The sequence below is a fragment of the Miscanthus floridulus genome, chromosome 1 (genome assembly GCF_019320115.1).
Source record: "Miscanthus floridulus cultivar M001 chromosome 1, ASM1932011v1, whole genome shotgun sequence".
Lineage (NCBI taxonomy): Eukaryota > Viridiplantae > Streptophyta > Magnoliopsida > Poales > Poaceae > Miscanthus > Miscanthus floridulus.
Genome location: NC_089580.1, coordinates 74,290,655 through 74,362,743, shown reverse-complemented (window position 1 = coordinate 74,362,743; position 72,089 = coordinate 74,290,655). Strand labels below are relative to the sequence as shown.

Here is a 72,089-nt window from a genome sequence, read left to right as displayed (position 1 = left end):
CGATGACTTGCCACCCCCACCGCCGCCATCTGCTCAGGAATTCTTTACCCAGTTCCTGGGGAGCCAGAGGACAATGGAAGAAGCTTTGCGCCTTATCGCGCAAAACACTGCTCGTGGCCACCCACATCAACCAGGGGCCGAGCCAAATCAGCACAGTACATTCAAGGAGTTTTTGGACACGAAGCCTCCGATCTTTAAGGTGGCTGAGGAACCACTGTAGGCCGATGAGTGGCTGAATACCATTGAGCAGAAATTCCGTCTGTTGAGGGTCACGGAGCATCTGAAAGCAGAGTATGCTTCTCATCAATTGTAAGGACCAGCAGGAATCTGGTGGACGCACTTCCTGTCGTCTTTGCCCGCTAATGCGAGAGTGACCTGGGAACAATTCAAGCTAGCTTTTAGGGGACACCATATTCCCCTGGGCCTGATGCGCATGAAAGCAACCAAATTTATGAGGCTCACTCAGGGAACAAAGTCACTCATAGAATATATGCACGCATTCAACAACTTGTCAAGATATGCTCCAAGTTTCGTGGATACTGAGGAGAAAAAGATAGAGAGTTTCAAGCGAGGCTTGGGTACCAAACTAATGAAGACTATGGCAAATTTTAGATGTGCCACATACAATGAGTTTATTAGTGATGCCTTGACTCAAGAAAACCACAACAACATGCATGCAGTTGCTAAGGGTCGCAAAAGGACATATGAGGCCGGTGCATCCGGATCTTTCCAGTCAAAAGCGCCTATCATAGCTAGGCCACAATTCCGTCCACCTGCACCCAAGTTTAGGCCTCCACCACCGAAAGCTCAGAATAATAGGCCACAAAAACCATTCCGTAAGGCGTTCACTATTGCCTTACCAAAAGGAAATGACAATCAGGACAGCTCCACTGGATTCAGAAGTAATCAACCATGTTTCAACTACAACCAACTGGGTCATTGGTCCAAGGAGTGCCCCCACCCCAAGAGGAATGGCAACCCAAATCAGAATAATTAGAGGTAGGTGAATGCCAGGGCATGTCAGGGACAAGTGCATTATACCGTTGTGGAGGAAGTGCCCGCCAGAGAAGTTGTCACGGCTGGTATGTTTCTCGTCAACAAGCATCCCACTGTTGTTTTATTTGGTTCGGGAGCTTCTCATTCAATTATGAGTCAAGCATTTGCATCTAGACATGATCAAGAAATAATTGAAGTAAGTAAAGGGGGTTTTAACATAAGTTCAGCAGGGGGAACTGTTACTACAAAAAAGATAGTAAAAAATATACTCATCTTGATACAAGGGAGGGAGTACGCCACGGATTTGATAATATTGCCCGGGTTGTCAATAAGTGTAATCTTAGGCATGAATTGGATGAAGGATCATGGTGTTCTTATTGACACTAGCACACGCACTATTATGCTGAGAGAACCCATGGGAGGGAATGCTTTTCTAGTCCCACTCTCCCGCGATTTCGAACCCCAACATTTAGCCTGTGCTATCCAAGCCACCACAATATGTGATATCCCAGTGGTTTGTGAGTTTCCGAATGTATTTCCAGAGGAATTACCAGGTCTACCACCGGATAGGGATGTGGAATTTAAGATCGAATTAGTGCCAGGTACCGCACCCCTATCCAGAAGGCCCTATAGAATGCCACCCAATGAGTTAGCAGAACTTAAGGTTCAATTGCAAGATCTATTGGACAAAGGTCTTATCCAACCTAGCTCATCTCCGTGGGGATGTCCAGCATTGTTTGTGAAAAAGAAGGATAAGTCACTGAGAATGTGTGTAGATTACAGACCACTCAATGTTGTGACCATCAAGAACAAGTATCCGTTGCCCCGCATCGACATCTTGTTCGATCAGCTAGCAAAGGCAAAGGTATTCTCCAAAATTGACTTGAGATCAGGTTACCATCAGATAAAGATCAGACCGGAGGATATACCTAAAACTGCTTTCTCTACTAGGTACGGCTTATATGAGTATTTGGTTATGTCTTTCGGACTAACAAATGCTCCAGCCTACTTCATGTACCTAATGAACTCGGTATTCATGCCCGAACTTGACAAGTTCATGGTCGTGTTTATCGATGACATATTGATTTATTCAGAAAATGAGTCAGATCATGAAGAGCATCTGAGGATTGTCCTATCCAGACTGAGGGAGCATAAGCTATGTGCCAAGTTTAGCAAATGTGAATTTTGGATGAGCAAAGTACCTTTCTTAGGTCACATTTTATCAAGAGATGGAATCTCAGTAGACCCATCAAAAGTACAAGAGGTCATGGATTAGAAAGCCCCAACTTCGGCTCATGAAGTTTGGAGTTTTCTAGGGTTAGCAGGGTACTATTGTCGGTTTATTCCAGATTTCTCAAAGATAGCTAAGCCTATGACCAGACTACTTCAGAAAGATGAGAAGTACAAATGGACACCAGAATGTGAAATAGCTTTTCACACCCTCAGAACTTTGTTGACTATAGCACCTATGTTAGCACAACCAGACATTGAAAAGCCTTTTGATGTATTTTGTGATGCATCAGGAATAGGTTTGGGATGTGTGCTTATGCAAGAAGGGAGAGTAATTGCATATGCCTCTCGGTAGTTGAGAAAACATGAAGTCAACTACCCTACACATGATTTGGAACTTGCAGCCATTGTCCATGCATTAAAGATATGGAGACATTACTTATTGGGCAATGTATGTCATATCTATACGGACCACAAAAGTCTCAAGTATATCTTTACCCAGCCAGAACTGAACATGAGACAACAAAGATGGTTAGAATTGATTAAGGACTATAATTTAGAAGTGCATTACCATCCGGGTAAAGCAAATGTAGTAGCCGATGCACTTAGTCGGAAGTCCCATTGCAACACTATGGAAGCATTATTAGAAGATGGATTCAACTTGCTACATCCTACTGTACTACGCAATATCACAATCAGTTGTTCACTTGAGGGCAAAATCATAGAGCTACAGCAGACAGATGTAGGAATAAGTCACATTAAGAGAAAAATGCAAGAGCAAGAAACCAAACATTTTAGATTGGACGAAAGAGGTGTATTATGGTTTGAGGATTGGCTAGTGGTACCAAAAGACCATGAGCTAAGGAATCAAATCTTAGAGGAAGCTCACTCATCCAAACTGTCTATCCATCCGGGTAGTAGTAAAATGTACCAAGATCTAAGAAACCATTTTTGGTGGACTAAGATGAAGAAAGAGATCGCAGCCTATGTTACTAGGTGTGATAACTACAGTAGAGTGAAAGCCGTCCATATGAAAACTACTGGATTACTTCAGCCATTGCCTATTCCAGGATGGAAATGGGAGGAAATCAGCATGGACTTTATCATAGGCCTTCCAACAACGCCACAAGGTCACGATTCAATCTGGGTCATTATTGATCGTCTCACCAAGTCAGCACACTTTATACCCGTGAACACACGGTATATAGTTGGAAAATACGCTGAGATATATGTTTCCCAAATCGTGAGATTGCATGGAGTACCCAGGACTATAATCTCAGATCGAGGACCACAGTTCATAGCTCATTTCTGGGAGCACTTACACCAGGCTTTGGGAACTAAGCTAATTAGAAGTTCAGCTTATCATCCGCAAACTTCAGGACAGACAGAGCGAGTGAATCAAATCCTAGAAGATTTACTTAGAGCGTGTGTTATATCTTCAAAAGGTTCATGGGAGAAATGGTTACCTTTAGCTGAATTCTCCTATAACAACAGTTATCAAGCGAGTATCAAAATGGCTCCATTTGAAGCCTTGTATGGCAGAAAGTGCAGAACTCCATTGAATTGGATTGAGCCCGGTGAAAGGAGATACTTTGGTATTGATTTTGTCAATGAAGCCGAAGAGCAAGTACGTATCATCCAACAACACATGAAGGTAGCTCAATCAAGACAGAAGAGTTATGCCGACAGAAGAAGAAGACCACTGACTTTTGAAGTGGGTGACTATGTATACTTGAGAGTATCACCCATGAAAGGTGTGAAAAGATTTGGGATGAAAAAAAAGCTTTCACCAAGATATGTAGGGCCATACCAAATTTTGGAACGAAAAGGAAATGTTGCGTATAAGTTACAACTTCCACCAGAGATGAGTGCAATCTTTGATGTGTTCCATGTTTCTCAGCTAAAGAAATGTCTTCGAGTACCAGAAGAAGCTATTGCACCCACCAACGTGCAGCTTCAATCGAATTTGACCTATGAAGAAAAGCCAATTCGAGTATTGGAAGAGATGGAGAGAGTGACAAGGAGTAAGATTATTAAGTTCTATAAGGTGGTGTGGAACAATCATAGTGAATAAGATGCTACGTGGGAAAGAGAAGATTATCTGCGAGAAATTTATCCCGTCTTTTTCCAAGAATGGTAGGTCTTGCAAATCTCGGGACGAGATTTTTATAAGGGGGAGGGGCTGTAACACCTCGGGTGTTAGCCTTGCAAAACTTGACTTGCATAACATGAGCATGATCATCACGCATTCATAAACAAGCATTTACAATTGGAACATTGAATTGAAACATATGCAACATTGCTTGTTATTGCATGTTTCTTTGCACATATGCAAATGTTCATGAATGTAAACATGTACTTGGTAGATTTGAGTCACCAAAATTTTTTTGGCAATGATTAGGTTCACAATTGGAACATGGATCATGAATGTCATTTTTCATGGTCAAGTCTTTAGGGCATATTTCATGTGATTAATTTTAATAGCTCTATTAGTGACTACTACATAAAGTGATTGAATGACCTTGCAAATTGCTTGAACATGCTTAGGATATCATTATGAACAACTTTGGTATTTAGGGCTAGGGCTAGTTTGGTCATTAAGCCATGCTTTGATGTGTTTCATCTTTTAAATATGACATGTTTGACCAATTTGGAACTAGATGTTGGAGACCTTGCATGGAGGAGTTCACTAAAGCAATGTTGTAGTGTTTGACATAAGGAACAACTTTGATTTTTGGGTCTTGGACTGATTCAGCTCCTAACATGTGTGAAATTGGATTTCAAAAATCATCAAATCACTGATTTCAGCACTTAGCAAATTTCGCTAAGTCATGAACACTGACCGACTGACAGGCTCACTTTGGGGATGACTTTTCTCAGTTTCGGTTGCGAATTAGCATGAGATGATTGAACAACATTTGTAGCTGGTACTTAGGACTACGAAAGTCATTTAGATCGTTTACGAATTGGAGCAACGGATTAGCAGTTAGATGAATGTCAAAACTCGTCGTTAGGCTCGGTATGTCGCGACTGACGAACTGAATCAAAGCCGATCGGTGGCCGACTGGCTCCAGAGCGCGAACGCCACGTGTCCGCGGTGACGGCCGCGCATCGCCAACGCCCTGACCGCGCAGGCCACAACACGCCTGGGCACGGCCTTAACCCTGCCAGCGTCTACCCGAGCTGTCCCACGCCCCCATTTGCTTCGCCTCAGCCTTTCTTCCTCGCAGCAGTAGCCGTCGAGCTCTCGCAGCTCCGCCGTCGCCATAGCCGTGCACAGCTCGCGCCTATCCACTCCAGCACCACCGCCATAGCTCCATCGCCACCACAGTAGCGCACTGACTCCTCCTGTTCACGCTGACAGCGCTTGGTAAGCCACCGCAACGCATGCAAGCTCGCCGGAGTTCCATCGTGAGCCCCGTCTCCGTGGCCACGTCGCCACCGTCCATCCCAGGCCGCGTTAGGGCACTAGATAGCTCCGCCGCAGCTCAGTGATGCTCAGCGCAGCGTTTGTTCGAGCCACCGTAGCCCACACCAGCGTACCGCCGTGGTCCAGCCCCGCCGCTCCGCCATTGCCACCGTCGTCGTCTCTAGAGTCGGCAATAGGTCCGGCCAAGTGGCTCAGTAGGTTCGCTAGGTCACGTAGATCACGTAGCATAGATGTCATCACCGGCGAAGCTCGCCGTCGACGAGCCACAGCCGCGCAATGCGAAGCAGCGCCGCTGCTCTGTTTTGTTCCAATGACACGTGGGTCCAACTGACGCGTGGGTCCCTGTTGTCAGCGACTCTAGGTTTTAGGGATAGTTCAAAAATTCCAGATTCAAGTGTGTTTTGTTATTTTTGTATCTTCAGTTTGATAGCTCCTAAAATTGTGAAATAAATTTGTGAGTGTTCCTTAGGAAGTGTAGTATTTAGGAAAAATATGTTTTTGACTTGTACAGTAGAATTTTTTGGAGATTTAAATAGGGATTTGAATTGTGCTTTTGAATGCATTCAAATTTGTTTATTTTATATCTAGAGTTCCTGTGCTCCAAAAATTATGAAATTTTTGTGGTAAGGTAGTCTTAGCATATATGAACTCTGGTAAAAATCTTAGGATTAGTGCATGGGTAGATTTATAGTTATAGATTTTTATTTTATGAATAGGCAATCGTTGCATGAATTTTTATAAATTATTTATGAGTCCAAAATTTATGAAATTTGTTGGACGTAATCCTAGTACCATATGGATGTTAAGAAAAATAGGAAATCTGTTGCTTGACACTTTTCAATAGGATTTTCCATTTATGCTATTTCAAGCCTTGCTGCCTTATCATTTTTGTATAGGATGTTCTACTTGGTAAAATGACATGAAATTTTTGTAGTAGTCCTTTGATAGCATTAGTAAGGCATTGTAAATTTTTAAGAATTTAATAAGTATGTCTGATATATGTTTAGTATTTAACCTAGATATCTAAATAAAATAATAAAGGTAATTAAATAAATAGTTTGGGCTTCACCATTATATTATCTTAAATATATTTGGTATGCTTAAACTGTTGGTAAATTCTATGTTGTCAAATTTCGAATGATTACATGAAGTAGAAGTGTTATTACTTTATATTGCATGTTAAATAGTTTCCGGACTGATTCTAGAGTGTGATGAGTTGCATGTTGAAACTGATGTGTACTATAAAAATGGTTAATAACAAAGTTGTAGAGAATTTGATAAGCTTTCTAGAAAGCCTAGGATCACTGTTTTTGGATTAGTAGAACTCCAGTTATGAGTGAAACAAGTAGCTAATGATTGTGGCATAGTCGATGCATTGTAGAAGTAGTTAAGTAATAATCGAGAAGAGATATGCACCTACTCAATCAACTTGATGCACTTGTTAACATATATGCATTCGTAATACTCATGCCATACTCATGCATCTAGGATCGGAGGAAGAGATCACATTGCTGGAATTCGAAGAAGCAGAGGAAGGGAACCAGCAGGAGGATCCGCAAGCCGCAGCTCCCAAAGGCATGGAGCAGAACCCTGAAGATCTTCCGGAGTGTCTTGACCATCGCCCTACTTCCTTTCTATGAGGCAAGCCCCAGAGCATTATAAGTCTCCCAGTAATTTACAAATGTTTACTACGTATTTATGATTGATGCATTAGGTTATAAGAGTTGAATGAAACCACTTGATGCATGTACATTCCTTGTCCGGATATTACACCTTTAACCGGTATAGGTCCAGGATCGAATATATATGCTTAGCCATGCTTAGACCGGTAGAAGTTGGGTGATGTCCTGTCACCTACGAGATATAGGTGGATACCGGAGCACGGTTGGCTATATCTGCTATCGTGGAATAGAACCATGGGGTAAAAGTAAATTGAGACCGAACGGGAAGTCAATAGAGAAGCAACAAGACATGGAGGTCTTGGGTGTGGACTTATCCCCATCTGTGTCGATTAAGGACCGTACCGTTGTTGGCGCTTCTGACAAGATTGAACGCATGCCTCTCACTTAGCTGGTCGGATAACTCGTTCCGACCGTGAAGCCGAGTAATTCAACTCAGGTCGGGAACCGTTCTGTTGTGTGCTCCTTCTGGGGAACGATCAGACTGAGCCCAAGGGCAGGCTTGGCCTGAGCATCCTGGCATCTGGTGTTCCAGATTGTGCGGCGCAGTACAGACCCACGAAATGTGTACCTGAGTTGTACCAAAGGTGACCTAAGACTACCGTGACTGGTAGATCTGGGTTTGTGTTAGGAATAAATTCCTAGCTGGTTGAAATCGATTCGAATCGCCATCTCTCCCGGATAGTCAGAAACTTGGCTAGTCCCAACATCGTAGCAACTGTGTTATGAAACATGATGGTTCGGATAAAAAGGGAATTTCAATACCTGCTATGGTTACTATTGTATGCTTCTAAATGATATACCATATGTTTGGCATAGGATAGTTGCTAACCTAGAAATGAATAGTTATAATTAACTTGGTAAAGAATTGGTAACTGTACCATGATTTAATTGCTTTTATGCGAAAATGTTGTCAAGTTACGTCCACTTATACAGCCATGCATAATCCTTGGAGTCGTTTTATTTCTGGTTCATGACGGGTAAGTCTAGCTGAGTACCTTCTCGTACTCAAGGTTTATTTTCCCATTGTTGCAAATGGCACTGTGTATCATGGTTATTACAAGAGTTGCTTCTGTCCTACTATGGATGAGGAGTAAGCCTTGGGCAGGCTTCTTTAGTAATTCCTATCTTTGCTTTTGTGGACCGTGATCTGGCTTGGCACTGTATCAAACTATGTTGGAAACTTTATCTTCAAACTTATTTGCTTCCGCTTTATTTATCACACTTGGTTTGTAATAACCTTTATTCATACTCTGATGATGAAAAGTATCTGTGAACTTTATGTAATATGTGGCATGTATGTTGAATCCTGTACGATCTTGGTTGTTGTAAATCGTTTATCGAGACCCGTCGCGGTACTCGACGGACTACCGGGTTTATATGGGTTCAAGTATGATAGTGCGACCGCTTGTGGATTGCCATTGTACTTGTATTCTTATAAATTGGTCGGTTCTACGACAAATAGTATAAGTTATCAATACATATCCATGCTAGACCTTCCCAGTGGTAAAAATATAAATAACGATACCTAGAATACTCTCGGGTAAAATGCTACAATGGAATATTATCTATGTGCTTGCGAATACTTTTGTTTCATAGATTTATATATATTTTCTCTAGTCACATAATTAATAAAGAACTGCTTAGTGTTATTCTAGTAGTAATCTATGTAGTACCAACAAATATCTCTGCATCAACACTAGGGATGACAACCTAGTAAAGTTAGGGATATAGGTTTTTGATAGGTGGCTAAGTACTTCAAACAAGTGACACATTAAGAAATACCAACAAGCATTTTTGGCGCTGTTGCCGAGGAAGGTAACTAGCAAAGGAAGTATTAATAAACTTATACTTATTGATGTGATCGAAGAAACCATTAACCTCTGCTCAAACAGGCTTACCCTTGTTTTGTCTACTTGTGTATATTATGAAGGGTAATGTAGGATCGGTTTTGACCTTCCAACAAACTATGTTGAAGATCTAGAAGCATTAATTAGGAAGACCAGAGCTAAGCTCAAGAAAGTCTCAGTGTTAAAGTCAGAAGACAACCATATAAGGCGAAGCTTAACACCAGAATTTGAAGCCATGGCTAATAGGACTCTCCATGAATTCTCTGCTCCAACTACGGCCAACATCTGTACTAGACCAAAAGTCAAAGTCAGAGATAATGGATTCGAGCTTAAGCCAGCTCTCATCAATATGGTGCAAGCAAACCAGTTTTGTGGAAAGGCACATGAAGATGCGAGTGCACATCTCCAACACTTCCTGGAGATCTACAGCACCTTCACCATCAAAGGAGTAACCCAGGATGCCATACTACTTTGCCTTTTCCCATTCTCACTCTTGGGAAAGGCAAAGCAATGGTTCTACGCCAATAAAGATAGAAACACTACATGGGATAACTACTCCACTGCCTTTCTAGCAAAGTTCTTTCCCATAGGCAAGACCAATGCTCTACGTGGGAGAATCTCAAGCTTTCAGCAACAACATGATGAATTTGTCCCTGGGGCATGGGAACACTTTCAAGATTATATTGCTGAATGTCCTCATCATGGGATGGAGAATTGGCTACTCTTGTAGACTTTCTATCATGGGCTAACCAACAATACCCATGAGACTATGGATGTTGCTGCTGGAGGTGCATTCCTATCACTCACCATACCAGATGCAACAACTCTTGTAGAGAAGATGGCCTCCAATCAAGGTTGGAATGAAGAACGTGCTCAAACCCGCAAAAGAGGTGGAGGTATACATCAACTCAAGGAAGTAGAATGCTATCTACCAAGATGGACTTGCTGATGAAGAAGCTTGAAGATCGAGCCAATGAGAAGCAAGAAGTCATGCACATTCATGATTCTCGCATGACATGTGAAGTGTGTGGAAGCACTGGGCATTTAGGAATAACTGTCTTGAGACCCATGAGGATGTGAATTTTGTCAACAACAATAATTACTCTCGTCCTCAGTAGAATCAAGGATGGAACCAACAACAAAGGCCGAACTACCAATGTAATTATCAAGGTAACTATCAAGGTAATAATTTTAATAATTTCAATCAACCACCCTTGAGAGAATTAGTTGCTGATCAATCCAAAATTATGGAGGGATTATCTAGAAAGGTAGCTTCCAATGATAAAAATTCTAGAGAACATAAATAATAGAATGGATAGCTTTGCTTCTACCATTAAGAACCAGTATAGCTTTAATAAAATGATAGAATCACAAATAGCTCAGCTAGTGGCTACTATTCCTCTGTCCGATAAAGGCAAGATTCTAGGGCAACCAGAAGATCTAGAAACTGCAAATCTTGTTGATATTCATAATGTAGCTTACTACTACATGGAGCCATCAACGGGAAGGTGGATAGATTATACCTTGCTTGAGAAGAAGAGCAATCTAGGAAGACCTGTCATCCCCATCACCATTGGACCTCACATTTTTCAAGAAGCTGTCTGTGACTTCGGAGCAAGTGTTAACATCATGCCTAAGGTAATCTATGATCGAATTAATGGAGATGCTTTATTGTACACAAATATGCGTTTATAGCTTGCAGATTAGTCACTCTGTTACCCCAAGGGAATTCTTGAAGATGCCATTATTCGACTGGGACAATCATCTGTTCCCGTAGACTTTGTGGTTTTGGAAATAGGTGGAGATGTAAGGGCACCCATTATTTTGGGCCAACCTTTCCTAAGCACTACTAAAGCCATCATCTACACGGACAGTGCCAAGATCTGCTTCACAATCAAGGATAGAAAGGAGAAGTTTTCTTTCAAGAATCATATCTTGCAATCTCCCTGTAGCACCCAGTTTTAAGAACAAAAACCAGATACACACCATATTTGAGCCCAGGAAGTCAAATCTCACATATAGCTACAAATAAGGGTAATATCGAAAGATAATGCTCAATATATAATGTACTTAGTATAAAGGATATAACCTTAGATAGCAAACAGCGGAAAGACAACTCTGATCTTCGGGTGAAGACTCCAATTCCACAGGGACAACTGACTGGTTGATCATAAGCCTAATTCCTCCAAACTCAACCAATCTGGTACCCATCCAGGGTTTTTCCAAAGATTTAAAAAATAAAGCAAGCGTAAGTATATGTTGTACTCAACAAATATAACATGGGGTTCATGAGGTTCAAAAGGCTGATACTGGTTTAACTGCAATTAGCTTTTAAAGAGTCATCTTTTAGCAACTGGGTGGCAACAAGTTTATTCACAAGCCCATATAAACACATGATCAGGTAAACATGAATAATGAATAGCATAAACAATTAACCATTAATGAGCATCTTTATCATCAGTGTTCATCATCTATTTTGTAAGGGTCCAAGGCCGCTCGTGACCGTGAGCACGGCTGTTATAACAATTTTACACTCTATAGAGGTTGTACACTTTCACTATGAGTCGTGATTTACCCTTTTGCCCGAGGTAGCTAATCTCTTGAACCACTTCCAAGGAAGATCAGCAGGGTTCACTATGAAGCCTTTCAAAGGTTTGTCTAACAAGTTAGGGCCATTAGATTCACTCAGCAGACAGATGTAGAGCTCCCCTTCCCAATGGCACAACGACGCATAGCCTATACACATGGGGATAGAGGCTGCACTATACCCGATTTAGCAAGTCATTCTTACGCCAATAAAAGTAACCACTAACAAGCTAGAAAAGGTCCTCATTGTAACACCTGGTTTTAAGGACAAAACCTGATACACACCATATATGAGTCTTTAGAAACAAATCTCACATATAGCTACAAATTTGGGGTGTTATCAAATAACAATGCTTAATAACATAATGTACATAGTATAAAAGATATAACCTTAGGAACAATCAATGGATAAATAACTCCGATCTTCGGGTGTAGACTCCACTCCACTGGATCCAAACTGACTGGTTGATCACAAGCCTAACTCCTTTGAAAACTAGCAATCTGAACTTCATCCTGAGGTGTGGGGGAAATTGCAAGAGTGAGTCCATGTCGAACTCAACGAATATATCTAGGGGTTTATGAGGCTCAAAAAGCTGACGCTAGTTTACTGCGGTTAGCATTTAAGTAATCTTCAAGTTTAGCATTCATTAACATCAAGGTAGCAATAATCCCATAACACATGATCAATGAACATGAATAATCAATATATTAAACAATGAACATAAATGATCATCTTAACAAGTAAAAGTCATTATCCCTTAATGTAAGTGTTCCAAGGTCGCTCGTATCTGTGAGCACGGCTAGTATACCAGTTTGTTAACTCTGCGCAGAGGTGTACAATTTCACTGTGAGTCATGTTTCCCAAATGAGTGGGTTAATTACTCCCAAAACACCAAAAACCATATAAAGCCACCCAAGAGCTTGTCTAACCGGCTAGGGCCACAGGGTCATCAGATATAGGAACCCCCCTTCCAATAATATAAAAGGCCGCTTCCATAGCTAGGCTCAACAGGACAGAGGCTATCCTATACCCAACTCGCAGACCTCTAACCAGCTAGAAAAGGGTTTTTCAAGCAACTAGAGCCAGAGCCATATAGCCCTCACAACTGTACGTTAATCCCAGATAATCAGTTACAAGACAAGACCATATGTTGCTAAAAAGTCATCTTGTTTATGTTTATAGCATATTCATTAATCAAGTTTCAAGATCATGATTGTTGCACTAGCAATAGAACTACCCAATGCAAACCTCCCAGGGTAACAAGGTAATCGAGTATTCAAAATCTAGGAAATCCTACCATAGGTAGCAAGAAAGACACATGCATATGTATTTTAGTGAGCATCATGAATAGGACAACAAGGAACGTCCTTAGCTATACTTGCCTTGATCAAAGGGCTCCTGAAGATCCAGCTGGTCTTGCTGGTCATAGATGAACTCTTGATCACCAACGAAAACCTCACCGTCTATACTTGATCAACAACACCAAGCAGCAACATACAATCATCCGAGCAATCATACACAAGGCAAACAAATAGATTTAATTAGAACAGTACACCAATAGAGACAAACAGTTTTGAAAAGTTTATAAAACAATTCTACACGTTGCTATGATCACACAGACGCGAAGATCACGAAAAACGGAGCTATAACGAGAAAGTTATGGATAAAGCAAGTTTTCCTATTAAAGAAATAGATTAAATCTAAACTCGAATTTTAAAGTTCAAAAACATAATGACAAATTATATGAACAGATAGATCTCGAAAGGATGAATCTAACGCAAGTTGAACGGATCAATTTGGAGTTAAACTGAAGAAGTTATGAGCAATTAAAGGCAGTGGCAAAACTGTAATTAGATGGAACTTCAATTTGAATCTGTAAATTGGAAAATACGTTTTCTAGAGATGAAAGCGTAAACCAGGGAATACGCTTTGGATTGCGGGTTCGAATCCCAGAGAGTTCAGGGGCTCTTTTTCAAAAAGGCCAACCGAAGGGGTATCAGCCGTCTAAGGCCGTTGGATCAAATCTAGACGGTCTAGATTAGACCGGGAGGGTGAGGGGCGGCGCTGCCGGCCAGAGAAGAAGGGGGAGACGGCGGCCGACATGAACGGCGGCGACCGAGCTCGCCGAAGTTGGTGGTTTAGGCAATTTCGGTCACCTCGGAACATGAGACTGGTACCAAACAAAAGCAGAGATCGAGGGGACCTCACCTGGCAAGAAGATGGAGACCGAGGGACCCGAGGTGAGCGTGCGGCTTCGAACGGTGGCAACGATGTCCCTGCAAAGGTCATCGACGCACTGTGAGCAACCGGGTGCAAGAAAAAGAGAATGGAGAGGACACGCGGCCTCGCAGATGCAACGCGAAGCCCATCTGCTGGCTTACGATGGCGGTGAAGCGGTGCAGCGGCGGAATCGATGGCGCGGTGGCGTCTAGGGTTTGCGGCGGCGCTGGAGCTCGGGAACGAGGCACTGGTGCTCTGATCCAGTTGCGGGTCATGCGGACGCGGTCGCGCTCGCGATTTATAGGAGCGCGGGCGTACAGGGCAAGCCAGGGTGGCATAGCGCACGCAAACACGATGGCGGTGTTCATCTCGGACATAGGAGAGAGCAGGAAGACGCTGCTGATGTGTGGGCCAGCTTTGCCAGCAAGACAGAGAGAGAGGAGGAGGGTTGCTGCCGCTGTAGTTCGGGCCGTGGCCATCCGGCCCAAGAAGAAGAGGAGAGGAAGCCGAGCGGGCCAGAGAGAAAAGGAAAAGGCCAGGATTTGGGCCTGCTCGGGCTAGAATCAGACAGAGTGAGAGGGTGAGGGTTTTACCTTTTTCTTTTTATTTTTTTCCAAACTTTTGAATCCATTTTTAAATAGAGTTTGAATTCCTTTTGAATTTAAACAAAATCCAATCAACTCAACAAAAATTATGCACCAGCATGAATGCACAAGCATGTATCTATCTTTGATGTTGATTTTATTTTTTATACATTTATTATTTGGCCTATATTAAATGCTCACATAATTAACAAAAATAAATTATTTCATCTATTTTAAATTCAAACAAATTTTAGGGTGTTACACTCATACTGAGCTAAAGCCAGAGCCATATAGCCATCATTGTTGTACTATAAGTCCTTGATGTTCGCTTACAGATAAGTCCTTAGGGAGAGAAATCTAGAGCACCATAAAAACAGCCCAATGCTCTAGCCCCCTGGTTCCATGTTGCTAAAAAGCATCTTTTAATGTTTATTGCATATACCATTAGTCAAGTTACAAGATCATGGTTTTGGTTGAGCGCTAGCATCATACTACCCAATAAAATAACCCAAAGGTATCAAGGTACAAGTACAAAAGACTAGGATATCCATAGTGGTAGTCAAGGTAGACACATGCAGCATGAATTAAATGATTAAAGGTGTATAGGACAACAAGGATGATCCCATGCTATACTTGCCTTAAAACACTGATCTTCTTCTAGTCCAAATCTTCCAAGATCTTCTTGATTCACCACGTATAACTCACTGACTGGACATGTTTATAAAGCACCACACAAACATCCATGCAATCACACATGAAGCAAACAATAGATCTAAATTAGAATAGTACACCAAACATAAAATCAAGATGAAAAGTTTGTAAAACAAATCTACGTCTCGCTATGAACACACATACGCGAAAATCACTCTAATCGGAGCTATAATGGAGACGTTATGAATTAAACAAGATTTCCTTTAATAAAATAATAGATTAAATCTAACCTTGAATTTCAAAGGTTGAAAACATATTTAACGGTAGTATAAATACATAGATTACTCAATTATGAATCTAACGCAACTTGAACGGATCAAATCAGAGTTAAAACAAAGATTTTATGGCTAAAACAAGATCAGTGGCATTTTTGTAAATAAACAGAACTCAATTTTGATTTAAAATAAATAAAATCAGATTTTGAATTTGAGCCAGGGATTGTGGGTGGAATATTCTAGAAACTAGGGGTCCCTTTAGCAAAAGGCCGATGAAGGGGTATCACGTGATCTCAGCCGTTGGATCTAACTCGGTTGGCCGGGATTAGAAGAGGGAGGGTGAGAGAGGGTGTGGCTGGCCGGTGGCGAGCTAGCTGCGGTGGCGCCATGGCCGAAGATGGTGGCGCTAGGGAAACATAGCCTATGGCTACAGATTCAAAACAAGAAAAGTACCGGGAGAACAAGGGGATGATGGCGAACATACCTCGGTGGATCTCAGCGGCACGGAGCGGATGGAGGTGGCGCAGTGCTCGGCGGCGGCAGCGGCGAATGGCTCTAGGGTTTGTAGATCAGCATGGTGACTCGATGAGATAGGATCTTGCTCTGAGGCTCGGGATGGAAGTGGCACAATGCGGGCGGCTGCTAGTTATGACCCAGGGAGCATCTTGGTGCGCACGGCAAGGCGGATGAGCTGGGCGCAGCGAGGACTCCTCAACGGTGGCGGTGAGTCCAGGCGAGTCATGAGGTAGGAGAAGGAGAGTACAGCTGATGGCTGGGCCCATGTCATCAGTGAGAGAGAGCGAGGATGCGTCTACGCGGGGTTAGCTGGGCCGGTGGCATGCGGTGTTCTGTGGCTTCTGTTGGGCCGCAGGAGGGGATGGAGGGAAAGGGAGCTGGGCCGCACAGGGAAGCAAGGCCGAGCAGGCCAAATGCTAGGTAGGGAGAGGGATAGAGGGAGAGTTAAGTTTTCTTTTTTTCAAATGTTTTTCAAATCCATTTTCAAATCCGTTTGAATCATTTTGAATTTTAGACAAAGCCACACATCTCAATAAATAAAATGCAATGGCATGTATGCTCAAACATGTTGCTACCTTATGATAAATTTTAATTTAATGAAAGATATTATTTTCCTATGTTTCCATGAGCAAAAAAATGCCAAATTAAATCTTTTTAGCCCTATTTCAAAAATTCAAATTTTAGAGTGTTACAATTCTACCCCCCTTAAGATGAATCTCATCCTCGAGATTCGGAAGACGTCTACTAGGAGATAGGGATACTCCGTCTTTGGATTCTTCTTTACTTCCTCGTGTAGTTTCATCGTGTAGTTCCATCTTCTTGATAAGGATTCTGCCTTACTTTGCATATGATAACCTTACTCCAAGTAACTTGCCAAACTAATTCCAAGATTCTGACAGATACTCCAAACAATACTTAGGTAACTCGAATCACTAGGCCACCTTTTCTTTTTAGTCCATACTATCAAATCTCTTTCTTCATATGTTCACCTTCGAACGGAGTCCTTCTTACTTTCTTGGTCCAAAGTAGGCTCTATCACCAACTTTAAAACTTTAATGACTATATATGCTCAGGTTAAGCTGCTCAACTCTCAAGCACAATTCTAAGTCCATGGTGTCGTTCGAATCTTCTTAGCATAACTCTCTCTTGCTAAGGGCATCGGCAATGACTTTTGCTTCTCCAAGTGATAGCACTTTGGCAAGGCATAATCAATTTCATTCCAACAATAATGTCACTAGCTCAAAGCCATCTTAGTGAAAATGTCCTTTAGATTCTTATGACCCACCTAGATGTCGCTTGTCATGCCCAAGTAGATAGTATCTCCATGCTCCACAATGGATAACTCCACATAATATGTTGTGTAGTCCAACTCATGCTTCCTTAGTTGACTTAATGAATAAGCTACTACTTTTTCCTCTTGTATAAGGACACATCCCACACCTTGATAGGGTGCATCATAGTGGATATAAAGCTATTGTCCCGATGTAGCAAAGCTAATACATAGATTTTACTTCAACCTTTTTTTTCTTTACTCCTTTCAATACTTAGCCGAGGTCTCTTGATCCAAACTTAAACCTTCTCCAGTAACACTATCAATAGCTTGATGGTCTTGGATAAACTTCCCTTGAACCTCTAACTTTTGGGCATATGTGGTTTGCCTTCATTTCTCTTCTTGGAGACTTAACTATCACTGGTTTCCTAATCGGAAGCATAGTTATCTTAGGATCTTCCATATATTCCCTAGAGATGAATGAATGTGAAGCACTAGGGTCAAACAACACCATAGTAGTGGCTGAGCTTACCACAATCAAACCATAAACAACGTCCTTAGCTCCATGAGTGGTAATCAGATCCACATTATTCAGACTTCTAGGGATGTACTTTCATATTAATTTATTGCCTTGCTCCTTCTCCTTATGGACATTCTATTCTGGCTCTTGCTGCTGTTGATTCTTGCTGCTGTTGATTCTAGCTTTGATTACTCCCAGTAAACATCTTAAGATAGTCATTCTCATAATGTTCAATCTCACCACAATCATAACCTTCCTCACTGTAGAAGTATTTGTCTTCATCAAGGTGATAGTAGGAGTTGACAAACATGGCTCTTGAGAGTTGAAATGTTGCACTTCATCATTGGATTGCTGATATAGATCCTGATCTGTACTCCCAAGCAGATTCATAGGGTGTGGCTGAGTGTTTCTTAACTGGCGCTAAAGCTCAAGCTTTCTCTTCTTCTCTTTTATCTCTCGATGCTTGTTCTCAATTACAATTGCTCTGTCTACCAACGTTTGATAGTCGGCATACACCACGATCATTAGCTGTAGTTGCAAACTATCATTCAGTCCTTTCAAAAAGCATTTCTGTTTCTTAGCATCAGTATCCACCTCTTTTTAGAGCATAGCGTGACAACTGAGTGAACCTATCATGATACTCACACACTGACATAGATCCTTGCTTCAAGTTGAGGAACTCATCTTGTTTAAGTTCTACTTCACCTGTGGGAATGTGGTACGACCTGACGCTCTCACTAAACTCCTTCCAGGTGATCTGTCCAACATTGTTGGGATGTCCATACTGGTAAGACTCCCACCAGTCTTGTGCTACGCCCTAGAGTTGGCCGGACACAAAAAGCACCTTCTCATGGTCATCACACTGAGCTATGTCCAATTGTCGCTCCATAGCTCTAAGCCAATCATCAGCTTCTAGTGGTTCATTTGTATGAGAGAATGTCAGTGGGTGTCCCTCCATAAATTCACCACACTTGTCAATAGGTAGTGCTTGATGCGGGTTGTTCAACACACTTTGTGCAATAGTCCATAATAACTGAGTCTGCGTCATCAAAGCCTCCTCTACAGATGGAGGATTAGGTGGCGGTGGATAAGAATTGGTAGGATTCCTTCCTAGTGAGAGCTAGAATCTACAAAACCACCTTCACTTTGGCTACCCCCCTTAAGAAAAGATCAACTAGGGGACACAAAAAGGGTAGCTTGCACCTTCTTCCAGATGAGCTACTAGTATCCAGACTGTAACACCTCGGGTGTTTTAAATACTAAAACCTGCCATGTCATCATATGCATTGCAAAGCATTTTGCCTTAGTGAAAACTTTGATATGCATACACTAAAATAAGTTTACATTTATGTTATATGTGTTGTCTTGTATGGTTTGGATCAAGTTCAAAGTTTTGTTTGGATTTGAATTTCCGAAAAACCAAATTTCCAGCGATTTGTTTTACCCCGAAAAACCTAATTCAAAATCGAAGTACATTTTGGGGTTGAGCCTTAAAGCAAAAATGTAGAGCTTGTCGAGTTGTACAAAGTTGGTTTTTGGAGTTTTCAAAGTTGTTTAGAAAAAATTGAAGTAATTTGAAAGGGCGTAATTTTGTTAATGTTCCCTTTTTGAATTCAAATTTGTATTTCAAAATGTAGACCGAATTAGGGGGTGGTTATAAAAGCAAAGTTGTAGAACTTTAGATTTTGAGCAACTTTTGTTTTTGAGATTTTTGAGTTGTTACATAAAATTGGGAGTAATTCAGAAATTTAGACAAATGGCAATTCTGTAAATACGTTGAACAGTGCTCGCCGCTTACGCTACACCACCGGTGAGCTTCTTCTCGGTTCCAGGCGCGCGCGTGGCCGTCCTATGCTTTGCGCTGGCGCAGGGAAGACGTCGTCGTGGCTTTCTCTTGCTTCCTGGCCGTCCTTTAAAGGCCAAGACGTAGTCGCCGTCGTTCTTTTCTCCTCCTCTGCTTTCCAGTCACCACCGCCACTGCTCCGTTGAGCCCTCGCCGTCGATTTCGCGCCTGTGCCATCGCAGCAAAGCGCTCAATAGCTTCGCTAGTTCCTTGCGCACCTAGCCAACCAATTGTGGTCACTTGATTTCACCGGGAATCACCGCTCACCGTCTTTCTTCCTCACGGCCGGTAGCACCACCGTCGCAAGCGTGTCGCCGTGACCAGTGCTCTCTGGTGAGCCGTTGCTCTTGCTCAGTGTACCTCCAGCTTCGCCTTATTCTTGTGATGCTCTATGACCAGTTGATTGCTCCTTTTGTCCACCGCAGTCACTAGAAAAATCGCCGTCACCGTCGCTTGCTCCACCGTGATCGTTGTGACCGTCGACCAGCATCTCCGGTGATCCTCCGACCTCGCTCTTTGCTCCATCACGTTCGGGGTGAACTATTGATCCTTACCAAGCATTTAGTTTAACAGATATCGGTCTCTCATCGCTAGCGTAGCACAGCCGCACCACCGTGTCTGCCATGGACGGCGTCAAGCTCGATCCTCGTTGTAATTGCTTAAGCTAGTGCCTTCAATCGATGCGGGGGGTGTGGGGAGTGTGTTGGTATCTTCGCCTTGGCCGGAGACCTCGCCGACGGTGAGTTATCGCTGGTCAACACGTCGTTGCCGTGGTCAGAGCCGAAGGTTGAAGATGACATGTGGGGTCGGGTGTCAGTGACTCAGCGGTTTGAAAATGAGTTTTTCAATTTTCAGAGATGAATGAATAGTTTATGTTTTTGTTATTTTTGTGTAGATTTATTTAAAGCTCCAAAAATTATGAAAATGTTTGTGTGACTTCTCTGTGATGTATATTATTTAGGAAAAATATGAAATGTTGATTTTCAGTACTTTTTGAATGTCATAAAAATTGCTCAATTAATTAATAAATGAGTTTCCATGATTTTTCTAGGCTTATTTCTTTATCCAAAAATTATGAAACTTGTTTTGCCACTTAGTTATCATGAGATGAGCATTTACAAAAAAAATTTAGGTCAATTGGAACAAATTGATTTATTTCATAATTTGTAATTAAATAATTAATTCATAAAAGCAAATAGTAACCTTTAATGATTTAGGTTTTGATTGAATTTTGGATTGAGTGATGACCTTGGGTCATTAGTTGATAATGATCCTTGGCAATGGAATTAAGTGTTACGAAAAAGGTTTAGTTAGTTTAACTTGTAACTGTACCGCGAAGAAAAGTTGTATTCAAGTTGTTAATTTTTGCATCCATCATCGAGCATCATATTTTGTACCTCGCATCATGTTAAACATGGCATTGTTACTACGTGTAGTGAACTAAGGTGAGCACATGGTAGTTAATCAAGTGGTTGAGGAAGTTAATCCGCCTGTTGAGGTCGGGTTGGATAATTGTGGAACGACTCTGGATCCTAACTTTTTCGTCAACAAAGGCAAGCCCCGGATGCATTTAAACCTACCTTGTGATTTACAAATTGATTTCACTTTTTCTTTTCTTTACTGCATTAAGTGATTAGGAGTTAAGTGAAAACATAATTGGTGCATTACCAACCTTATTCTTCCATATCTACCTTGTTACCAATTTTAATTCGTATATGCCTAGTTATGCTTAGCTATGCTTAGAACGATGAAAGTCGGGTGATTATCTGTCATCTGCAAGTTTTAAACGGATCTTTGGTTACTTATGTTATCATGTGATATGGGAATGTGGAGTAATAAATCTAGACTGGGCGGACTCGGTATATGGGAGCCACCAGACATGGAGGTCTTGTGAGTGGGTTCTTTCCGCCTATGTCGATTGAGGCCCGTCCGTTGTTGAACTGCGTGTGGTGAGACTTTGTAGTACTAACCGCATACTCTAGTAAGCCTTAACTTGGCTATTCTATTACAAGAATGGCTACTCGCACACTGGGAGTGGAGAGATGGCGGGAATAGCGTGTACCCATGTGGCCATGGCTGGAATGGTGGAGTACTGTATTCTCGGGTGGCGCGGACCCGTTCTTGTTTTAGAGGATCCGAGGGTAGGTTGATATATGTAAGTCAGGGACCTGCATATGTTGTGTGGTCTGGAATCCCCAGCTGGGTTATAATCGGTTTGAATCGTCGTTGCTCCTCGGTTATGGAGACTCACTTCTCTGTTCATCATCGTAGTTTAATAACTGGAGCTCGAATAAGGTTTGTGAAGGTGTTGGATATGAAGTTTCATGATCTCATTACGGATTGCATCAGCTTTGTATATGACCTTATGAAGTTTTTAAATGTCGATATAAAGAATTTTGTTAAAGAGCTTTTACGCAAAAGAACTTTGATTATTGCTAAAGCCATACCTTGAATCCCTGAGCCTGCATTACTGTGTTATATAAACTTTTATTTCGGTTAAGTCTTATTGAGTACTTTTGTACTCAGGGTTCGTTGACCCTTGTTGCAGGTGAGCCTCATGAGTAGGTCTGTTGTGGACCATGCTGCATGACTATTGTTCAGGTCGATGATGATAAGTGAATGTGTGATCCTTGGGCAGGATACTTATATTGTGTGTTTATATTATGTTATGATACCACTCCACTACTCCTATGGTTTGTAATAATTATCGAACTTAGTTTGTAAGGTTTGAAACAACTGGTTTGTAAACTAAGTTATCGTAAGACTTCCACTAATTTACTCTGGTGTAGATATTTGAATAAATGTTGTAATACTACAATGACTCTGTAATGTGATCCTGCTCGGAAATCGTGGATGATTCAGGGTTCTCCGAGGACACTCGACAGTCTTCTTAAGTTACCGGGAACATATGCATAGATGTCAAAGGTCGTTGGACAGTGACAGGTGCATGTGGGCCCTATAATTTAGGAGGTTCTGCCACACAGATGTTCTGACATCCCAATGATATTCTCTTGTATGGGCAAGAACAAGAAATATGAAATTCCTCACGAGCAGAAAAAATAGTAGCACAGTAAAACAACTGTAAATCTCATTCTTTTAATCCAATAGAGCTACAATTTATATTGTTGGAAAGCTTATCAAATTCTCCACAACTTCCTTATGGAACACTTTTCCAAATTCTACAGTTAAGGTAGTCTAAAATGGTGCACAACAGAAACTGCTCTAGGCTTCAGACAACATAGGTGCATCATCTTGTGATTTTCATAATTCCATAACCAAAATAGCTATCAGGGTGATTCTTATGGTCACAGAAAGATATCGAAGTCTACTATTGACCAAAATCTTCTCATAATTTTTGATCATCCAAAATCAGAGATATAAGCTAAAGAGGGCAGGCTGCTCCGAAAGGCAGGATAGGGAAAATAGAAGAAAACCATAACCCAACTATTTATTGCACTAATCCTTATACCTTGGGCCTATAAACTAAATGAAATTGTGGGCAAACCCCACAAGATCATTGCAATCATTACAAAGATTCAAAACAAGCAGAAGCATAATGACAATTCAACAAGCACTAAAGGTGCACAATTCAATCATTGACTCAACTTACGATACTATCGTTTTCTCCATATTAAGGGCAAAGATCCTAAAGCTCCTCTTCCAATGTCACAAGAAGATGGTAATAGAAGGTTCTAAAAGCATATCAAATCAAGGAGTGGAGATGAGAAGAAAGACTTTAAAATAAGCAACAAGGTAGAGATGAATAGTAAGGGTAGAGATATAGTAGAGAACAAAATATCAAGGTTCATAGAGCAAGGATTTTTGTAGCAACTTCTAAACCTTAAAATGACCAATTTCTACTAGGCTTGCGTCCTACAGTTAGCATTGCTCTTATACCACTTTGTAGCACCCGATTTTAAGAATAAAACCAGACACACACCATATGTGAGCCCAGGAAGTCAAATCTCACATATAGCTACAAATAAGGGTAATATCGAAAGACAATGCTCAATATATAACGTACTTAGTATAAAGGATATAACCTTAGATAGCAAATAGCAAAAAGACAACTCTGATCTTTGGGTGAAGACTCCAATTCCACAAGAACAACTAACTAGTTGATCACAAGCCTAATTCCTCAAAACTCTAGCAATCTGGTACCCATCCAAGATTTTTTCAAAGATTTAAAAAGTAAAGCAAATGTAAGTACATGTCATACTCAATAAATATAACATGGGGTTCATGAGACTTAAAAGGCTGACACTGGTTTAACTGCAATTAGCTTTTAATGAGTCATCTTTTAGCAATTGAGTGGCAACAAGTTTATTCACAAGCCCATATAAACACATGATCAAGTAAACATGAATAATGAATATAAATAAACAATTAACCATTAATGAGCATCTTTATCATCTATTCCGTAAGGGTCCAAGGCCGCTCATGACCATGAGTATGACTGTTATAACAGGTTTACACTCTATAGAGATTGTACACTTTCACTGTGAGTCATGATTTACCCTTTTGCCCGAGGTAGCTAATCTATTGACCCACTTCCAAGGAAGGTCGACAGGGTTCAGTATGAAGCCTTTCAAAGGTTTGTCTAATAAGTAAAGGCCATTAGATTCACTCAGAAAACAGATGTAGAGCTCCCCTTCCCAATGGCACAATGACGCGTAGCCTATACATATGGGGACAGAGGCCGCACTATACTCGATTTGGCAAGCCATTCTTACGCCAATAAAGGTAACCACTAACAAGCTAGAAAAGGTCCTCATACTGAGCTAAAGCCAGAGCTATGTAGCCCTCATAGTTGTACTTTAACTCCCGGATGTTCGCTTACAGATAAGTCCTTAGGGAGAGGAATCTAGAGCACCATAAAAATAGCCCAATGCTCTAGCCCCCTAGTTCCATGTTGCTAAAAAGCATCTTTTAATGTTTATTGCATATACCATTAGTCAAGTTACAAGATCATGGTTTTGGTTGAGCGCTAGCATCATACTACCCAATGCAATAACCCAAACGTATAAGGTACAAGTACAAAAGACTAGGATATCCTTAGTGGTAGTCAAGGTAGACACATGCAGCATGAATTAAATGATTAAAGGTGTATAGGACAACTAGGATGATCCCATGCTATACTTGCCTTAAAACTCTGATCTTCTTCTAGTCCAAATCTCCAAACATCTGCTTCTTGATTCACCACGTATAGCTCACCGACTGGACATGTTCATAAAGCACCACACAAACATCCATGCAATCATACACTAAGAAAACAATAGATCTAAATTAGAACAATACACCAAACATAAAATCAAGATGAAAAGTTTGTAAAATAAATCTACATCTCGCTACGAACACACAGACGCAAAAAGCACTCTAATCGGAGCTATAACGGAGAAGTTATGAATTAAACAAGATTTCTTTTAATAAAATAATAGATTAAATCTAACCTCAAATTGCAAAAACTGAAAACATATTTAACATTAGTATAAATATGTAGATTACTCAATTATGAATCTAACGCAACTTGAACGGATCAAATCGGAGTTAAAATGGAGATTTTATAGCTAAAACAAGATCAGTGCCATTTTTGTAAATAAATAGAACTCAATTTTGATTTAAAATAAATAAAATCAGATTTTGAATTCGGGCCAGGGACTGCGGGTGGAATATTCTAGAAACTGGAGGTCTCTTTAACAAAAGGCCAGCAAAGGGGTATCACGTGATCTCAGCCATTGGATCAAACTTGGTCGGCCAGGATTAGAAGAGGGAGGGTAAGAGAGGGTGTGGCCGGCCGGCGATGAGCTAGCTGCGGTGGCGCCATGGCCGGAGACGGTGGCGCTAGGGAAACACGGCCTACAGCTACAGATTCAAAATGAGAAAAGTACCGAGAGAATGAGGGGATGATGGCGAACTTACCTTGGTGGATCTCGGCGGCGCGGAGTGGATGGAGGTGGCACAGTGCTCGGCGGTGGTAGCGGCGAACGACGCTAGGGTTTGCAGCTCGGCGCGGTGACTCGGCGAGATAGGATCTTGCTCTGAGGCTCAGGATGGAAGCGGTATGATGCGGGCGGCTGTTAGTTATGGCCCGGGGAGAATCTTGGCGCACACGGCAAGGCGAACGAGGCTGGGGAGGAATGGACTCCTCGGTGGCGGCGGCAAGTTTGGGTGAGTCATGAGGTTGGAGAAGGGGAGTACAGCTGATGGCTAGGCCCATGTTGTCAGGGAGAGAGAGTAGGGGCGTGGCTACGCAGGCTTAGCTAGGTCGGTGGCGCGCGGTGTTCTGTGGCTTCTGCTAGGCCATAGGAGGGTTGGAGGGAAAGGGAGCTGGGCCGCGCAAGGAAGCAAGGCCGAGCGGGCCAAATGCCAGGTAGGGAGAGGGAGAGTTAAAAAAATTTCAAATGTTTTTCATGTCCATTTTCAAATCCATTTGAATCATTTTGAATTTTAGACAAAGCCACACATCCTAATAAATAAAATGCAACAGCATGTATACTCAAATATGTTGCTACCTTATGATAAATTTTAATTTAATGAAAAATATTATTTTTCTATGTTTCCATGAGCACAAAAAATACCAAATTAAATCTTTTTAGCCCTATTTCAAAAATTCAAATTTTAGGGTATTACAGCCCCGGACATCTGTAGATGCCATATTTGTCCGAAGTGACAACAGTGACCAAGAAGAACAAGAACAGGAGAAGAAGGAAGAACAAAGCCAGGCGACCAGATGAAAAGGCAGTCAACATGATCAACACACTCCGATCAGAGTATGACCACCTCCTCGCTTCACCAATGCTTGCTAAGAAGGATGATCTAGGCATACCAACGATCGAGTGTACCATTGGGCAAAGAATATTTCCCAAGACCTTCCATGACATTGGATGGGGGGTCAACATAATGTCCAAGGTAACGTATAAATATTTATTCGGTGATGAACCTTTGTTCCCAATATGCAATTACAGATGGCGGACCAATCAATCTGATTCCCGAAGGGGATAGTAAAAGATATTATGGTAAGAATACATGATCACTATGCCCCTGCCAATTTCATGGTTCTGGACATGGGTGAAGAAGAAGATGATACACCTATCATTCTTGGAAGACCGTTCCTCAACAACACCAACATGATCATCTACGTTGGATCTAGACAAGTCCACTTCTAATTCCCTAGAGAAAAGGTACACTGTTATTTTAATAGTTACACTACTTATGAGCAGCCAAGAAAGTCCCGCTCCAGGAGGAGACATCAATCATCCCAAAACCAGAAGAATCAATCTCCAAAGAATGAATGGGAGGAAGATAAGGAACCTAAAGGAGTTGTAAAAGATGAACCCGCTTCACCAAAGTCAAGTGCACAGACCAAGCAAGTTAGGAAGGAGAAGGTAACAACATCACCAGAGTCACAAGAGGCGCAATCATCAGTGTCTCCATCATCGGGACTGGATGATGCACCCGTAAAGTAATGGACTCTTCTCTAGCCAAGTCCTATCCGGAGGACTTAAAAATCCAAACCCTAGCCATGCGGTAACATCGATAGTTATCCATATTTACTTTTACCATTGCATGAATTATTTTTCACTTTAGCATATTTACTTTTCAGCATTAGCATTGCATTTAGAAAAGAAAAATAAAAAGTTCCATTACTGCATTACATCATTGCATAAAAAAATCCTAAGCCCCATGTGAATAAATCTGTGGTGTGTAAACACCCACGAGTATGTTCACTATGGTGGCATAAAAATAAATATGCATACATACTTTTTCTGCATTATATAAATAATAAAATCCAAAAATATATTAATAGACATTCTACTAGAACTTTGTCAATTAGGAAATCTGTCTAACCTCCAAGGACAACAAATCTCTAAATGGCTAACCGCTAACCCCTTATCTTAATCCATGCCATTAGTTTTTGGTGTTCTTGTTGGAGTATTTTGCAGGATGATCAAGAGTAAAGCCATCCATCCGAAGTACATTTTCCCGAGCCACTGCTACACCCGCTGCATGAGGAAAACAACTTCTAGAAGGATGAGAGAGATTTTAAGAAAGACAACGACAACATCCAGCTTGGGGGAGGAGCATCCCCCATGTATCTAGCTAAGTATTTCTTTCCCTTTTCGGTTTTACTATCTTGAGTTTTCTATATATTTCCTAAAGTCATAAAAAGATGCATAACAAACAAAAACAAAATAAAAGTTTATCTTAGCTATATATATAATAGTATTATGTGATCTTAAAAATGAAAACAAAATAAAAGTGTGTGTCTAGTTTTCTATTTTTAAGAGTTAAATAAAAGGACTCTAAGGATAATCTCTTGCAATGGAAATGATGACTAGTTGCTCTATCGTGATTCCTTTCAAGTATCTAGTTTTCAGCCTTGAATTTTCTTGAGTTTTGGATATGAGTGTTTTGATATAAGAATTTTCTCTAAACATGAAACTCATGGGTAGCATATGTTTGAGCTAATTATAGGTAATCGACGGATATGATATGAGAAGGTTTGAGCTACTGTTTATCTTGTTCCTAGTGATACTAAAGTTCTAGAGATTTATCTTTTGAAAAATATGAAATCCTACATGATGAGTTCCTTATATGACAAAGCTTGAATTCCTACTAGAGCCATATATGATATTTAGATTAGAAAAACTTTCACTCATATATGCTGCTTGTTTTGCATTGAGTTTAGTCAAGCTTTGTTGATGCCTTATGAGAGGATTGTCATGCTCTTAAAATCAAGATCACATACACACCACCTAAATATGCACTACTCCTACACTGGGGGTAGACGCAACAACATGACATTCAATTTAGATCCACCTAAAAATGTTTTACTCCTACACTAGGAGTAAACACCAAAAATATTCTTCATAGATATCCAACAAATAAATGCTCCAAGTTCTTCTTGCTATCTCTCAAAAGTTTTTGTTGTAGAAAAGAAGCATGGGGCTATGCAAAAGTTATTCAAAAAAATAAGAGATATGTAAAAAATGGACAAGTCTCTGAGATATTGAAAATAATGGGTACTCAGATGCCCGCCTAAAAAAAGAAGATGAATAAGATAGCCCATGTTTTCTTGCAAATTTGTTTCCAAGTTCAAGAGAGATGTGTTTTCAAGAAGCATAGTAGAATTAGGTTAGCCACCATATACATCCATACACATGCACATCTTGATTTGATTATATGACTCAACTCTTTGGATCTGAGGTTTGACTTTACAATATATGTATTACAAGTATCCTCTTTTATGCTTTCTCCACTCCTATGAGCTCCACATAAGCCTTAGATGTAGGAAGAGAAAGGCATAACACCACTATTGTCTTGGTGAGGATCCATAAATACCACATATATTGAGAGACTTGACAGTGTCATACAATAGGAAGCTCTAAGTTTTATTTTGAAAATCTATAAAAACTCCAGAGTAATGGTTGAGCAAAGGACTTGAGACATAGTGCTTGACTTGATCGTTCTATCTTTCAATTGCTCAAGACTCAAGTGAAGGCTAAGAAACCCTATGGTTGAAGGTAATATGGGTAAGTTTGAAAGTCAGATCGGTTTATTCTAATCCGGAGGAGAATTCTTATTTGAACGCACGTGTACTTTTGAGGAGTTGGTTCAATGTTTTCAAAATCCTTAAACTCTAGATTTAGTTACTAAGTTTAGTTTTGCTAAGGGACTAGCAAAAGGTATGCTTGGGGAGTTGTTGACGGTAGTTAACAACCAATTTAAACCGTCAATTAAACATGTATAAGGGCATAAATATAATCACCAATGAAGGTTTAGGGGTTTAAACTAATAAATTCCATGAGTTTTGGTGAATCTGTGTCTCCAGCAGGGTTTAATCAGAACACTACCAAGGAGGACCTAATCGTCAAAGAAAAATATGGAGTTCCGTCGTAGTACCTATGTGGGAAGACTCTAGAAGACTCCAGAAGGTAAATCACCAAAGTGGAGGGCCACCCCCTAATAGGTGGGGCCGCCTAGCCTGCATGTGGGGCTACCTGCCCCCCTTGGGCCCACCTATCAGCTAGCTTCATTAGTCATTCTTCCACCACCTTTGAGGATGCATCTAGGTCATTGCTTAAGTCAGTTTGATCCAAGGGCTCATGTTGGACCCTTAGGGCTATATAATCCAGCCCCTGCCTTCCCTAGGCATCACAAGTCATCAAGTCATTTGAGAAGATAGAAACCCTAAAATCCTTAGAGCTCCTCCTCCTTCGTAGCATAGCTAGTTAAGATAGATCTAGAGGGAGGCAAGCAGGACTTCACTTGGATTCCCGATCTTATCAAGAGCGTGGTTTGGTATAAACTTTGTACCCCTCTCTCTTTTGTTTCTCCATTATTTTTATATGCTAGTTACAATTGTTATGACAATCTTAGTGTTCATCTTATTCATGTTCTTCATTATGATGTTCAACGTCTACTTTGATTATATACTTAGTATAGCTAGTTGATCATTGTGTTTATGCATAAGTTCGTATACCGCTCACTCTGATGTACACGGGGTGGGTGGTCGACATTGTGTAAGCATGGTGCTTATACATTGTTTACCTGTGGATACACCCTATATTCTGGGTCATGTGGTAGATCGTGGATGTGACACTCTTTTTGAGTCCTTTGTATTCCACTCCACGAATATAGCGTAGGGTCCGATTACGAAGGTAGAACGAGCTCTGCCCTCAATCTTCATTAGTAATATCCCTTAGGTGTAGATATGATGATGATCTTAGCCATGATTACTAGGTGTAATTGCACTAATCAATGTATGCTTTGACATGTAATTAAGAATGACCTAGGAATTATTCCTCTAATATTCTACCTGACCATGCTAATGCTATAGAAAGCAGTGCTCTAAGTGATTTATCATTATTATTACTTGTTATATACATATCTTATCCTATGACTTATCTCTGTTATGAGTAGAACATTGGTTATAGTTTATTTCTCCTTCAATAGTATAAGTTATCAATACATATCCATGCTAGACCTTCCTAGTGGTAAAAATATAAATAACGATACCTAGGATACTCTTACGTAAAATGCTACAATAGTATATTATCTATGCGCTTGCGGATACTTTTGGTTCATAGATTTATATATATTCTCTCTAGTCACATAATTAATAAAGAACTGCTTAGTGTTAATCTAGTAGTAATACTATGTAGTACCAACAAGTATCTCTGCATCAACACTAGGGATGACAACCTAGTAAAGTTAGGGATATAGGTTTATGATAGGTGGCTAAGTACTTCAAACAAGTGACACATTAAGAAATACCAACACACATGTAAGCCACACAATCTCGGTAGTCTGTCGGGTGTCCTCGGGAAACTTGAACCATCTACTTTTTCTTTCTGAGCAGGATACATCACAGAAGGCATTGTAGTATTACAACAGTTTATACAAATATAATACATCAGAATAAATAGCAGAACTCTTACAAACCTTAAGTTTACAAATCTTTCATTAAGTTATTACAAATCTTAAATTTTAGCTAATTTGGCAGTAGGGTAGTAGGACAAGTACCACTTTAATAATCACATAAGAGAGGTTCACCCTACCCAAGGGTGCACAACAAACTTCTCTACTACTGGCTCTCCTCCTGCAACAAGGGTTAACAAACCCTAAGTACGAAGGTACTTAACAAGACTTAACCGATGAAAAGGAAAGACTCCAAAGATATGCAAGCTTAAGGGGAATCAAGGAAAGTCTGAAGCAAGAATCAAGATTAACTTTTGCGAAAAAGCTTACTAATGATTGATCCTTACTTTCAATGTTTTAGCTCAAGTTAAATTATTATTATTCTCTAGTTTGCACCTGATCTAAAGCAACCACTTCTTTAATCATCACATCTCATGATCATTAGTATTTGCGTTCCATTTATTAACTACGATGTAGGGCAGAGGACTGAGTCTTCTTCTCCAAGAAGCAACGGTGATTCGAATCGATTTGGCCCAGCTGAGGTTTCCTTACCACATGACATATGCAGGTCCTAGTCTCGGCCCTACATATATCAACCTTCACTTAGATTCTTGATGCAAGCAAAGAGTTCACCTAGTCTCAAATTAAATGCATGATGATCATTAAACCACAGGACATTCCCTGGTAAGAACATTTGAACAAACCTTGTTGCTTAACTCTTATCCACTAAGCTTGACTAAGCATTTATTAACAACTACTACTAGGGTGACAAGGATAGGTATTTGAAATATCAAGGCAGGCATGCAGCAAATGGTATTCAAACAACTCCTATCTTACTTAAATGCATCAATCATAAGACTTAAGTGAATAACATTTATAAAACATAAGAAAAGGGGTTATGCTCTGGGGCTTGCCTTTGGTGTTGTGGTGGTCAGTCACTTTAGAAAACCACACAAAAGATAACCAACTCCACTGAAAAGAAATCCACTTCTAGGACTTACGTAACAACGGGAATCCACTCTTGATCTCTAAATGTAAGTCAATATGCATGCTTTAGAATGATATGATACTTAGCATGGTTAAATATGATCAACGAGACTAACTAACTTGAATACCACTTTCCTTCACGATTAAGTTAGGTTAATTACTCACAAAGCAATATTAGTTTATGATTAACAAGTTTAATTATGAGCAAAGCAACCATGAAATGAAGTTGCCAAGGAACAATAGGGGTTTAGTGTCGCAAGGTCTTCAATCAAAGCATAAAGTTCACCCAAGTCATTTTATGATTAACTCTAATCAATTAAGCATTTATTAATTAATTAATTAAGGCATATAATTAAGTGGATAATTAAAAATTATCAAAATAGTACCAAATTTTTTTGAAGCTAGGTCTAAGCATGTAAAGGACATAAAAAATTTCATGATTAAAAGATATTTATTTTAGCCTATAAAAATCATAGAAGATGCATTTATTAATTAAAAGAGGTAATTTTAAAGCATGCAAAAACTATTGATTTTCACCATTTCATATTTTTCCTACAAGTAGAATATCATGAAGAGGCTACACAAACATTTTCATGATTTTATCAGCTATAAATATTTATTTACATATTTAGCAAGAATCAACAAGATTAAACATTTTCTGGAAAAGATAAAACCGAGGCAAAATGTTTTTCACCCAACCCCTGCCAGCCACCACAACTGATAGCTAGGCCCTAGGTCCACAGCATAGTACCGTCGCACTGACCATGGTGACCCCGACTTTGACCGGCGGGTTCCTACCGCGGCGAGCTTTCCGGTGACGCTTTCGACACCTACGTACTCCCCATCACCCCGCGGACCTCTAGGTCAAACTAGTTGATCTTCTCACACACAACAAAACATGCGGTGGCACACATGCTAGGTGGTGGTGCTCTAGCAAGGTGAAGACGGCTGATGGAGAGATCACCGGCCACGGGGAGGGCATCTATGCACTCGGGAAGGCCTCATGCTTCGCTTGGAGGTATAGGTTGATCGAGCGAGGTTTCGCAGCGAGGTTGGCCACGGCCTTGGTGGCTCGACGGCATGTGACACGACGGTGTGATGGCGTTCTAGTTCCAATGGCCCCTAATAGGCTTAACTAAGGACGGATACATGTTGGTTATGCTCACCTCGACTTGCTACGCGTGAGAGATGAAGCAGAGATGGCTCGAGCACGGCTACCGACGGTGACGGCAACTTTGGCGGCATGCACTAATGAAGATGGTGATGTTCCCATGCGGCTGTGCTTCTATAGATAAAACAGAGAAAACTTTGAGCAATAGGGCATCTCAGTGAAGCTATAACACAAGTTGGCTCGATGAGATGCTTACCAGAGTGGCCTGGCCACAACAGGGTGGTCATGGCAGTGATGACGGCGCGGCTGTGATGGAAATGACATGCACGGCGGCATTAGAAGAAGAGGGGTGAGGCTAGCGGGTTAGAACAGTGCGCAACAATGAGGCTAAGCTGCGGCAGCGAGCAATTAGATGATGGGCGAGCATGTGCGGTGAATTGCGCCGGTGGGGAGAGATGCTCGGTGGCGAGTAGGATGGGAGGAAGAAGAGGACACCGGTGGCTCGTTCTAGATAAGGGCTAGGCGAGGCGGTTTCGGTGCGCCAGTAGCTGCTTGAACATGGCAAGCAAGTTGTTGCGTGCCCATGCGTGAGGAGGCGATGATTAGGCGGTGGCGGTTGGCGGTGACCTGGCTAGATGCTTGCTACCGATGCTGACACAGATCCCGACTGAAACCCTGCTATTCTTCATGCTCTATCTTTTGAATTCTCAACTAAACTTGATGAGCATCCTTAACCAAAGTTGTTCCTTATACAGAGATCTACAGCTTTGGTTAAAAGACCATCATCAAAGGATAGCTAGTTTTTTTAATATTTTTGGACTCAAACATAGGTACTTTGAAACTGTTTTAAAACTGAAACAGAGTTTTAGATTAGGGTTTTGCAAAGCAATTACTTAGCTACTTTGACAATTAATTGGTGATTAACTAATAAGCAATCACTTCAACCAATACCACCATTGCATAGTACAAACTTTGTACTAATAAATGATGCTATTGCTTAAACAAATTTATTAAGGAAATTCATTTTAATAAATCCTCCAAAAATGAATTCAAAAACTGATTTTCAAGACTTAGACAGAAATACTAAGTATTTGATTTCAATTTCTGAATTCAATTTTGAGGCTCAATTTTAATGATTTGAACTTGAAATCATCCCCAACATTTGTCACTAGTCTAAAGTACACATCTTACACTTCAAAATTTATTTAGGCATATTTTCAAGTATTTTTGTGAAATTCAAAAATAGAAGGTCCCAAAGTACCTTGGAAGATTTTTTTAGTTCTAGCTCACACACCACACATATGCATTGCATACCCAACAAAATAGCATTGTTTTCAGTAAATGCAAGGTATGGTTAGCTACTAAGGATGCTTACAATTCATCATGATGACATGATTCAATTTTAGTGATGCTTAACACTAGGGGTGTTACAGCTCTTCCCCCTTTACATAAATCTTGCCTCGAGATTACGAAACACCTAAAGCCTAGGGTTAAGTAATGGAAAAGGAAATGTGTCAAACACATATTACAAACAGGGCTTCCATAAAACAACAAGGGAGGTTACAATATTGCATCATCTTTCAAAAGAAAGGTTACAAGTGTAGAGGAGTTAGCAACCTAAACAGATGCAAGGAAATCCGGATGATTCTCCATCAGATAATCCTCATAATCCCATGCAGCTTCCCCTTCTGAATGCTTGTTCCACTAAACCTTATAGAACTTGATCGTCCCCTTTTGAGTAACCCAATCTTTCTAATCTAGGATTCTAACAGAACATTCTGCAAAAGTCAGATCTGGTTCTAATTCAACTCCTTCAATCTTAATAGCCTACTCGGGCACTCGCAGACACTTCTTCAACTATGATACATGAAACACATTGTGTATAGCTGACAGTTGTTCTAGCAACTTAAGACGATATGCCATAGACCCACACCCTTCTATAATTGGAAAAGGAACAATGTAGCGAGGTGCTAGTTTTCCTCTAACTCCAAAACGGTTGATTCCCTTCATAGGTGATACTTTCAGATAAACATGATCTCCTACTTTGAACACTAATGGTTGGCGTCTCTTGTCAGCATAACTCTTTTGACAAGACTGTGCTGCCTTCATATTTGCTTGAATAAGTTGGACTTTTTCTTTAGCTTCTTTTACCAGGTCTACTCCAAGGAACCATCTTTCTCCAGGTTCAGACCAATTCAAGGGTGATCTACACCTTTGACCATAGAGAGCTTCGAAAGGTGCCATCTTGATGCTTTCCTGATAACTATTGTTGTAGGAGAATTTTGCCAAAGGTAAACATTCATCCCATTTATCTGAATAAATGAGAACATAGTCTCTTAGCATGTCCTCCAGAACTTGATTGACCCTTTTAGTTTGCCCTGCAGTCTAAGGATGATAAGCTGAACTATGAATGACTTTGGTACCCATTGACTTATGCAGCTGCTCCTAGAATTGTGACACAAACTAGGAGCCTCGATCAGAAATAATTGTCTTCGACACTCCATGGAGGCTTAATATGCAATTAATGTATAGTTTGGCATACCCAAGAGCTAGGTATCTTATCTTCACTTGCAGGAAATGAGCTTGTTTGGTAATGCGGTCAACAATAACCCAAACAGAATCAAAACCTTTTGATGTCTTTGGGCAGACCAACAATAAAGTCCATACTAATGTCATCCAATTTCCAAGATGGAACTGGCAAAGGGTGCAGTGGTCCTATAGATTTTAGATGGACAGCTTTCACTCTCTGACTAGTATCACACTTGACAACATATCAAGCAATTTCTATCTTTATTTTTTGTCCACCAGAACCTCTATTTCAAATCCTGATACATTTTATTACTTCTTGAATGAATAGAGAACCTAGCCAAGTAAGCTTCATTGAGGATTTGTTGACGTAACTCAGGAACCTTTGGTACTACCAGACGATTCTTGAACCAAAGAACTCCATCATCAATACGAAAACACAGGGCCCTTCCGGTCACAACTCTTTCTTTGATGTGAGCTTTGTTTCCTTTCTAAGCAGCAACAATTAGACTCTAAATAGTGGATTCCACTGTAATATTAGCTAAAGTCCCTTGCGAAATGATCTCTATATTTAACTTTTCCATTTCTTGACACAAAGTACTATCAAACGGCCTTGCTGTAAGACACTTATAATGAGACTTACGACTGAGAGCATCTGCAATAACATTAGCCTTGCCCGGATGATAATGAACTTCTAAATCATAATCTTTGATCAATTCTAACCATCTTCTCTGTCGTATATTCAACTCAGACTGGGTAAAGATGTACTTCAAACTTTTGTGATTAGTATAAATATGACAACTACTACCCAGCAAGTAGTGACGCCGGATCTTGACTGCATGAACAACATCGGCTAACTCCAAATCATGAGTAGGATAATGTTCTTCATGACGCTTGAGCTGCCTAGAAACATAAGCAATAACTTGGCCTTCTTGCATCAGTACACACCCAATACCAATACTAGAGGCATCACAATAAATGTCAAACAGTTTCTCAATATCCAGCTGAGCTAAAACAAGAGCGGTGGTCAGAAGCTTCTTCAAGGTTTTGAAAGCTTCATTACATTCAGGTGACCATACATACTTGGTTTGGTTCTTCAGCAACTCAGTGATAGGCTTGGATATTTTGGAGAAGTCAGGGATAAAATGATGATAGTATCCCGCCATCCCAAGAAAACTACGAACTTGATGCATAGAGATTGGTGGTTTCAAACTAAGGATATCTCTCACTTTGCTAGGGTCTACAACAACACCCTCGATAGACAGAACATGCCCAACGAATGGCACTTCATCAAGCCAGAATTCACACTTGCTAAACTTGGCATATAGATGGTGTTCTCTTAGACAGCTTAGAACAATGCATAAATGTTCCGCATGTTCCCCTTTGTTTTTGGAATATATCAGGATATCATCAACGAAGACAACAACGAATTTGTCGAGCTTCGGCATGAAAACAGAGTTCATTAGGTGCATAAAGTGAGCTAGAACATTGGTTAGGACAAAGGACATGACTAGGTATTCATACAGACCATATCTGATAGTGAAAGCAATCTTTGGAATATCTTCTGGATGGATCTTTATTTGATGGTAACCAGATCTAAGATTGATCTAAGAGAATACTTTAGGTCCCACCAATTGATCAAAGAGTAGATCAATGCGAGGAAGAGGGTACTTATTTTTTATAGTTACTTCATTCAGTGGACGATAATCAACACACAGTCTCAAAGTTTCTTCCTTCTTTTTCACAAATATGGTAGGACATCCCCACGGTGATGAACTCGGTCTGACATAACCTTTGTCAAGCAACTCTTGCACCTGAATCTTAAGCTCTGCTAACTCTTTCGGTGGCATCCAATAAGCTCTTTTGGATACTAGAGTAGTATCGGGTTTTAGCTCAATTACAAACTCTACATCTCGATCTAGAGGTAAACTAGGCAAATCATCTAGAAATACATCTAGAAACTCCCATACCATAGGAATATCTGCCACTTCCTTAACAGTGGTTTCACATACTCTTTCTACTACCCTTTTTGGAGTAGGTAAGTAGATAAACAACTTAGAACTGCTATCAGGAGAGTTCAACTATATAGCTCTATGCAGGGTATCAATGACAGCTCTTCGTTGATATAACTAGTTCATGCCAAGGATCACATCTATATCTTGACCCTTTAGAATAATCAGATTGGTAGGAAAAGTATTCCCAACAAGCTCTGTTGGTATCTGATATACCACTTCCTTAGTAACCAGTCATCCACCAGGGGACTATACACATAAATTGTCCTCCACAGTCTCTATTGGTAACTGATGCTCCACTACAAAGGATCTACTAATGAAAGTATGCGATGCACCAGAATCAAACAATATAATTATAGTTTGGCTGGCAAACAATATAATTATTGGTTCACCTTCTGGGATCACTTCAATCCGAGTATAATAAACTTGACCCAACTTTGGAATAGTTCTTTTCTTTTGAACACTCTATGGAATATTTCGTTGTTGATATACTAGAGGTATTGGAACCTTGGCCTATTTGGGCAGCGGACAATCCCGGACATAGTGTCCTATCTTGCCGCAGTTGTAGCATGGGTAGTTATTATCAGGTGGGTTATCAAGAGGAACACCAGGGGTATCCGGCTGTTGTGGACAATAGGGAGAATGATGGACAGGCTAATAGATAATCATCTAACGTTGAGTAATTCCACCAGAGGATTCTATAGGTACATTCTTTCTCTTCTTTGCCTCCTGGTGCTGACGATTCTTCTCCCCAGTAGTAATGGCAATACTAACAATCTCATTATAACTAGCTGTGGTAAAGGGGACCAGCAAAGTATGAAGTTTGGTGTTGAGACCACGTACAAACCAAAGCTTCTTATTGGCATCAGTACGGACATATTCTGAGGCATACTGCGATAAGTGGTTAAATTTGCTCGAGTACTCCATCACACTCTGATCTTCTTGGTGCAATTTGAGGAACTATTCTATCTTCATCTCCACAACACCATCAGGAATATGGTGCGTTCGGAAAGCAGCCCAAAAGTCTACCCATGGAACCTGATGTACCGCATGCTGGGTTGCAAGGAAACTCGCCCACTAGGCGCCAGTAGGACCCTAGAGTTGTTGTGCTGCAAACAGAGTCTTCTGGACATCACTGCAGCGGATAAGACTAAATTTTTGCTCTATAGTGTGAATCCAATCTTCTACATCTAGAGGTTCTTCAGCTTTATGGAATACGGGAGGGTGAGTTTTTAGAAAGTCATGATAAGTGTTGTTGGCTTCAGGATCCAGACGACCCTGAGAAACAGGTACTCCATACTGTGTTAAGGCTTGGAGCATACGCACATTGCCAGCGCTGACATTCATCAGAGCAGCAACTGCATCAGCTAAGGATGGTGCTTGTGGTGGATCAACCATGTTGGCCTGACTATGTGAGGTACCAGGTACAACTATTTTTTTGGAATGAGTCCTCATACTGTAAGGTAAGAATGATCATCAGTCGCCAGATTTTTATAGACAGGTAGAACAACATAGGGGGAAAAGAAAATAGCATGAATAGGATTGGCAACATACTTAACCCAAACTACTAGCAAGGGGGAAAGTAAACAAAAGATTAATTTATGACATGATGCATGAACGACCTAACGCTCAACTAAACAAACCTATCTACTTACTTAACTTTATTATTTTAATAAAATTTAAACAAGCAAGTGACAACACACTCAATTTTACAACATAGGGCAATATTAAACATGATATCCCACTTTTTACGCAACTTCTCGGTGTACCTACCGCTTTTATGATTATATGGAAGAAACGCAAAATAATAAGGGAAAAGCAGGAAGATTCTAACAGAACATCCTACAAGATTTGGGACTATATGAGTTGAAGCACTCCGGTGTGGTGGATAAGTTAGCACACCAAACGAACTCCTGAAGTATGGTGGGACATCCCTCAGCAAATAGAAGGTAAGTTAGAAGTAACCCTTTTGACCAATATAGACTTTGAAATTCATTTGTTTTGTTCATTTTGAAGTTTTGGAAAGCAGTACTACAATAACTTCTGTAATGACATGCTTCGATACCAGCTATGGCAGAACTGCCCAAATAATATGGCCCACATGTGCTAAAGGGACATGTGGTCTGTATGACCGTATATATAGTTGGTAAGGTGCCGGTCCTAGTATTTTCTAGAAGAACTTCTACTAGCGCTATTGAGGTAGGACACTGTAGAAAGTAGATGACGTGGCCTTATAGTTTGCTTGAGCTTGGCTTAGGATTAGAGTGTAGATAGAGATGCTTTAGATTCTTGAGCACCCCATCAACTCTGAATGCTGTAATGGCAACTGATGGCTTTGATCATCTAACTAGAAGCTGCCTGTCTATTTTGAAAGAGCTCCTATCCAATATCGCTGCTCGTTTGCCCATTGATGTTGACAAAGCAAGATGAGGGGACATCATGTTTCAGGTTGTGGGATGTGTCTATAAGGATGCCAAGTTAACAAGTTAAGTATACTTGCACTAGTGCTAGAAGTCTATGCTTAATTAACCTTATCCTTAAAAAAGAGGCAATGCACCTATATCTTCATTTTGGTTTGGTCATTGCATCCCTCATGGACATATTTTACTATTATAACTATAAAAGCATGCTACTTACTAAGTAAGATTAGGAAAAATTGTGCCAGCTAGTGTGATGAAACTCCAGTTTAAGGGTAAACCTCCACTTCAACATGGAAGTTGTCTTTTTTCATATGTGCCCCACATTTATTCCAATGTTTGTACTATTACTGAGTGCTAGTAGTTTATGCATAGCCTTATCCTTAAAAGGACGCAATGCACCTCTGTCTTCATTTTGTTTAGTCATTGTATCTCTCATGGATATTAACTGCCACACCATGCTACCTACTAAGAAGAATTAGGAAATATTATGATGGCTAGTGAGTTTAATTGTGAACCTCCAAATCAAAATGCAAAGTTGCCTTCTTTCATTTTTGAACTGGATAGTTCAACCTCCACAGGTATTGCTTGCTTGTTATATTTGACCTATGTGTACATGCCTTCTCTAATTCTGGATGAGCCACTTGTGCTTCTTTAACTATCAAGTATGGCATGATCATAGCTACTATTTTTGACAAACTTTACATGGGATGGGTTTTTCATATGTGTACCCAAAATATGTTAGAAACTATGGTGGCTGCATTTAGAAGTGATTTTACTAGAGCTTGGACTTCTCATTTAGGGAACTAGAAGCATACCCCACGTGTTGCTGCGGGAATTACGGATTAGTGGATTGCGTAGTATGATGACATGGATAACAAAATGCTTATGTGTCTTGCTGACGTGGACATTACAGTTGCATGTGCTAGTAGATTTTAATTGTATGTGATAGTGCATTGCCTAGTTGGACAGCTTGCATGTTGAGATAAATAGCTAGTGGGGGTTTGCTTGCGGATTAGTGGATTGCGTGGTGCGATGATGTGGACAACCAAATGCTTATGAGTCTTGTTGACATGGACATTACAATTGCATGTGCTAGTAAATTTTAATTGTATGTGATAGTGCATTGCCAGTTGGACATCTTGCATGTAGAGATAAATAGCTAGTGGGGTTTTACTTTTTAAGAGTATAAGATTCCCCAACAATCCTAACCCTTGTTGCTGCCCAGATGTGTTATCAATTTATCATTTTTCCAGCTCATAACTGTGTATATGAGTTTAGATTTTTCATGGTCATGACGTCCCAAATAAAACCATTTCTTTTGCTACATCTCTCACTGAGTTGATGTTATTGACCTATGGACAATTTGGGTGTGTTGTTGTTCTAGTTGTTATGGCATGTTGACAAGCACAATTAAATGTCCATCTAGTTTACAGTTAATCTTACTCCAATGGGCTCCTTGCCAAATGCCTAATTACATAACTGTGTCTTGAATTTTAGCAAGTCATAAGATGCATTGAAAGCTTATGCTAGGACTGTATTGCAAACAAATGTCTAGTATAACTACAACCCAAAGTATCTGCTTGGAATGGAGGTTGGTGACCTAATTCTTGGAGGAATACACTGAGAAAATCCATGCTTTACAAATATAATCTAAACTAGGTAATAAGTTGATGCGAAATTTTAAACTTGATATAAACAAAAATATAACAGCTTGGGTAGAACTCTTTTGTGAAAGGATGCTATTTGTAGCATCTATTCACCCAAACTGTGCTGCTTTGGATTTTTAGTACTTACAAGATTCATATTCCTTATTATTATTATATGTTGTCTGTGTCTGTAGGTTTTGTGCCCCGTGTACGGAAAATGGACCCTAGGCTCATTTACTTTGGATTTCGGTGTTTGATGACCAACACAACCAAATTGGACTAATAAATTTGAAAGTAATTGTTTTGTAGTTCAATAGGGTGCAAGACGTGACTTGGACGAAGGCGACATGATGATCCCATGATCAACACCATAAGCAAGACCCTAGAAGCATAAGAGAAGACCCAAGATATCAAGCAAAGTCCAAGCACAAAGATGAGAACCAAGCCGGACGCAAGATCGTGAAGAAACGAGCTCGACAGAGGTGATCGGACGCGAACCTATGAGGACCGGACGCGTCCGATCAGTTGCTCAGCAACAGCAGACAATAGCAGCAGCGACCGAACGCTAAGCGAGGCAGTGACTGGAGGCATGGACTTCACTGTTCATCGTCAACGGCAACGCTCTTAGCGTGACCGGACACGATGGTAGTACGACCGGACGCACCAAGAAGTAGCGTCTGATCATGTCCAGAAAGGTTCTAGAGCGGCGCCAGCGTGACCGGACGCGTCCGATCGAGTAAGATCGGACTTAGCCCAGAGTCCGATCAACGTGCGCGCTCCGATGGTTGGCAGGACCGGACACGTCCGATAGGGACATGATCAGCGTTCGGTCACTAGCAGAAAGTTGGGTCTCGGGTCCAATGGCTAGTTCTCACTTGTGGGGCTATAAATGGACCCCCCCCCCAACCTACCATTTGCGTAGTGGAGAGCTAAGGAAACATACCAAAGGTGTTGATACACCACTTTAGTGATCTCCACTTGCATAGTGCTTAGTGATACATTCGGTGTTTAGCGTAGGTGCTTTGCGAAGTGCTTCGGTTAGTTAGACCACCGCTTATGCGCTTGCTCTAGGTTTAAGCCTAGTGTTTAGTGAGGTTTGCACACCTCTTACCACTAGGTACTTGCGTGCACCATTGTTGTACATCAGAGGGGCTTGTAGTCTTGCGAGATCACACCAACCGTGTTTGTAGTGTGGCCGCCACCGTGTACTGAAGGGAACAAGGCCCGCGGTGTTTCGACCGGAAACTTGATAGTGAAGACGGCAAGGAGCATCCGGGAGAGGCTTTGCCACGAGTGGCTTAACCGGAGACCCGCTTGCGCATGGGGAAGGCCCTGGGCTATCCACAGAGTTACCTGATCGGGCGCTTGGCCCTTTGCAAGGGATTCCTTGCAAGGGGATCCAACGAGGACTAGGGGGAATCTTGCGCGGTTCTTGATACCTCGGTAAAAATACCAAAGTCATCGACGGGAGTTTGCATATCTCTACCTTACTCTTTAGCTTTTGTATTTACATTGCAATATTGGTTTGTGATTTACTTTCCTAGCTTAGTGATAGGCTAGTTGATAGGTTTGGAGCCTAGGTTGCATAACTCTTTTTTGAGGTAGAGATAGCAACTCACTAGCAAAACCATAGTTGCACATTTAGATAGTTTATCTTTTGCATATGTTTTTGCTAAGGATAGAAAAAGAGGCCATAGTTTAGAGTTAGAGTTTTAAGTTGCCTAATTCACCCCCCTCTTAGGCGTCATGGTCCCTTACAAGTGGTATCGGAGCCGGTTGGCTCAATTTGGACCTTTGGCTTCACCGTCGTTGAACCAACGCTATTTAGAGTGGTTGGGATGGATACCTCTAGGCCTCCGCACTTTGACGGCACTAACTTCCCCTATTATAAAGCTAGAATAGCTTGTCACCTTGAGGCGGTAGATTTAGGTGTTTGGAGAGTCACTCGAGACGGGATCCAACTGCTGTTCGCGCGGATCGGTGAATCAAAAATCGCCCGGACGGTCTCCTCCCCAAACCTTAGCTCATTCTTCACTCTCCCCTCCTCTCTCTTCACCGCAGAGGCGACAGCGACGGCGGCCATGGTGTCCGTCGGCGCCGTGAGGAAAAGCGCCGTCGGAGCAGATCCGGCTACCCTTCCTCTACTTCTTTCTTGCTCCCCTTCCCTTATGTTCTAGCCCCACACAGAGTGAGGAGAGCATCAGCGGTGGCCGTCCAAGGCGGCCGGAGGAAAGATAGTGGCGCCGCCGCAGGCCTCCTCGCCGACACGCGCGTTCGCTCAAGAGTGAGTGCGCCGCCGTCGAGAGGCCTTGCGTCGGTGCCCTGAGCCCAAGCTATTGCGGTAGCACTCTTTGCCCGACGGCGCATGGCTCGGCTCGTTCTCCCGTGCGGCGGCGGGACTTTCTTCCCGCGCGACGGCGGTGGAGGAGCCCTGGTGAGTCCCTCTCCCGATCCGTCCATGTTCTTTAGGGTTAGGGTTTGGGGAAAATCGCAATCTTTGATCTCCTTCTGATTTCTTTTCATTTTTTCTACCCCAAACCTAGATGGCCAGGTTAGGCGCTCTGATACCATTGATAGAATTCTTGGATCATCTAGGCGTAGATCAGTAGGGAAATTCTTAACTTAGATAAGGACTTGGTGATGTATCTCGTCGAGTGTAGTGGCAGCCATGGTGCCGCCGCAACATGGCCACTGATGTCGGAGTAGAAGTAGCATCGTAGTGGGGCGCGGTCCAGTAGCGGCACTGATGGAGCTTCCCGTCGCTCACAGCACTCCCCTCTTGATCGGACTAGGGTTAGACTCGGTGGGGAACTGACGGCAGCAGTGAACCTCGTATCTTGCGCCCTGGCCCCCACCTTCCTCTTTATAGCACTGCGCGACGGGAGGCCATCAGAAGAATGGCTGGGCTCCCCCGATCAGGGCGCGAATCGAGGGCCCAATTGGCCGTTGAGCCAACCGGTGGAGATCAATCTAACACTTAAATGTTGTTGGCTTATGGCTGCCGGGGCCTTCTAAATGCATATGTAATGATGTAGAGTGATGCAGATGCCCGAATAGTACTGGCTCTTTTTTCTTTAAAAAAAGAATAGCAACCAAAAATTACAAACTATAGGAGAAAGGTAACACAATTTAACTTCATACTGATCATTTTTGACAAGCTGCAGTGATGCATACTTCCTTTGGTGAACTTACCAACAGAAGAGTGATGGATGCCATCCCCATCCTCCAATTGGAATTCAATCTTACATAGCCCTGTGAGGCTGCAAGCAGCATGAAGAGTGTTGGTGAAGCCCTTGGACAATCTGGAGGCATGAGCCCACGAAACACGGGTTGCACTGGCGGCCCAGCCTACCGGACATTTTCCCACAGGCCTTTAAATGTGATCTTCAGCTCGATTTGTATCTCTTTGCACCAGCAGCACCACGGCACGCACGTTCCCCCGCCATGGCGGCGCCAGCCGAACCCTACGCGTCGGCCATTGTCGGGGACACGGTGACTGGGCACCACATTCTTCACGTTGACTGCTACTCGCGCACCAAGGAGGAGCTCCCCAGTGGCCAGTGCATCAGGTCATGCCAGTTCACCGTAGCGGGTCGCTCCTGGCACATCCCAACGGCGATGTATCCACCACCGCCGACTTCGTATCCATCTACATCAACCTCGCCCGGGATGCCGTCGTCGACGACGCTCCCATCAATGCGCGAGCCACGTTCGCTCTGCTCGATCAGTCTGGACAACCGGAGCCGAACCAAACCGAAACAAAACTGCAAGTTTTCGAGACATCATCTGCAAGGCATGGCTGGAGAAGTCGAAGTATCTCAAGGATGAGCGCCTCTCCATCAGGTGTGACGTCTTCGTCTCCACGGAGCTCCACGTGGTGAAGAGGAGAGCTGCGTCGTCGACGTCTCCTCCGTCGGTCGTGGTGCCACCGTCGGATCTGCACCGGCATCTTGGTGATCTCCTGGCGACCAGAGAGGGCGCGGACGTCACGTTCCAAGTCGCCGGCGAGACGTTCGAGGCCCACAGGTGCGTGCTCGCCGCCCGATCGGCCGTCTTCAAGGCAGAGCTCTTGGGCGCAATGAAAGAGAGCCGAGATGGGGCGGTCATACGCGTCGACGACATGGACGCGCAGGTGTTCAGTGCTCTGCTTGCTTTCGTGTACACCGACACGTTGCCGCAAGCCTGCTTTGACACGAACGACGACAGAGAAGGTGCTGCAATGGTTCAGCACTTGTTTGTCGCAGCAGATAGATACGGCATGGAGAGGCTGAAGCTCGTTTGTGAAGATAAGCTCAGCAGCCAGATTGATACGGACTCGGCTGCCAGTATCCTGACGTTAGCTGAGCAGCACCACTGCCATGGCCTTAAGGAGGCCTGCTTCAGCTTCCTGAGCTCGCCGTCCACTCTGAGTGCTGTTATGGCCACTGACGGCTTTGATCATTGAACTAGAAGCTGCCCCTTTGTTTTGAAAGAGCTGATGATGGCAAATCTTGCTGCTCAGCATGTGCCCGCTGATTTCAAAGAAGCAAAATAAGGCGACAACAGGTTTCCATCAGCTGGAATGTTGTGGTTTTTTTAGGTGTATAGTTTTATTTATGCGCCTATAATTTTGATTGATATATACTATGTCTAAACTTATAATTTATAATGCCATTTATCATATTATTCTCGCAAGTGTTTTATTGTGGAGAGATATCTTTTAACTCTGCTGGGAACAAGTATAAATGGCATAGTTCACAACTCTTGAAAAAAACGTACAAAATTTACATGCAACAAAGATAAACTTTGGGTGTGTTTGGTACACCTTCTCTACGCGCTACTGGAGCTGTTTCAGTGCTTCACCAAACAAACGCGACCCCAGCCAACTACTCCGGCTCTCTCCCCCTCCCGTGGGCTCGGCACGCAGCCATGGTCCAGTTTGCCCCAGGGGCGAGGCCGTGCGGAGAGAAGCCTCCGGTTCGGTGCAGGTGGTGCCACTGCGAGGCGGGGCGTAGTGGAGCTGAGGCATCCGAGGGAGGAGGCGGAGGCTAGCATCGAGGCGTTGGCCCTCACAGCCTCGGTCTCCTCTGGCCATCGTTACTCAAGCTCTAGGCCCCAAGCTCTTTAAAAGTGGGCTTCGCTGAAATGTACTCTTTAGGATGGGCTTTGCTGGAAAGGGATCCTTAAATAAGACAAGACTGCTAGAAAGGATTTTGAGGATTTTACAATTTTATTTAGCTAAACCGAGTCCATGGGAGCACGTGAGATTACTCCTTTGCTCCTGGCCAACTCCTATCAGGTTTGGAACGCCGTTTTCTTCCCGTCTCTCTTCGTATGGCGAAGACTCGCGCGATGCGAGACAGGGAGGAGCAGACGGGTGCCGCCGCATCGACGACCCAGCTCCAATGGCGTCAATAGTCGCACCCTCCGTGAACCCACCATAGCTACCAGCTCCCCTCTTCCTGCGTGCGTAGAAGTAATCTCATGTGCCCATTGACTCATATTACCTAAGTAAAACTCTAAAGTCCTCAAAATCCTTTCTAGCAGTTTGGTCTCATTTGAGGATCCCTTTCCAGCAAAGGCCAATCTAAAGAGTCCATTTCAGCGAAGCCCACTTTTGAGGAGTATCAAATTCCAATTTTCTCCGCCGGTCATGCATGCTCTTCAGATATAAGGGGGAGAGAGAAGTAAAGGTACCGTGGAGATAAGGTGGAGAGAGTAAGTAGAGAGAAAAAAAGAAAACAAAAAAGAAGAAAAAATGAAAAAAGAAAGAAAAGGAAAAAAAGAAGGGCAGTATAGATATTTCATATTTTTATAATCAGGAGAAATAATTTTACTAAATATTTCTCTGTCGAGATAAACTGAAGTTAAGAAGAGCTGCTTGGTAGCAAACATGTCCCTTTGTCGTTGTTGAATGCTCACCCAGAACTAGGACGGGCGTCGTCTCTTCTTCTTCGAATGCATTTTTTTAATACTTCTTCGAATGCATATCCTAAATATTAAATGTTAAACAGTGAGCCACTCTTTGTTTAGCGTTTAAACGGTTTAGACGGTATTTAAATGGAATAAAATGGTCTCAACGGTTTTACACAATGGCCCCGTTCGCTTGTCTTAAAATCCGATTTATTCGACTTCTTTTTTCAGCCGAAACAGTGTTTTTCTCTCACAATAATTCAGCTGGAACAGTGTTTTGGCTTGTTTTTTCAGCCAAATTCAGCCAAGCGAACAGGGCCATTAGCAAAATATGCATATTTTTTGTTGTCAATTATTCTTCCATTTATACATATTTATCCAAGTAAAAATCAAATGTTTTAGTATGTATATATATTTATGCATGTGAAAAGAATCAAACATACATATCTATGCATGTAACAAATCAAGTGTACATATTTATGAATATAATAAACTTAAGTACACAAATTTGTACATATAAAACTCAACTCAATTTAACGGGTTCACCTAAACAGACATTTAAATAGTTGTTTAACCCGTTTAATACCGTTTATCTCTGCTCCGTTTAGGCCGTTTAGACCGTTTTTTTCGTTTTTTTGACCGTTTAAACGATCAACCGTTAAATTTTCATTTAACCCCTAAGCAAAACAGTTTACCACCGTTTGCCATTTTAGCGGCCGTTTAATCGGCCGTTTAGACCGTTTTAGGTGAACACTTTGTACTAGGCTACTAGCCTACTTTTTTTTTTTTTTTTTTTTTTTTGAGGAACGGCTAGCCTACCAGGAACCGGTAGCTTCCAAAATTGGCTATTTGCCAACAAGTACGGCGTGGGAGGCAGAGCAGGCCAGGCCTATATGCCGCCGCACCACCATGCATCGAATCCTTGTTGTAGTCTTGTAGAATTGTTTTCCTCAAAAAAAAAAAGGAGTGTCATCTCCCCACTTGTCAACATTATCGACGTTGAGTCCCATCTCCCCACTTGTCAACAGTCACGAAAACCCTCCGCTCCATCCCTTCCGCTTTCGCCGCCAATACAATCTCCAAACACCAGGTCTGCAAAACCCTCGCCGCCGCTGCCGCTGCCTTCCGGGTGCGACACGCCGACGAAGGCGACTCTATGGCCTCGCGCTCCGCCATCATAGGTGGCAGTGGCACAGCGGCCGGCCACCACCTGCTCGGCATCGAGGGATACTCGCACACCAAGGAGACCCCCACCGGCACGTTCATCAGGTCCAACCCTTTCCGCGCGGTGGATCACTCGTGGAGCATCCTGTACTACCCCAATGGCCAAGACTCTGACAGCAGCGAGTACATATCTGTCTTCCTCCGTCTCGACGACGAGCACGTCACCGTGCCCGTGAAGGCGCGAGCCACGTTCAGCCTGCTGGACCGGGCAGGGAAACCTGTGCTGTCGCACACCCGGAACACAGGTGTGCACGACTTCTCGGGCAATAATGCCTGCGGCTATCCTCGATTCATCAGGAGGGCATACCTGGAGAAGTCGGAGCATCTCGAGCAGGACCGGTTCACCGTCAGGTGCGACGTCTTGGTTGCCAAGGAGTTCCGCAACCGCACGGAGGAGAGGAAACCGCCGGCGTCGTCATCTCCCCCGTTGGTTAGGGTACCACCGTCAGACCTGCACCGGCACTTTGGTCATCTCCTGGAGGCCAAAGACGGCGCTGATGTCACCTTCCAAGTCGCCGGTGAGACGTTCATGGCACACAGGTGTGTTCTTGCAACCCGGTCGCCCGTCTTCAAGGCAGAGGTCTTTGGCAGGATGAAAGAGGGAACGTACACGGGGCGGTCATACGCGTCGATGACATGGACGCACAGGTGTTCAAGACTTTGTTAGATTTTGTGTACGCCGACATGTTGCCAGATTGCTCGAAGAATATGACGAAGGACAAAGAAGGCGCTGCGATGGCTCAGCACTTGCTTGTCGCAGCCGATAGATACAACCTAGAGAGGCTGAAGCTCATCTGTGAAGACAAGCTCTGCGACCACACAGACTCTGCTGCCACCATCATGACATTAGCTGAGCAGCACCAATGCCATGGCCTTAAGGAGGCCTGCTTCAGCTTCCTGAGCACCCCGTCCACTCTGAATGCTGTGATGGAAACGGATGACTTTGATCATTTAACTAGAAGCTGCCCCTCGGTTTTGAAACAGCTCAAGTCTCAAATATTGCTGCTCGTCTGCCAGGTGATTTAGGTGAAGCGAGATAAAGCGACATCTATCAGCCTTCGCTGTCAGTGGGATGCACGTGTTGGTTGGTCATGATCACAAACTAGAGGGACGGCGGCTACAAGTACTGGTGCTAACAATGTGTGTCGTACCCACATCATCTCTATATATGCTGTTATTGTTCTGTTGCAACATTTAGAGGTGATTACTGCACAACTATTATAATTCTTTCTACGTGCTTCCATGATGGGTTTTGTTATATATAATAAGTACTGAATTGGTGCCACTACTGGAAATGGAAATATCCCTGTTAGTTTGTCTTAAACCGACAGAAATTATGTTTGTCATAATGGTGTACTTGTATTATTCATGCTGAAAATACATTTTTTTTTAGATAAAGGATAAAATATCCGGCTTCATCTATCCAAGGATAGAATCAGGCTAATTATTACAAACTCCAGACGCGTGCACAAAGTACGGTTGCAGGCAAAACAACCAGTGTCGCAACTAACAGAACAAGTAAAAAGTTCTTGACTAAACAAAACCAACATGTCTTTGTGAAAGCCATCCATTAGAACCGAAGAATTCTAGAGCCGACTTCTCAAGGTGTTTAGCCACATAGATCATTTGATCTTTCAGATCTTCATGCCGCTGCAAGTTGGCCCATTGACGTAGCCAGTGTGTCCCTCGGAACAGTACCTGCAAAAGAGATTTGGGTTTGCATTCGTCAAAAACTACCTCATTCCTTGTTAGCCATATTGCCCACAGTAGTGCTGCAGCTGCTGTTAATAACAATGCTGAAAATACATATATTAATTTGTATAAGATATATATGTAATGATACATCTCCTTGATTCCACTTCAACATCAAGTGTTGACTCCATCCAGTGTTCTATGCTTAAGATTCCATTTGAATCTAGCCAAAATTTGTGCTGCGAAATTTTTGGTCCAGCCTAATCACCGAGTGAGAGCATCTCCAATAGTACCTAAAACACCCTCCTAATCTTAGATTTTTGGAAAGATTAGAAAAAAACTATCTCCAACAACTCCTAATAGTACCTCTCAATCTTTTAGCGTTTGGGAAAAAATCCCTCTTTGCGCGTAAAGTTACACGGACTCCAGTCGCGTGAATCCCCTGCGTTCCGGTTTCTCCGACGATCTTCTTCTCCTTCACCGTGCCTTGCGAGGCTACTCGCGCTGCGGCTCCTAGCTTGGTCGCGAGGCCACAGCATCCTCTGCTCGTCGCGCCACTGCGGATCCTGCTCGCCGGCGCGCTCGTCGTGGCTCCAAAGCTCGGCCGTGTGGCCCTCTGCTCACCCGCATTGGTGCGGCTGCCGCCGACCACGCGGCCCTCTGCTTGCCCGCGCCGATGCAGCCGCCGCCGCCGCGCCCCACACTACCGGATTCAGCTTCTTTGTCGAGTGCCTCAGGCACTAGGCAAAGGCCGATATACACTAAGCAAAGCCTTTGCCGAGTGTTACACTCGGCAAAGAGCGCTCGGTAAACAGTTTATCAGCAAATACCTCCTTGCCGAGTGCACTTTATCAGACACTCGGCAAAGCCTTTGCTGAGTGCTAATCTGACACTCGGCAAAGAAAAGTCGTTGTGACGGCGAGTTCCACCATGACGGCGGCTTTGCCGAGTGTCAAGGTCAAGCACTCGGCAAAGGTCGCCGCTTTGCTGAGCGCCGTTGACTTAGACACTCGGCAAAGGTGGCCACTATGCCGAGTGCCACTGGCAAGACACTCGGCAAAGGTAGCCTATTTGCCGAGTGTCCAGTCAAGACACTCGACAAACAGGAGACCTTTGCCGAGTGCCTGGCCCGTGGCACTCGGCAAATCTGTGATGTTTGCCGAGTGCAATGACCTTTGCACTCGGCAAAGCATGTTCCCAGGTAGTCACTTTGCCGAGTGTCATAGCAATTGCACTTGGCAAAGTGACTGAAAACAGCCTTTTTTCTTTATTTTTTACATCCCATCCAAACAAACAGAAGATATATATAACAAACATCACCAACATCACATATATATCATCAACAGCACATATATATATCACCAACACCACATATATATCACAAACGTCACATATATATCACAAACGTCACATGTCTCACAATATATCACAAATAAGTTCACAAGTAATCCAAGTGCTCCATCATCTACAACCACAATTGCAAATAGAAGTACCATTAACAACCACAAGAATCTTAACCAGATGGCCAATGAGACAGATTTGGTGAAGGATTCGCTGAAGCATGAGGATTGTTCGATGTCGCCGATTGATTCTGCACAAAGGAGAAGAGATTGCATGTGTGAGACAAGATAAATATATATACCATACATGAATAAAACTTTCATACTCCACTAGGTTTGACCGTAAGCATGAACATACAAACTAAAACATTTATACTCACAGGAGTAGAATAGTGAGGAGGTGGAGGTGAAGGTGGAGCGAATAACGAAGGTGGCGGAACTACACCCGTAGCGGCGCCAAGACTTTGCATGTACTGAAGAATCTCCGCCATCCTCTGTTGTTCGGCCTCCTGCTCGGCCTCCACCCTCTCCATCTTCACCTGCATCTGCTCTCGTATCCTCCTCTCTTGTTCCAGCTGGGCCTACAATATATTCACCCCAATGTTACAATAATGCAAAGGAAAGGTATAAAAAACCAATGAACGACGAATAAACCAGGAATAACCTCGAGTGCCTCCACCTGGTGGTGTGAAGTGTCCTACCGAGGTTGTATGGCCGGGCTCGTGCTCGTGCTGCTTGCTCGAATCTGGGAGAGACTGGGAGTAGCGGCCGAGTCAATTGCGTCATCGCCAATCTAGTACCGCCCTTGCTTCTTGCCTCCTCCCACCCTCATGATGACTTCTCCATCAAGGTCCTCGGTGCTCGGATCGTACTCTAGCCCATGGACCTCCCTTGCCATCGATGTGTACTCACTGAGGCGGTTGTGGACGGTCGCATTGTTGTACACCTCGGGCCCATCCTCCGGGTTGTAGTCAACATCGAACGTCGCCTTGCCCTTGTGGGCCATAGCAAATGTCGTGAAGATGGAGCAAGGCTGGCCACCATGTGACGCCGACTGCGAGAAAAATAGCAAGATGATTAAAAATCATGAAGAATTGAGCATTAGAATAAATAAATGAATTCGCGTACCCATGTTTCTATGTATCCACTGAGGCTGCGGCTGACTTGATGGTGTGCTACACCTGGCATCATCAAACGCCACTCCTGGCACAAGTTGTGCGTCTCCTCCCACTCGTGAGAGCACCACTTGTCCACCATCTATACCCAGCACTAGGGATGCGCGGCACACCAATAAGGAATCATCTACAGGTCATCAAGTACATGACATATTAGAAGATGAAATTAAGCCTACTTAATCTCAAAAGGAATCAGTATTAATGTTCTGTATTTATCTACAGGTACTGGTCCTGGGTCAGCGTCATGGTTCTTGTGTCCCTTTAGGTGACCTTTGTTCGAAGGACGGTCCCGTGGTAAGTTACGATGGCCTAGATGCGCGCCTCGTAATGCATGTCCATGACGAGTTTTTTGCAGCATTTGGTAGCCACCGCATCCGCCCTGGCCTCATGTCCGTCCTGACATCTAAAGAAATCCTGCATACAAACACGATATATCCATTCATTATTTTAAGAATGTCCAATGAATGCGATGTATTGAGCAATGTAGTGCGAGAAAGACTTACCCACAACTCTTGCTTCACCCGCTCCGCCTTGTTGTTGAATACCCTACGAGCTCGATCTGCAGCATCGGGGGTGGCGACATAGTGGTCAAACGAGTAGGCCGGCCCTGTCACTCTGGCGTACTCAACCAGGCCAGGGAAGTGCTCCTTGCACAGAAGACCGAGGATGCCATTAACTTGGCATGTGTGAGCACCTCCACTCACCACAATCGTCCACAATAGTATGTTGTTGTGAAGTTCGCCACCTACTCCAGAATGTATGCCTCTACAATAGAAGCCTCGATTTTGAATTTATTTCTACATTTCTTTCGAAGAACCTTTAGACATCTCTCGATTGGATAGCACCAACGGCCCTACATGCCCCCCCCCATTCGTGCCTCATATGGGAAGTGCAAAATCAAATGCTGCATCGGATTGAAGAGGCCGGGTGGAAAGATCTTCTCCAACTTACAGAGCAACATAGGTGCCATTCTTTCCAAGTCAGCAATCACGGTCCGAGATAACTCCTTGGCATAAAGCTGGTGAAAGAAATAGCTCAACTCTGCTAGCACTAGCCAGACATGCTCAGGGACATAGCCTCGAACCATCGCCGGAAGAAGCCGCTCAATCCATATGTGGTAGTCATGACTCTTCATCCCTAAGATTCGCATAGTAGATAAGTTCACTCCCCTCCTCAGATTAGCTACATACATATCAGGGAACATGTAACACCCTAGGTGTTAGGCTTGCACAATTTGACTTGCATAACATGAGCATGAGCATCAAGCATTCATATATGAACATTTACAATTGAAACATGAGATTGAAACATATGCAACATTGCTTGTTATTTCATGTTTCCTTGTATATATGCATATGATCATGAGTGTCTACATGTAATTGGTTGATATGAGGCACAAAAACATATTAGCAACACTTAGGTTAGCAAATGGAACATTGTTCATAAAGGTCACCTTTCATGATCAAGCACCCAAGTGATGTTATATGTGTTGACCTAGATAGCCCTATGTGTGACCAATGCATGAAATGATTGTGTGACCTTGCAAATAGCTTAAACATGTTTAGAGTATCATTATGAACAACTATGGTATTCATGCTTAGGGGCAAATTGGTCACCAAGCCATAGTTTGAATGTATACCATCATTTGAATATAGCATGTTTGACCAAGTTTGAACTATGTGCTAGAGACCTTGCATGGAGGTGGTCACTAAAGCAAAGTTGTAGTATTTGAGATGGGGAACAACTTTTATTTTTGGGTCATGAGATGATAAGGTGCATAGCTTAGTCTTTTGGAGCTCACAAAAATCACTAATGCACTGTTTACTACACTTAGAAAAATTTTCTAAGTCGAGTTAACTAACTGTTTGAAAACCTCAACTTTGGGATGACATTACTCCTTAACCACTGGGAATTAGGTCTTGAGTGCTAAATAGAAATTGGAGCTGGTACATTGAACTACAAGTTTGGTTTAGATCATTGGTGCTAATTACCCATGGTTTAATGGTTTATGAGATCGAGCGCTGTCAAAACCCGCTGTCAGGCCGAAAGCATGATCACTGAACCGACTGAATCGACTAATTCAGTGGCCGACCGGTGCAGAACAGGCTGCCGCATGGAGGAGGCGAACGCCGCGCGTCGCTGGCGCCCTGCCCCGTGCGGCCAAGCCAGGCCAAAGTGCGCCTTATCACCCCCTACCCTCGCCCGCTCAAGCCCCACGCACCCATTTCATTTTTTTGCCCCTCTGTCGCCATAGTGCTCGCCCGCAGTAGCAGCCGTAGCACCAAGCGCCCGCCGTCGCCATTCCCGGTGCCAGCTCACTCCGCCTCACCCAGCCACCACCGCAGCCACTCCACTTCCATCCCCAAGCCTCACCGCATCCGCCCGTGCTCGCTGACCATGCTCAGTAAGACTCTGTGCCGCGCTTGACCTCGCCGGAGCATCACCGCCGTGCCCGTCACCGTGGCTGGAGTGCCACCATCCACCTTTCCATGCGTTAGCTTGTGCATTGAGTTTGTCTTGGGTAGTAGATGCTCGCTCGAGCTTGAACTTGCGTCGCCGTGGCCACCACCAGCGTAGCGCCGTTGTTCGGCTCCGCCGTGCTGCCATGAATGCCGCCACCGTGCTTAGCTCCGACGATCGGCTCGGTCAAGTAGGTCAATAGGTCCGGGAGGTCGTGGGGGTCATGATGTGTAGATGCCATCGCCGGTGAAGCTCGCCGTCAACGAGCTGTGGCCGCGCAGTATCAAGCAGCGCCGCTGCCCTGTTCTGTGTCACTGACACGTGGGTCCCCTATCAGGTGGGTCCCGCCTGTCATCGACTGAAGAGTATTAGGATTGCTCATTTAATCCCAGATTTCATGCGGTTTTGTAAATTTTATATCTCCAGTTGTGTAGATCCAAATTTAGAGATTCAAATTTTGTTAGGATCTTGGTGAAGTGTAGTATTTAGGAAAAATATGATATCAACATATGCAGTAGAGTTTTTGGAGGATTTAAATTGAAACTTGAAATATATTTTTGAATGTATGTAAACTTGTTTATTTTATATCTAGAGTTCCTGTGCTCCAAAAATTATGAAATTTATGTGGTGAGCTATTCTTGGCAATTATAAGCTCTGGTAAAAATTTGAGGGTCAGTGCATGAGTAGATTTTTAGTTATAGATTTTCCTTTTATGATTAGGTAATCCTTGTATGAATTTTATAAATTATTTATGGATCCAATATTCATGAAATTTGTTGGAGGTTGTTCTAGTACCATATGGATGATAAGAAAAATATAAAATCTGTTGCTTGACACTTTTCACTAGGGTTTTCTATTTTTGCTATTTTAAGCCTTTCTGTCTTGTTATTTTTACATTGGATTTTTACTTGGTAGAATGGCATGAAACTTTTACAGTAGTCTTTTGGTAGCATTAGTATGGCACTGTAGATTTTTGTGAATTTATGATTCACATTTGGCATATGTTTATTATTTAACCTAAGTATCTAAATAAAAAAATAAAGGCATTTAAATAAATAGTTTGGGCTTTACCATTATGTTTTCTTGAGTGTATTTGGTATGCTTGAACTGTTGGTAGACTTTGTATTGTCAAAATTTGAATGCTTACATGAAGTAAAAGTATTGTTGCTTTATAATTCAAGTTGTGAGGGTTTTCGGACAGATTCTGTGATTAGGTATGTTGCATAGTAAAAATGGTGTTTGCTGTAAAAATGGTTAATAACAAAGTTGTAGATAACTTCTTCATGTGTCTTGTGTTAAAATTTCAGGACCATAGGCCACAGGGTTTAGAAGTTATAGCTGTTTAAAGTTAGTATTTCCGAATTGCTTGCTCTCTGTAATTTCTGGACAGCACTGGATGGAATGTCTGTTTTGGTTACGATAAATTGTGAATTAGCTTTTGGTGATTAAATAAGAGTTGTAGACAATTTTATAGGCTTTCCAAAAAGTCCAAGATCACCACATTTGGATAAGTCGAACTTCAGTTATGAGTAAAACAAGTAGCTGCTGTTTTGTAGTGTGGTACATGAACTGCTGAAGTGTTTGATTGAGTAATTAAGAAGAGATATGCACCTACTCAGTAAAACACGATACACTTGTTATTACTTCAGTACCATGATGTTAAGAATACATACCAGAATGCATTCATCATGTATCATCATATTATACTTGTTGGCATGCATACATTCGCAATACCTTATGCCATATTCGTGCATCTAGGATCGTAGGAAGAAATAACGTTGCTGGAGTTCGACAAAGTAGAGGAAGGGGACCAGCAGGAGAATCCTCAAGCCACAGCTCCTGAAGGCGAGGAGCAGAACCCAGAAGAGCTTCCAGAGTGCCCTGATCACCGCCCCACTTCCTTTCTGAAAGGCAAGCCCGGGAGCATTCTAAGTCTCCCATTGTTTTACAAAATAATACTTGAATCCTTTATGTTTGATGCATTAGGTTATAAGAGTTGATTGGAACCACTTGATGCATATAAATTCCTTGTCCAGATATATACACCGTTAACCCTGTATAGGTCCAGGATCGAAAATATGCTTAGCCATGCTTAGACCGGTAGAAGTCGGGTGATTTCCTGTCACCTGCGAGATATAGGTGGATACCGAAGCACGGTTGGCTATATTTGCTATCGTGGAACAGAACCATGGGGTAAAAGAAAATTAAGGCCGGGCGGAGTCTATGTGTAGGTTGACTCATGTGATTTCGTCTGTGTCGATTAAGGACCGTACCGTTGTTGGTTCTTCTGACAAGATTGAATGCTTGCCTATCACTTAGCTGGCCGGATAACTCGTTCTGACCACGAAGCCGAGTAGCTCCACTTAGGCCAGGTCCCGTTCTGTTGTGCGCTCCTTGTAGGGAGCCAGACTGAGCCCAAGGGCAGGCTAGGCCTGAATGTCCTGGCATTTGGTGTCCCCAACTGTGTGGCGCGGGATGAACCCACGAAATGTGGACCTGAGTTGTACTAAAGGTGACCTAAGGCGACTAATGATCTGGTCTGCCTGGGTTTGTGTTAGGAATAAATTCCCAGCTGGTTGAAATCAATTTGAATTGCCGTCTCTCCTGGATAGTGAGAAACTTGACTAGTCCCAACATTGTAGTAACTGTGTTATGGAACATGATGGTTCGAATGAATATGGAATTACAATACCTGCTATGGTTACTATTGTACGCTTTTAAAATGATATACCACATGTTTAGCACAGGTTAGTTGCTAATTTAGAGATGGATAGTTAAAATTAACTTGATAACGGAATCATAATTGTATAACTGAGTTAATCGCTTTTTTGCAAAATGTTGTCAAGCTATCTCCACTTATATAGCCTTGCATGATCCTTGGAGTCAGTTTCTTTCTGGTTTATGACGGGTAAGTCTAACTGAGTACCTTCTCGTACTCAGGGTTTCATTTCCCATTGTTACAGATGGCACTATTTATCATGGTTATTGCAAGAGTTGCTTGTATCCCGCTGTGGATGAGGAGTAAGCCTTGGGCAGGCTTCTTATTAAATCTTTCTACATGCTTTTGTGGATTGCGATCATATGTTGGCACTGTACTAAACTATGTTGGAAACTTTACTTTCAAACTTAATTTGCTTCCGCTTTTGCTACCAAACTTGGTTTGTAATAACTTTGTTTCATACTCTAATGATGAAAATGTATCTGTGAACTTTATGCAATATGTGACATATATGTTGAATCATGTACGATCTTGGTTGTTGTAAATCGTTTATCGAGACCCGTCGTGGTACTCGACGGACTACCGGGTTTATATAGGTTTAAGTATGACAGTGCGACCACTTGCGGGCTGCCATTATACTTGTACTCTTATAAATTGGTCGTTTCTGCGATAGAACATTAATGCCTGGATCCATTCTAGTACTTCCCTCCTTTGGGGTTTGCTCAAGACAAAATCTGCCTTAGGCCTTCTCCATGTCTTGCCGCGACTAGAAGGCTTCATATGTTGGTTTGGTCTATCGCATAATGTTGCCAGATCCACTCTAGCCTTAACGTTGTCCTTTGACTTGTCAAGAATGTCCATGATTGTTGCCCAAAGTGCCTCGGCGACATTCTTTTCAGTGTGCATTATACCAATGTTGTGTGGAAGGCGAGGTCATCAAAATAGGGGAGCCGAGTCAAGCCCGACTTATCAGTCCACATATGTTGCTCACCATATCCCACAAAACCACCTTCTAGATTGACCATGAGACCATCTATCTGTTCACGAATCGTGGCACCAGTCATTATTGGTGGTGCAGGGTCTGTCACTACAACACCTTTCGTAAAGTTCTTGATGTCTCGTCTGAATGCATGGTCAAGACGGAGGAATTACCAATGTTTGTCGAACGATAAATACTTGCCACCCTTCTACAACCAAATGAACCTCAGACCTTCCTTGCATACTGGGCATGGGAACTTCCCATGAACACACCAGGCGCAAATTTTACTCACTCCTTTAGCAGCCACACTAAATGCCCATTCCAAGAAAGCATCGGTCTTGTCGATCCATTCATTGGTGACCTAACCCTGACTTGCGTGGCCCGTGTACATCCACTCAAGGTCCTCCATCCTCTAACATATATAGCGGTGAGTAATATAAACATCATTTGCATCTACACGACGTTCCTACTATCTAATAGGTGAGCATAGGTCCTAATCTCATGTGAGGATCTGTAGATGAGGTTAGTTTCCATGCTTTACTCCTATCCAAGACAGAATTTTGGTAGCACCTCCCCACTGTTCTCCAAATACACGTCCTGCCAGGGAGAGTGTGTATCCAGAGAACAATAGGGAGATGATGTCGAAACTCTGTCTTAGATCGGAGCAGACCATGGAAACTAACCCCACCTATGCATCCGCGGGCTGTCCAAAAAATGTGGACAATTCGAAATAGATACGGTTTTAGATACGGAAATATCTACATATTTCCAACCGTATCTTTTTCGAACGGGAGATGCTTAACTAGGTTACATGATCTACAACCATGATATGGAAAGAGGGGGTTATACCTAGGGTGGCGGTATTGTCAGGATAGCAGGGCCATGGCAGGTCGGTGCAGTGGCGAGGCGACGCGGTGCAGGTAGATCCGCAGCGGCGAGGAAGGCAATCGGGGTCGCCGAGGTACTCCGGCTCCGTTCCAACGGGCTCTTCTCTGCAAAAAAAGAAACATAAAACTGTCAATACAAAATTTCGGCAGCACCTCCCCTGCACGGTAAGGTTTCCAAAACTTGCAAGAAAACCAACGGCACAATGGCCGACATGCACATATATATGAACGGCATGATGGCCGATGTAACATCTCGCCCCAGGGCTTAACATAATTAATAGGATACTCATACCAATAAGTTGCAACTTCTTTTCCGAAAGCCCATCTGCAAATAACTCCGAGGTTAAGCGTGCTTAGCCTGGAGCGATGGGTGACCGACCGGGAGGTTCTTCCCGGGTGCGCACGAGTGAGGACAAAGTGCGCAGAAAAGACCTGTGTTGGTCTGTGAGGGCAGTCTATATCCTAGAGAAGCTGCCAGATATAAGCGGACCTGGCCTCGGAGAGGCGAGATGTTATAGAATGGTATCAGAGCCGACTCTCGTGGTTTCACGGGCGTGTGTGTCGTAGTTGCGCAGGCATGATGTGCATGGCTGGTGTGGATCCGGCGTGGTCACACAGCATGGCACATGCGCTGGCTCTAGATACACGGACGTGGCCAAGAGAGGACGCTCCTGGCTTGGGATTGATCGACGAGGACGTCGATCTCTTAAGGGGGTGAGGATGTAATATCTCACCCCAGGGCTTAACATAATTAATAGGATACTCATACCAATAAGTTGTAACTTCTTTTCTGGAAGCCCATCTACAAATAACTCCGAGGTTAAGCGTGCTTGGCCTAGAGCGATGGGTGACCGACCGGGAAGTTCTTCCTGGGTGCGCACGAGTGAGGACAAAGTGCGCAGAAAAGACCTGTGTTGGTCTGTGAGGGCAGTCTATATCCTAGAGAAGCTGCCAGATGTAAGCGGGCCCGGCCTCGAAGAGGTGAGACGTTACAGAATGCTGTAACACCCTAGGTGTTTGTCACCAGTTAAGCAATGGGTTTGAGCTCAAACATGACTTGTCAAGTGGTAATCAAGGTGTCAAGATCAAATCTACATGATGGAGCTCCAACTTAAACTTGGGCCACGCACAATTGCTTATATATGGACCCTTGTTGAGATTATGCAAGAGTAATATTAAACATGCTTATTCCATGTACATTACATCCACATGCATCCATCTAGACCCGTGGAAAAGTTTCATGAAGTTTGGAATCAAAAAGTCACATGAAATGATAAGTCATATCTTTGCATGAATTGCTTTATCAAGTAGATGGAAACCTATGAAGTCAACCAAACCTTGGTACCATACTCAAACAACTCTACTTGCACTCATGAACAAAAGTTATGAAGGGTTCATGTTGAGCAGGTGGCCAGAAAATGCTCCAATGGATCAAAAAGGAAAATTTAAACTTCATCGTGATCCTACTTTGGTCAAAGTAGAACAGTAGGTTCTATACCAGTTTTGAGGTTGGACTTTAAATAAAAGTTGTAGTCCATATCATGTAGAACAAACTTGGTTTTTGGACTAAGAGCTAGATCAGCTTGGAAGTAAGTCAAATCGAGGTCACAAGATCAAATTTGCTGTTGTTTTCAGCACTTAGAATTATTCCAAGTCTGGAATTCATTGTCATTAGGTTGGCATGCCACGTTCTTGAGTTTTTGTTAAGCATCATGCTTTGACCCAAAAGTGAAATTTGGAGTTTACATCTTGGTGAAGAGCATACAAAAAGTTGGATTTAGTTTGAAGAAGTTTTGACCACCGAAAGTGAGTTTCCGTGACTGCCGTCAAGGTGTTGACACTGCTGTTTTGGCATACATTTATCTTCTAATATGTTTTGCTAATGGCTGAACCCCCTTAATGAAAAATGTAGAGCATATCGCGGGCTTCAAACATCATTAAAGGCCCATGTCTAGATTCAGCCCGTAACTAGCCCAAAACGGCGCACCACCTTCGCCCCATCGTCACCCGCCACATGCTCGTGGAAATGCCCGAATGGGTAACACCTGCCCAGGGCGTGGCGGCCATGCGTGAATTGAGCGCCCCACCGCCTGGCCGTGTGTCCTAGCATGCTGGCGTCGAAGGGGAGCCGCCCCAGGCTCACTTGGTGCCTCTCCCGCACTCGCACTCACCTCTCGCTCGCCCACCCTTACCTCTGCCGAGCTCTAGGGCACGCGCTCGCCATGGCCGCCCATGGAGCTCCGGCCGCCGCTTCCGTTTCCGCCTCCTAATGCCTCCTCGCGCCAAGCCAGCGCTTCCACTGTCTTCGCATTGCCTCCCTCCCTCCCTCGCATGTGCTCGTCGCGGCTAATTCCGCCAGGGAGCTGCCGCCATCGGCATGGCCACCACGGCGCTGGCACCCTCGCGTGCTTGGGCCACCATGGGATGCCCGGGGCTAAGCCGAAGCCCTAAGCGGGTGCGCGCAGGTCAGGGCCTTGCCGCGGCCCTGTCGCTCGCCGCCGACGCTACCCTGCCGGCCGGGAATCACGAGCCGACCACCTCCTCTGTTCCAGTTTGCGTGGGGGACATCATCCTCTAATTCAACTAAGGGGAAGGGCCTAAATGCAATGTCATTGACTCAAGTGAATAGTGCCTCGAGGGACCTATTTGTTGTAAATCGGGTGAAACTTTGAAAATGTATAGTAAATCATAGGAAATTCGTAAAATAGCAAATGAGGACTTTTTGGAATCCTTGTGAAATTATCTATGCAGTAGATCTATAATATTTCATGCTTAAGTTTAAAGTTTTAGCTGTGAAAATAGATTTATGCAGCTAGGTCTTTCATGCTAGTTGTATTTGTCTTTTTTATAACTGCAAATGTAGGACTCCAAATGAAGTGAAATTTTTGTGGCATGCTACTCATGTGATGTTTGATGTGGGGTAAAAAAATTCATGGTCATTGGTTGCTGCATGAGTGAGTTATTAGTTTATCTTGCTCTCACATGATTTCTTGCTTTAGCAGCTTGTCTTTTTCATAGAGGTTGCTATACATATTCAAATAGAGTGAAATTTGTTCAGTAGCCTATTGATAGGATATGTGAGCCACTGTAATTTTTGTAGAATTTATTGTATACTTTTGGTATATGTTCATTAAGTCACCTTGTTATCTAAAATAAATTAAGAAATGTATTAAAAGAATTTATTTGGTCATGGACACTAGGTGTTCTGATGTTAGTTAGTCATGTGTGAAATGTTGGTAAAGTTTGTTTTGCCCAATTATGAATTTGCAACATAAGTTAATAATTATTTTCTTGCCGATGTGGTTTATGGACAGATCTGGGAACCGAGCAAAGTTCTTCATGATAATGTGCTTTGTTGTGAAACTTGTTTATACAAAAGTTGTAGATAATTCATGTATATAGCTGCTGTTAAAATTTGGTGGTATTTGGCCTTGTAGTTTCTGAGTTATGCCTGTTTAAAGTTGGGTTTCAGAAATGGCTGCTCTCTGTCAATTGTGGACCAGTTTCTATAAATGGGTATATTTGACTTAGTTAACTTGATAATCATGCTAAGATGATTATAGATGAAATGTAGATAATTTCAAAAGCATTCCAAAATGTCTTCTTGCAAGTCATTTGGATTTGTGTGACTCTAGTTATAGCTAAATCTTGTAGCAGCTGTTTGCATGTCTAGAAATTGGCAAATTCCAATTATAGTGTTTGCTTGTATATTGTTAAGTGTGACTTATGCCTTGAATGATGACTGAGTTAGAGCATCTGAGATCTTGGGAAACTTGTGTCATGCTTGGTGTTGTCGTCTTCCTTACCATCTTAGCATGATAGATTGTGTGATGTTTAAGTTAAGCATCGCAAAGTACTTAAGTGTGTTAGTGTAAACTATGCTTGTCTTGCTTGCTATTTTGTGATGCGTCTCATGGTACTATTCTTCATATTTATGCACTTGTATATTGCATCTCATCTAGGTACGCTAGATGCACCACGTGAAGGATGCGATGTTGGAGCCAAACCCGAAGACAGCGTTTGATGGATCTATCTCGAAGATGGAAGCACTAAGCAAGTGCTAGGACCTGAGATGTCACCAGGACGGTGCAAGCTAACTAAACTGACTTGTGTTGGATCCCAGGCAAGCCCCGGAGCATATTAAACCTCCTAATTTCTGAAATGCAGTTACAGTATTATTATTACATATATTGTTGCATTAAGTTTAGGTGTTGGATTCAAACACTTGCTGCATTGGTTACCCAATTCCTTGTCTAGATATTGTTACCCTGAATCCTATGTAGCTCAGGCTCGTGTAGTGCTTAGCCCTACTCAAACACGGTAGAAGTCAGGTGATTTCCTGTCACCTGCGAGATATAGGAAGATACATATGGCACGGTTGGCTATATTTGCTATCGTGGAAAAGAACCAGTCTTAATTTGAAATGAAGACCGGACGGAGGCTTGCCGGTTTGCAGTGACTCCGTCTATGTCGATTAAGGACTGAATCTTGGAGCCTTTCCTGTTCATGTTGAACGCATGCCTCTCTCTTAGTTGGCCGTGTCCGAAGACCGACCGCGAAGCCGAGTAGCTCACCTCAGGCCAGGAGTCAATAAGTATAAAGTGCGCCTCGGAAGGGAGTCGTAGGCGTGAGTCCAAGGGCAGGTGATTTAAAAGTCCTAATCATCCTGGCAGAAGGGTAATCCCTGAGAGTGCTGGCGCTGATCGAACCCGCGAATTTGGTTCCTGAGTTGTCCCAAAGGTGACCCACGGCTACCCTTGCAAAGTATGCCAGGGTGAGAGTTAGGAATACCCCCTCAGCTAAGTTGTAATTCGATTCGAGTCGCCGTCTCTCTCGGTTAGTGAGAACTTGATGGGCTTATCTCCAATGTAGATACACTAAATTCCATAATGGTTCGGAAATGATGATATGATGATGACAGCCTTATTATACCTGCCATGGTTAATATTGTTTGCTCCTAATAAGTGAGTGCTCTAGTACAGGTGCAAATCTAGTGGACAGGTAAATGATGATAAACTTGATGCGAAGTTTAAATTGGTTACTATATTCATAAGCTCTTTTATGCAACTGTGTCAAGCTAGCCCACCTCATAAGCCTTGCATGACCCTTGGTGTCCTTTATTTTTGGTTTTAACGGGTAAGTCTAGCTGAGTACCTTCTCGTACTCAGGGTTTATCCCACCATGTTGCAGGTAAAGTTCTCGGCCTGTGAAGATGGTGGCTAACCACCGGTGGCTCGGTGATTCTATAGTTACTTCTCATCTATATGCTTTTGTCGGATGATGTCACTTATGCTAGCAATGTATTTGGAACATATATTAATGTAATCTTTTGAAAGCTATGTTGTTTTCACTAATCAGTTTTTGAAACCCAAACTTGTACTATTATTTGTGAATCCACTTGTAATATTATTTTCCGCTGCAACCCTGTGTATATGATGTGTATTTGCTTAATCACGCGATCTTGGTTGTGATGTTGATTTACCGAGGTCTTTCGGGACACTCAGCGGACTACCGGGTTTATATGAGTGAAAGTATGCACATGTCAACGTGTTAGCGGGGACAGCCGTACTTGATCTTGTATAAATTGGGCGGTTCTGTTACAGCTGGCATCAGAGCAAGATTAAGCATAATACTGTCATGTACATTGTTTTAAAAACAAAGTTTTGGTTTTAAAAAGCCTATTTTAACTAAAACTTTAGCTACTGGCAAAGTTATCAAAAACTAATTTGCAAAACTATGCTAGCGACATCCTCCTTTATGCCCAATTAAGGACTATTAGGTGGCTATCTACGTACTAACATGGGGGTTTTTACTTTCGTCGTCCATACGGCGTGCTATTATATGGATGCCATTCGTTTGAATGGTAATGTATGGATCAATTGCCTCTACGCCTAGGTAAGTGTGAGTTGTGAGAGCATGACCGTCCAACTGTCGGTCTAGGGGAAAGTTAGTTGTGGTTACTGGAATATTTACATGTCACACACATGTATATATGAAGGTACTTAATTGCGGGTATATTTATCGGGTAGCTATGGATATCGAAGTATATACATCTAGGGATGCATATATGGAGAGTATCTTAGTTTACTGCTTTCATTGTATGTTTATTTATCTCTTGTGGGGATGGGCTGCAATGAATTTGTCTGTAGGTACGCTAACCACGAATGCGTAGATTGAATGTAGCTGACGACTAGCTATATATCGAGAGAGTACGTGTTATGCCACCGACATAGAACGTGATTGCCACCTTAGGCTGGCAATTTTGTGAGGACGAATAGGACGAGCATGCATCATGATTGTGTTTGTGCATAAATATGCTTCCCTCACCTTGTCCTAATGCTAAGTAACTTGTGATCAATGTGATGTCACTATTTTCCCTATGTGAAGCTTGCCAAAATGCCTTGTCCCATGCTGCTTGAATAGCTATGCTTGAAGTTAGTGTGTGATTAGCTTTGCCTCGTATGTTGGCTTCCAAAGGAAATAGATGACGAGTTAATAGTTAACAAAAAGTTCACCCTTTTGAAAAACTAAATTGCTAAATGTAAGTAAAACTTGTTTTGTAGAGATATCCACCTACTCAGTAAAAAGGAAACAAAAGATAACAGTGCCTTACCACCATGTTTTGCCTGATATGTATAGTGGTGTTGTTGTAGGTGACCGCTTGTTATGTACGAGCTTTGTGCTTCATAATAGCCATTTAAGCTAATTGGATTGAGTGTTTCAAAATGCTCACTTAAGACCATGATGTAGGCGTGGATGCTCGTTATCTAGGTTGTGCCGTAGTTGTCACCCTTTTGTCCTCGGCAAGCATATGAGTGCCAAATAGCTTTATCCTAAAACAATGCTCAAGTTACGTAATCGCACAGTTGTCGTCTCCAATTAGGTTCTCTCTTGGGAGCCTGAGCCTGTACACGTGGTTGCTAGCCTTGAACGTTGTGCTACGAAGACTTTATCTATACCTTTGCTTGACCTTAGGCCCAAGCTTAGTTCCCTTGAATGCTTGCATGTTTCGTGGTTATCCCGCTCCTATGTGGGAGGACCCTGCTCAAAAATTCTTGTTAGATCTTATTGCTCCTTCTTTTAGAGATGATCTGGTGCAACGCTAATCGCTATCTATCCTAGCTTTGGAACCTTTTCCTCATAGATCATGTCATTGCTTTATCAACTCAATCCCTAGTTAGTGCAATGGCTCTGTCCCTCGAATCTCGTGTATTTTGTCTCCAACTCTTTCAAGTCTCTGGATGTTTATCAGTCTTGATCTCATGTTGTTGCTCGACAAGACCAAATCTCATGTTAATCTTTATCTGGTAATCACTTTGGTGGACACGAGGAGTTTGTGGAAATTAAGCAAGAGTCTCCTGCTTAGTTGCCTTCAGCAATTAGGCTATGTCCTTTTGCGCTGTGTTTTGATCTTCTGATCGCCTCCTTGTTGATTCCTAACCTTGTGACTATCCTTGTTTGCTATCCCTCTTTTGCACAATGCTTGTTCTTACAATCTAATTGGTGCCACTGGAAATTTCACTTTGGTTGTATGTCCAGTAATGGTGCCACAATTAGTGATCTACGGTGCCACGACGGAACCTAGGGCCTCCTTGTGGGCGGCCGACGCATGGTTGTGCTACTGGGTGCGTGCTAGTATCGAGGTTTCTAGTCATGATCCATTGCCGAACTGCACCGATGTGTTATTTTCATGTGAGCTCTTCCTTGGTTATCTCTCCATATCTTATCGAAGATCCATATATCAGACCGAAAGTAGTAGAGCTTCCTTTTGAAGTCACAAAAAGGATAACCTTTGAAGAACAGGTCACCGACATAAACATTAATAGACTACAAGAGGTGGTAGACAAGTGACTCCACTTGGTTGTCCCACCAGTATTGACGTCTGTCACCTAGTGAACAACTTATGTCATCATTTTTGGATCAGAAGGGCACACAACACTTAATGTTGGAAAAGTTGTTAGTCAGATAAGAATCGAATGTAACATTATGATTATGACCTGGCTATCCAAGTCTTGATTATTATGTGCATGCTGATCACACGGTCGAGATCAACAATCTCTAGTGTGACTCCTTGTCTATAGACTTCGATGGCGACCGTCTGTTTGTGCCTCGATTGCAATTATTTTTGTGGTCAAGAGTAAGAATTTGGAATTTTGAGTGTTGAGAGACAACTGATTAGTTACCCATAGTAAGGTTAACCTCCAGCTAGGTGACAACTTTTGCTAATTACAAAGGCTATGTCTCGTAGAGCAATGTTAAGCAATGTAATAGCAAGCCGTTTAGCAATGCAACTACTGCTTTGTTTTCCAAAACCTGTGCTATCAAGTCAATTCCATCTTGGATAATCACACAGATAGTACAAAATGTTGTATCGGCTACGTAAGGAACTAGAGAAAGCATGTGCCTAGTTTCGATCAGCATCATTGTGCCCCTAGGTACCACAAACGGATTTGTTCAAGGTTCTATTGGACCAAGTGCCAGCAAATATTCAAAAATGGTTCCTTGTCTCTGTAGGAATGCCCTACCTATGGAATACTGCCTTGTGCCCTGCGAGAACAGCCCACACTTCCAATGCTTGTGCATCATTAAGTTGGTGTCTAAATCAAACGATTTAAGTTGTTTCCTGAGAACCACATATGGAAAACCTTAGTCTACATCCTCAGAGAAAAGAGCTGCTGCTGCTACTGCTATACAAAGAGATCGAGAGTATAAATGTATAGAACACACACCACAATGTGTGAAGCAAAGAAAGAGAAGAATGAGAAATCTGTCTAGATTTTAAGGTACAGGACCGAACATCTTCAAGCCAACGATTAGTGACTCAAACGAAGTTGGATTTACTCCAAACTTGGTGATCTCATTCCTTGCTTAGGACCCTTCAATGTCTTAAGTTAGTTTGAGTATTGGTTGAGTAAAACATTGGATTTGAGAGATATCTTGTCGGCTTGGTTTGCTGCCATTTCAGAACACAGCAGTTTTGGTAGATGAATTGTTTGGATGACGAAACGGTGTCCAGTTGAGTTGAATTTTGGTGAGTAGTTAGAAGACCCATGGATCTACATGCCCACCAAAATTTGTGCATATTGGAGCAGTAGTTTGTGAGATATGAATGGAAAACAAAAGGGTACAGAATCTGCAATTTCGCTGTGACTACGATCATCCTTTGCATTAGACGGTTGTGTTTGTAATTCATGCCAAGAAATTACAACTTGTTGGTGTATTGCTGATTAGACAACCCTCCATGACCTTGAGGAGACTAATTGCACCCCTATGTGCCTTGCTTTTGCCCGCTTAGATCAGCAATGCGTGAGCAGTCAAGGTGTTCTAGAAGTCAAATTGTGCCCTTGCAATTCGAAAGTAATTGGAAAGGTGTCAAACCATAGATTTTTGGATTATGGTTTTTGAGATATTGATTGGCCGAAGAATGGAAGCCTCAACGTCAAATATAGTTTAAGAAAGCTGGTTTTGATACAATGCAAGTAAACCCAACTTGCTGTGCAACTGCACCACGAAGGCAAATTGTACTTAACCTGCTTGGTAGTAAACTAGTCCCTAGTTTTGTGATTACTTGCACCCTGTGTTGCCCTCCAAGCCTCGCTAACATCCTTCTGCATCATTGGTTCTCCAATGCTAACATGCCTAAGGTGTCTTCCATGTGTTTTACCCAAGGGGTTGCCTCAGATACAACTCAGATAACTATTGCCGTTTGGATACGAGAATTCCCTTAAATAATGGTCATCGAAAACGCTGAGTCAATAGAGTCAGCTATCACATTCACCGCTCACTCAACTGACTCAGGTACTATAGTATTATATTAGAGAAAGAGCACTGCACACATAGAACATTATGTAGCTTTCCATCAGTTGACATATGAGTGAGTGCACCGCTACAACCAGTTTGGATATTGGTTAACTAGCTTCTCATTCCCTCAAAGGATGTTTACCCCGTCTGTGATCACATCCTTTATGACAAGTTGTGCTCAAGCCACTTTAGTAGAGAACTGCTTTTCAAACCTTAGGAGCAAATATAGCACTGTTGCAAGGAATATCCGTCAACCGACTGCAATCTAGTGCAAAGTCCATGAGTTATGTGCTATATCCACTGGGGAAGTAGATGTTACAAGTATTGAGTCTACGCTTGTATCACTCTTCGTACATCAAGGACGACGTACGTAGGACAATGCTATCTTGGATTCCTTCCAATGTAACAATGCTTTATGGACGCCAACGAAGGAAATTCTTCAGCCAACAACTTACGACGAAGAGCAAGTATCAGAAAGTGTCATGACCAAATTAGCATCTCTGATCCTCTGAAGTTAAGTAGCCTAATGCTATCACTGATGTTGGAAACTAGATGACAAGTTTCTCTTCCCTTAAAAAGTCTTTCGTCCTGAATCTCAGGACGCGATTCTTTTAAGGGGGGAGGGCTGCAACACCCCAGGTGTTTGTCACCAGTTAAGCAATGGGTTTGAGCTCAAACATGACATGTCAAGTGGTAATCAAGGTGTCAAGATCAAATCTACATGATGGAGCTCCAACTTAAACTTGGGCCACGCACAATTGCTTATATATGGACCCTTGTTGAGATTATGCAAGAGAAATGTTAAACATGCTTATTCCATGTACATTACATCCACATGCATCCATCTAGACCCGTGGAAAAGTTTCATGAAGTTTGGAATCAAAAAGTCACATGAAATGATAAGTCATATCTTTGCATGAATTGCTTTATCAAGTGGATGGAAACCTATGAAGTCAACCAAACCTTGGTACCATACTCAAACAACTCTACTTGCACTCATGAACAAAAGTTATGAAGGGTTCATGTTGAGCAGGTGGCCAGAAAATGCTCCAATGGATCAAAAAGGAAAATTTAAACTTCATCGTGATCCTACTTTGGTCAAAGTAGAACAGTAGGTTCTATACTAGTTTTGAGGTTGGACTTTAAATAAAAGTTGTAGTCCATATCATGTAGAACAAACTTGGTTTTTGGACTAAGAGCTAGATCAGCTTGGAAGTAAGTCAAATCGAGGTCACAAGATCGAATTTGCTGTTGTTTTCAGCACTTAGAATTATTCCAAGTCTGGAATTCATTGTCATTAGGTTGGCATGCCACGTTCTTGAGTTTTTGTTAAGCATCATGCTTTGACCCAAAAGTGAAATTTGGAGTTTACATCTTGGTGAAGAGCATACAAAAAGTTGGATTCAGTTTGAAGAAGTTTTGACCACCGAAAGTGAGTTTCCGTGACTGCCGTCAAGGTGTTGACACTGCTGTTTTGGCATACATTTATCTTCTAATATGTTTTGCTAATGGCTGAACCCCCTTAATGAAAAATGTAGAGCATATCGCGGGCTTCAAACATCATTAAAGGCCCATGTCTAGATTCGGCCCGTAACTAGCCCAAAACGGCGCACCACCTTCGCCCCATCGTCACCCGCCACATGCTCGTGGAAATGCCCGAATGGGTAACACCTGCCCAGGGCGTGGCGGCCATGCGCGAATTGAGCGCCCCACCGCCTGGCCGTGTGTCCTAGCATGCTGGCGTCGAAGGGGAGCCGCCCCAGGCTCACTTGGTGCCTCTCCCGCACTCGCACTCACCTCTCGCTCGCCCACCCTTGCCTCTGCCGAGCTCCAGGGCACGCGCTCACCATGGCCGCCCATGGAGCTCCGGCCGCCGCTTCGGTTTCCGCCTCCTCCTGCCTCCTCGCGCCAAGCCAGCGCTTCCACTGTCTTCGCATTGCCTCCCTCCCTCCCTCGCATGCGCTCGTCACGGCTAATTCCGCCAGGGAGCTGCCGCCATCGGCATGGCCACCACGGCGCTGGCACCCTCGCGTGGCTGGGCCACCATGGGACGCCTGGGGCTAAGCCGAAGCCCTGAGCGGGTGCGCGTAGGTCAGGGCCTTGCCACGCCGGGAATCACGAGCCGACCACCTCCTCTGTTCCAGTT

The 72,089-nt window shown here is 42.7% G+C and overlaps 1 non-coding gene and 2 pseudogenes across 1 annotated transcript; 2 read left to right on the top strand and 1 right to left on the bottom strand.

Annotated features, from left to right (window-relative positions):
• Positions 1-9,784: 9,784 nt before the first annotated feature.
• On the bottom strand, positions 9,785-9,893 carry LOC136511754 (small nucleolar RNA R71). The gene has a single exon (XR_010772827.1). It is a non-coding gene; the product is annotated as a small nucleolar RNA R71 (small nucleolar RNA).
• A 35,325-nt stretch (positions 9,894-45,218) lies between these two features.
• On the top strand, positions 45,219-46,308 carry LOC136458760 (BTB/POZ and MATH domain-containing protein 2-like; annotated as a pseudogene).
• A 2,514-nt stretch (positions 46,309-48,822) lies between these two features.
• On the top strand, positions 48,823-49,916 carry LOC136458749 (BTB/POZ and MATH domain-containing protein 1-like; annotated as a pseudogene).
• Positions 49,917-72,089: the final 22,173 nt, after the last annotated feature.